This window comes from Eschrichtius robustus, chromosome 5 (assembly GCF_028021215.1).
Source record: "Eschrichtius robustus isolate mEscRob2 chromosome 5, mEscRob2.pri, whole genome shotgun sequence".
Lineage (NCBI taxonomy): Eukaryota > Metazoa > Chordata > Mammalia > Artiodactyla > Eschrichtiidae > Eschrichtius > Eschrichtius robustus.
In genome coordinates, this window is record NC_090828.1 from 141,406,309 (window position 1) to 141,476,460 (window position 70,152).

Consider the following 70,152-nt stretch of genomic DNA (forward strand, 5'->3'; position numbering starts at 1 on the left):
GCTAATGCTAGCGGTCACCTTGCGATTTCCCAGAACAAACGTGGGCCATAGATTGGCTCCCCTCTGAAAGCGCAAGCACTCTTTTGGTCTGGGGAACCTACTGGTTTCCTCCTGAGGTGCGCCTGCAGTGAGTAGAAGCTGGGCATATTTAGGGATTCAGAAACAGCTCCGAGGCCACAAGTATCCAGATTTCCAAAGGGGGAAACGCTGGTTTTCTAAGCAGGACCACCTAACCTAGTTAACACCCAACATAAGTACTTGCAGAATTGGAACTGCAAAGGGAGACCATCGCGACACACTGGGCCCTTGGCTAAACAAATTTTATTGCACAGGCTTCTACGTGTGGCCAGATCCTTAACCGAGTGAAGGCCTGAGGAAAACCGAGTTGGCACTGCATATTCCAAGGACCTGCCAGTGTAAAGAGAGGAATTGTGCTCTTTGCTCAGGTTGGATCTCACCTCGACTTCCTGCTTGAGGTAAAGGGCGGGGAGGTATGAGTTCCCAGAAGGAAGGCAGAGGAGAAGGTTTCTCTCGGTGTAAGTCACTTTTCCGCACTGAGTCCAAGTGGCCCAGCACATGAGACCATGTAGGACTGTGTTCCAGGGCTCTTTGCAAGCTATGTAAACCCCGGTTTGGAAGGAAGAAAACAGTGTGTCGCGTTGGACTCTGCATGCCAAGAAGTGTTCCGAAGGGCCTACATGGCTGTCTGTTGCTCAGCAGGCAGAGAGGAGACTTGGCGTACTCAGTGTAGTTGCACGGGACACAGTGCGGACGCGAGAGCCCATTGCGTCCTGAAAGGCACCCTCGAGTTCCATGTATGCAGCACAACGACGAACACTTCATGGAAACTGCTGTATGCCCAACATGCCCGTTGGCAAAAGTGGAACTTACGGGAACCTAGTGGTCACCTTGCTGTTTCCCCGAAAGAAGGAGGGCTGCGGGATTACCTCCCCCCAAGGATTGCAAGCACGCAGTTCCTCTGTGGAAATTAGTGTTTTCCTCCCAAGGCGTTGCTGCACTGAATAGACGCTGGGCCTTTTCAGGGTTTTGAACACAGCTCTGTTGCCGCAAAGATGCCGCTTTCCAAACGGGAAGAGACTGCTTTTCCAAGAAGGGCCTCCTATGCTAGCTAAAGGCAACATAAGTACCTGCAGTCTTTGAGGTGCGAAGGCAGACACACGCGACACACTGGGCCCTTCGCTGAATCAATTTTAATGAGCAGGTGTCTAAGTGTTGCAATTTCCCTAACCGATAGAAGGCCTGACGAAGGCATTTTAGGCACTGCCTCTTCCAGAGGCCTACCACTGTAAAGTGGTGAATTGTGTTCTTTGACCAGGTTGGATGTCACATCCACTTCCTGCATGATGTAGAGGGCCGGCAGGTATGAGTTCCCAGAAGGAATGCTTGCAGAGGGTGTCTCTCATGGCACGTCACTCTTCTGCACTGAGTCAAAGTTGCCCAGCCCATTGGACCGGATGGGAATATATTCCCGAGGAGTTTGTAAGCTGTGTCAACCTGGTTCTCCGAGGAAGGGAGCAGTGTGTCGCCCTGGATTCTGCATGCCAAGAAGTGTTCCAAGGGGCCTACACGGCTGTCTGTTGATCAGCATGCAGAGAGGACACTTGGGGTACTCAGTGTATTTGCACGGGAAACGGTGCGGATGCCAGAGCCCTAGGAGACCTGAAACGTCTACTCGTGTTCCATTTAAGCTGAACCACGACAAAGACCTCATGGAAACTGCTGCACGCAGAGCTTGCCAGGGGGAAAAATTGGTCCTTACGATGAGACTAGTGGTCGTCTTCTGCTTTCCCAGAACGAACGAGGGCTGTGGGATTAGCTCCCCCTAAGAATTGAAAGCACCTGAGTTCTCTGGGCCAAATACTCGTTTCCCTCGCAAGCGTGCCTGCAGTGGATAGGAGATGGGCAATTCCACACTTTTGCACACAGGTTCTAGGCCGCAAGAATCCAGCTTTCGAAAGGGGATAACTCTGCTTTTGTTCGCTGATGCTAGCGGTCACCTTGCGATTTCCCAGAACGAACGAGGGCCACATATTAGCTTCCCTCTGAAAGCGCAAGCACCCTTTTTGTCTGGGGAACCTACTGGTTTCCTCCCGAGGTGTGCCTGCAGTGAGTAGAAGCTGGGCATATTTAGGGATTCAGAAACAGCTCCGAGGCCACAAGTATCCAGATTTCCAAAGGGGGAAACGCTGGTTTTCTAAGCAGGGCCACCAAACCTAGTTAACACCCAACATAAGTACTTGCAGAATTGGAACTGCAAAGGGAGACCATCGCGACACACTGGGCCCTTGGCTAAACAAGTTTTATTGCACAGGCTTCTACGTGTGGCCAGATCCTTAACCGAGTGAAGGCCTGAGGAAAACCGAGGTGGCACTGCATATTCCAAGGATCTGCCAGTGTAAACAGAGGAATTGTGCTCTTTGCTCAGGTTGGATCTCACCTCGACTTCCTGCTTGAGGTAGAGGGCGGGGAGGTATGAGTTCCCAGAAGGAAGGCAGAGGAGAAGGTTTCTCTCGGTGTAAGTCACTTTTCCGCACTGAGTCCAAGTGGCCCAGCACATGAGACCATGTAGGACTGTGTTCCAGGGCTCTTTGCAAGCTATGTCAACCTAGGTTTGGAAGGAAGAGAACAGTGTGTCGCGTTGGACTCTGCATGCCAAGAAGTGTTCCGAAGGGCCTACACGGCTGTCTGTTGCTCAGCAGGCAGAGAGGAGACTTGGCGTACTCAGTGTAGTTGCACGGGACACAGTGCGGACGCGAGAGCCCATTGCGTCCTGAAAGGCACCCTCGAGTTCCATGTATGTAGCACAACGACGAACACTTCATGGAAACTGCTGTATGCCCAACATGCCCGTTGGCAAAAGTGGAACTTACGGGGAGCCTAGTGGTCACCTTGCTGTTTCCCCGAAAGAAGGAGGGCTGCAGGATTAGTTCCCCCCAAGGATTGCAAGCACGCAGTTCCTCTGTGGAAATTAGTGTTTTCCTCACAAGGCGTTGCTGCACTGAATAGACGCTGGGCCTTTTCAGGGTTTTGAACAGAGCTCTGTTGCCGCAAGGATGCAGCTTTCCAAACGGGAAGAGACTGCTTTCCTAACAAGGGCCTCCTATGCTAGTTAACATGCAACATAAGTACCTTCAGTCTTTTAGGTGCGAAGGCAGACACACGCGACACACTGGGCCCTTCGCTGAATCAATTTTAATGAGCAGGTGTCTAAGTGTCGAGAGTTCCCTAAATGATAGAAGGCCTGAGGAAGGCATTTTAGGCACTGCCTCTTCCAGAGGCCTACCAGTGTAAAGAGGTGAATTGTGTTCTTTGACCAGGTTGTATGTCACATCCACTTCCTGCATGGTGTAGAGGGCCGGCAGGTATGAGTTCCCAGAAGGAACGCTTGCAGAGGGTGTCTCTCATGGCACGTCACTCTTCTGCACTGAGTCAAAGTGCCCAGACCATTAGACCGGCTGGGAATATATTCCCGAGGTGTTTGTAAGCTGTGTCAACCTGGTTCTCCAAGGAAGGGAGCAGTGTGTCGCCCTGGATTCTGCATGCCAAGAAGTGTTCCGAGGGGCCTACACGGCTGTCTGTTGATCAGCATGCAGAGAGGACACTTGGGGTACTCAGTGTATTTGCACGGGAAACGGTGCGGATGCCAGAGCCCTAGGAGACCTGAAACGTCTACTCGTGTTCCATTTAAGCTGAACCACGACAAAGACCTCATGGAAACTGCTGCACGCAGAGCTTGCCAGCGGGAAAAATTGGTCCTTACGATGAGACTAGTGGTCGTCTTGTGGTTTCCCAGAACGAACGAGGGCTGTGGGATTAGCTCCCCCTAAGAATTGAAAGCACCTGATTTCTCTGGGCCAAATACTCGTTTCCCTCGCAAGCGTGCCTGCAGTGAATAGGAGCTGGGCAATTCCACACTTTTGCACACAGGTTCTAGGCCGCAAGAATCCAGCTTTCGAAAGGGGATAAGTTTGCTTTTGTTCGCTAATGCTAGCGGTCACCTTGCGATTTCCCAGAACAAACGTGGGCCATAGATTGGCTCCCCTCTGAAAGCGCAAGCACTCTTTTGGTCTGGGGAACCTACTGGTTTCCTCCTGAGGTGCGCCTGCAGTGAGTAGAAGCTGGGCATATTTAGGGATTCAGAAACAGCTCCGAGGCCACAAGTATCCAGATTTCCAAAGGGGGAAACGCTGGTTTTCTAAGCAGGACCACCTAACCTAGTTAACACCCAACATAAGTACTTGCAGAATTGGAACTGCAAAGGGAGACCATCGCGACACACTGGGCCCTTGGCTAAACAAATTTTATTGCACAGGCTTCTACGTGTGGCCAGATCCTTAACCGAGTGAAGGCCTGAGGAAAACCGAGTTGGCACTGCATATTCCAAGGACCTGCCAGTGTAAAGAGAGGAATTGTGCTCTTTGCTCAGGTTGGATCTCACCTCGACTTCCTGCTTGAGGTAGAGGGCGGGGAGGTATGAGTTCCCAGAAGGAAGGCAGAGGAGAAGGTTTCTCTCGGTGTAAATCACTTTTCCGCACTGAGTCCAAGTGGCCCAGCACATGAGACCATGTAGGACTGTGTTCCAGGGCTCTTTGCAAGCTATGTAAACCCCGGTTTGGAAGGAAGAAAACAGTGTGTCGCGTTGGACTCTGCATGCCAAGAAGTGTTCCGAAGGGCCTACATGGCTGTCTGTTGCTCAGCAGGCAGAGAGGAGACTTGGCGTACTCAGTGTAGTTGCACGGGACACAGTGCGGACGCGAGAGCCCATTGCGTCCTGAAAGGCACCCTCGAGTTCCATGTATGCAGCACAACGACGAACACTTCATGGAAACTGCTGTATGCCCAACATGCCCGTTGGCAAAAGTGGAACTTACGGGAACCTAGTGGTCACCTTGCTGTTTCCCCGAAAGAAGGAGGGCTGCGGGATTACCTCCCCCCAAGGATTGCAAGCACGCAGTTCCTCTGTGGAAATTAGTGTTTTCCTCCCAAGGCGTTGCTGCACTGAATAGACGCTGGGCCTTTTCAGGGTTTTGAACACAGCTCTGTTGCCGCAAAGATGCCGCTTTCCAAACGGGAAGAGACTGCTTTTCCAAGAAGGGCCTCCTATGCTAGCTAAAGGCAACATAAGTACCTGCAGTCTTTGAGGTGCGAAGGCAGACACACGCGACACACTGGGCCCTTCGCTGAATCAATTTTAATGAGCAGGTGTCTAAGTGTTGCAATTTCCCTAACCGATAGAAGGCCTGACGAAGGCATTTTAGGCACTGCCTCTTCCAGAGGCCTACCACTGTAAAGTGGTGAATTGTGTTCTTTGACCAGGTTGGATGTCACATCCACTTCCTGCATGATGTAGAGGGCCGGCAGGTATGAGTTCCCAGAAGGAATGCTTGCAGAGGGTGTCTCTCATGGCACGTCACTCTTCTGCACTGAGTCAAAGTTGCCCAGCCCATTGGACCGGATGGGAATATATTCCCGAGGAGTTTGTAAGCTGTGTCAACCTGGTTCTCCGAGGAAGGGAGCAGTGTGTCGCCCTGGATTCTGCATGCCAAGAAGTGTTCCAAGGGGCCTACACGGCTGTCTGTTGATCAGCATGCAGAGAGGACACTTGGGGTACTCAGTGTATTTGCACGGGAAACGGTGCGGATGCCAGAGCCCTAGGAGACCTGAAACGTCTACTCGTGTTCCATTTAAGCTGAACCACGACAAAGACCTCATGGAAACTGCTGCACGCAGAGCTTGCCAGGGGGAAAAATTGGTCCTTACGATGAGACTAGTGGTCGTCTTCTGCTTTCCCAGAACGAACGAGGGCTGTGGGATTAGCTCCCCCTAAGAATTGAAAGCACCTGAGTTCTCTGGGCCAAATACTCGTTTCCCTCGCAAGCGTGCCTGCAGTGGATAGGAGATGGGCAATTCCACACTTTTGCACACAGGTTCTAGGCTGCAAGAATCCAGCTTTCGAAAGGGGATAACTCTGCTTTTGTTCGCTGATGCTAGCGGTCACCTTGCGATTTCCCAGAACGAACGAGGGCCACATATTAGCTTCCCTCTGAAAGCGCAAGCACCCTTTTTGTCTGGGGAACCTACTGGTTTCCTCCCGAGGTGTGCCTGCAGTGAGTAGAAGCTGGGCATATTTAGGGATTCAGAAACAGCTCCGAGGCCACAAGTATCCAGATTTCCAAAGGGGAAAACGCTGGTTTTCTAAGCAGGGCCACCAAACCTAGTTAACACCCAACATAAGTACTTGCAGAATTGGAACTGCAAAGGGAGACCATCGCGACACACTGGGCCCTTGGCTAAACAAGTTTTATTGCACAGGCTTCTACGTGTGGCCAGATCCTTAACCGAGTGAAGGCCTGAGGAAAACCGAGGTGGCACTGCATATTCCAAGGATCTGCCAGTGTAAACAGAGGAATTGTGCTCTTTGCTCAGGTTGGATCTCACCTCGACTTCCTGCTTGAGGTAGAGGGCGGGGAGGTATGAGTTCCCAGAAGGAAGGCAGAGGAGAAGGTTTCTCTCGGTGTAAGTCACTTTTCCGCACTGAGTCCAAGTGGCCCAGCACATGAGACCATGTAGGACTGTGTTCCAGGGCTCTTTGCAAGCTATGTCAACCTAGGTTTGGAAGGAAGAGAACAGTGTGTCGCGTTGGACTCTGCATGCCAAGAAGTGTTCCGAAGGGCCTACACGGCTGTCTGTTGCTCAGCAGGCAGAGAGGAGACTTGGCGTACTCAGTGTAGTTGCACGGGACACAGTGCGGACGCGAGAGCCCATTGCGTCCTGAAAGGCACCCTCGAGTTCCATGTATGTAGCACAACGACGAACACTTCATGGAAACTGCTGTATGCCCAACATGCCCGTTGGCAAAAGTGGAACTTACGGGGAGCCTAGTGGTCACCTTGCTGTTTCCCCGAAAGAAGGAGGGCTGCAGGATTAGTTCCCCCCAAGGATTGCAAGCACGCAGTTCCTCTGTGGAAATTAGTGTTTTCCTCACAAGGCGTTGCTGCACTGAATAGACGCTGGGCCTTTTCAGGGTTTTGAACACAGCTCTGTTGCCGCAAGGATGCAGCTTTCCAAACGGGAAGAGACTGCTTTCCTAACAAGGGCCTCCTATGCTAGTTAACAGGCAACATAAGTACCTTCAGTCTTTTAGGTGCGAAGGCAGACACACGCGACACACTGGGCCCTTCGCTGAATCAATTTTAATGAGCAGGTGTCTAAGTGTCGAGAGTTCCCTAAATGATAGAAGGCCTGAGGAAGGCATTTTAGGCACTGCCTCTTCCAGAGGCCTACCAGTGTAAAGAGGTGAATTGTGTTCTTTGACCAGGTTGTATGTCACATCCACTTCCTGCATGGTGTAGAGGGCCGGCAGGTATGAGTTCCCAGAAGGAACGCTTGCAGAGGGTGTCTCTCATGGCACGTCACTCTTCTGCACTGAGTCAAAGTGCCCAGACCATTAGACCGGCTGGGAATATATTCCCGAGGTGTTTGTAAGCTGTGTCAACCTGGTTCTCCAAGGAAGGGAGCAGTGTGTCGCCCTGGATTCTGCATGCCAAGAAGTGTTCCGAGGGGCCTACACGGCTGTCTGTTGATCAGCATGCAGAGAGGACACTTGGGATACTCAGTGTATTTGCACGGGAAACGGTGCGGATGCCAGAGCCCTAGGAGACCTGAAACGTCTACTCTTGTTCCATTTAAGCTGAACCACGACAAAGACCTCATGGAAACTGCTGCACGCAGAGCTTGCCAGCGGGAAAAATTGGTCCTTACGATGAGACTAGTGGTCGTCTTGTGGTTTCCCAGAACGAACGAGGGCTGTGGGATTAGCTCCCCCTAAGAATTGAAAGCACCTGATTTCTCTGGGCCAAATACTCGTTTCCCTCGCAAGCGTGCCTGCAGTGAATAGGAGCTGGGCAATTCCACACTTTTGCACACAGGTTCTAGGCCACAAGAATCCAGCTTTCGAAAGGGGATAAGTCTGCTTTTGTTCGCTGATGCTAGCGGTCACCTTGCGATTTCCCAGAACGAACGTGGGCCACAGATTAGCTTCCCTCTGAAAGCGCAAGCACCCTTTTTGTCTGGGGAACCTACTGGTTTCCTCCCGAGGTGTGCCTGCAGTGAGTAGAAGCTGGGCATATTTAGGGATTCAGAAACAGCTCCGAGGCCACAAGTATCCAGATTTCCAAAGGGGGAAACGCTGGTTTTCTAAGCAGGACCACCTAACCTAGTTAACACCCAACATAAGTACTTGCAGAATTGGAACTGCAAAGGGAGACCATCGCGACACACTGGGCCCTTGGCTAAACAAATTTTATTGCACAGGCTTCTACGTGTGGCCAGATCCTTAACCGAGTGAAGGCCTGAGGAAAACCGAGTTGGCACTGCATATTCCAAGGACCTGCCAGTGTAAAGAGAGGAATTGTGCTCTTTGCTCAGGTTGGATCTCACCTCGACTTCCTGCTTGAGGTAAAGGGCGGGGAGGTATGAGTTCCCAGAAGGAAGGCAGAGGAGAAGGTTTCTCTCGGTGTAAGTCACTTTTCCGCACTGAGTCCAAGTGGCCCAGCACATGAGACCATGTAGGACTGTGTTCCAGGGCTCTTTGCAAGCTATGTAAACCCCGGTTTGGAAGGAAGAAAACAGTGTGTCGCGTTGGACTCTGCATGCCAAGAAGTGTTCCGAAGGGCCTACATGGCTGTCTGTTGCTCAGCAGGCAGAGAGGAGACTTGGCGTACTCAGTGTAGTTGCACGGGACACAGTGCGGACGCGAGAGCCCATTGCGTCCTGAAAGGCACCCTCGAGTTCCATGTATGCAGCACAACGACGAACACTTCATGGAAACTGCTGTATGCCCAACATGCCCGTTGGCAAAAGTGGAACTTACGGGAACCTAGTGGTCACCTTGCTGTTTCCCCGAAAGAAGGAGGGCTGCGGGATTACCTCCCCCCAAGGATTGCAAGCACGCAGTTCCTCTGTGGAAATTAGTGTTTTCCTCCCAAGGCGTTGCTGCACTGAATAGACGCTGGGCCTTTTCAGGGTTTTGAACACAGCTCTGTTGCCGCAAAGATGCCGCTTTCCAAACGGGAAGAGACTGCTTTTCCAAGAAGGGCCTCCTATGCTAGCTAAAGGCAACATAAGTACCTGCAGTCTTTGAGGTGCGAAGGCAGACACACGCGACACACTGGGCCCTTCGCTGAATCAATTTTAATGAGCAGGTGTCTAAGTGTTGCAATTTCCCTAACCGATAGAAGGCCTGACGAAGGCATTTTAGGCACTGCCTCTTCCAGAGGCCTACCACTGTAAAGTGGTGAATTGTGTTCTTTGACCAGGTTGGATGTCACATCCACTTCCTGCATGATGTAGAGGGCCGGCAGGTATGAGTTCCCAGAAGGAATGCTTGCAGAGGGTGTCTCTCATGGCACGTCACTCTTCTGCACTGAGTCAAAGTTGCCCAGCCCATTGGACCGGATGGGAATATATTCCCGAGGAGTTTGTAAGCTGTGTCAACCTGGTTCTCCGAGGAAGGGAGCAGTGTGTCGCCCTGGATTCTGCATGCCAAGAAGTGTTCCAAGGGGCCTACACGGCTGTCTGTTGATCAGCATGCAGAGAGGACACTTGGGGTACTCAGTGTATTTGCACGGGAAACGGTGCGGATGCCAGAGCCCTAGGAGACCTGAAACGTCTACTCGTGTTCCATTTAAGCTGAACCACGACAAAGACCTCATGGAAACTGCTGCACGCAGAGCTTGCCAGGGGGAAAAATTGGTCCTTACGATGAGACTAGTGGTCGTCTTCTGCTTTCCCAGAACGAACGAGGGCTGTGGGATTAGCTCCCCCTAAGAATTGAAAGCACCTGAGTTCTCTGGGCCAAATACTCGTTTCCCTCGCAAGCGTGCCTGCAGTGGATAGGAGATGGGCAATTCCACACTTTTGCACACAGGTTCTAGGCCGCAAGAATCCAGCTTTCGAAAGGGGATAACTCTGCTTTTGTTCGCTGATGCTAGCGGTCACCTTGCGATTTCCCAGAACGAACGAGGGCCACATATTAGCTTCCCTCTGAAAGCGCAAGCACCCTTTTTGTCTGGGGAACCTACTGGTTTCCTCCCGAGGTGTGCCTGCAGTGAGTAGAAGCTGGGCATATTTAGGGATTCAGAAACAGCTCCGAGGCCACAAGTATCCAGATTTCCAAAGGGGGAAACGCTGGTTTTCTAAGCAGGGCCACCAAACCTAGTTAACACCCAACATAAGTACTTGCAGAATTGGAACTGCAAAGGGAGACCATCGCGACACACTGGGCCCTTGGCTAAACAAGTTTTATTGCACAGGCTTCTACGTGTGGCCAGATCCTTAACCGAGTGAAGGCCTGAGGAAAACCGAGGTGGCACTGCATATTCCAAGGATCTGCCAGTGTAAACAGAGGAATTGTGCTCTTTGCTCAGGTTGGATCTCACCTCGACTTCCTGCTTGAGGTAGAGGGCGGGGAGGTATGAGTTCCCAGAAGGAAGGCAGAGGAGAAGGTTTCTCTCGGTGTAAGTCACTTTTCCGCACTGAGTCCAAGTGGCCCAGCACATGAGACCATGTAGGACTGTGTTCCAGGGCTCTTTGCAAGCTATGTCAACCTAGGTTTGGAAGGAAGAGAACAGTGTGTCGCGTTGGACTCTGCATGCCAAGAAGTGTTCCGAAGGGCCTACACGGCTGTCTGTTGCTCAGCAGGCAGAGAGGAGACTTGGCGTACTCAGTGTAGTTGCACGGGACACAGTGCGGACGCGAGAGCCCATTGCGTCCTGAAAGGCACCCTCGAGTTCCATGTATGTAGCACAACGACGAACACTTCATGGAAACTGCTGTATGCCCAACATGCCCGTTGGCAAAAGTGGAACTTACGGGGAGCCTAGTGGTCACCTTGCTGTTTCCCCGAAAGAAGGAGGGCTGCAGGATTAGTTCCCCCCAAGGATTGCAAGCACGCAGTTCCTCTGTGGAAATTAGTGTTTTCCTCACAAGGCGTTGCTGCACTGAATAGACGCTGGGCCTTTTCAGGGTTTTGAACAGAGCTCTGTTGCCGCAAGGATGCAGCTTTCCAAACGGGAAGAGACTGCTTTCCTAACAAGGGCCTCCTATGCTAGTTAACATGCAACATAAGTACCTTCAGTCTTTTAGGTGCGAAGGCAGACACACGCGACACACTGGGCCCTTCGCTGAATCAATTTTAATGAGCAGGTGTCTAAGTGTCGAGAGTTCCCTAAATGATAGAAGGCCTGAGGAAGGCATTTTAGGCACTGCCTCTTCCAGAGGCCTACCAGTGTAAAGAGGTGAATTGTGTTCTTTGACCAGGTTGTATGTCACATCCACTTCCTGCATGGTGTAGAGGGCCGGCAGGTATGAGTTCCCAGAAGGAACGCTTGCAGAGGGTGTCTCTCATGGCACGTCACTCTTCTGCACTGAGTCAAAGTGCCCAGACCATTAGACCGGCTGGGAATATATTCCCGAGGTGTTTGTAAGCTGTGTCAACCTGGTTCTCCAAGGAAGGGAGCAGTGTGTCGCCCTGGATTCTGCATGCCAAGAAGTGTTCCGAGGGGCCTACACGGCTGTCTGTTGATCAGCATGCAGAGAGGACACTTGGGGTACTCAGTGTATTTGCACGGGAAACGGTGCGGATGCCAGAGCCCTAGGAGACCTGAAACGTCTACTCGTGTTCCATTTAAGCTGAACCACGACAAAGACCTCATGGAAACTGCTGCACGCAGAGCTTGCCAGCGGGAAAAATTGGTCCTTACGATGAGACTAGTGGTCGTCTTGTGGTTTCCCAGAACGAACGAGGGCTGTGGGATTAGCTCCCCCTAAGAATTGAAAGCACCTGATTTCTCTGGGCCAAATACTCGTTTCCCTCGCAAGCGTGCCTGCAGTGAATAGGAGCTGGGCAATTCCACACTTTTGCACACAGGTTCTAGGCCGCAAGAATCCAGCTTTCGAAAGGGGATAAGTTTGCTTTTGTTCGCTAATGCTAGCGGTCACCTTGCGATTTCCCAGAACAAACGTGGGCCATAGATTGGCTCCCCTCTGAAAGCGCAAGCACTCTTTTGGTCTGGGGAACCTACTGGTTTCCTCCTGAGGTGCGCCTGCAGTGAGTAGAAGCTGGGCATATTTAGGGATTCAGAAACAGCTCCGAGGCCACAAGTATCCAGATTTCCAAAGGGGGAAACGCTGGTTTTCTAAGCAGGACCACCTAACCTAGTTAACACCCAACATAAGTACTTGCAGAATTGGAACTGCAAAGGGAGACCATCGCGACACACTGGGCCCTTGGCTAAACAAATTTTATTGCACAGGCTTCTACGTGTGGCCAGATCCTTAACCGAGTGAAGGCCTGAGGAAAACCGAGTTGGCACTGCATATTCCAAGGACCTGCCAGTGTAAAGAGAGGAATTGTGCTCTTTGCTCAGGTTGGATCTCACCTCGACTTCCTGCTTGAGGTAGAGGGCGGGGAGGTATGAGTTCCCAGAAGGAAGGCAGAGGAGAAGGTTTCTCTCGGTGTAAGTCACTTTTCCGCACTGAGTCCAAGTGGCCCAGCACATGAGACCATGTAGGACTGTGTTCCAGGGCTCTTTGCAAGCTATGTAAACCCCGGTTTGGAAGGAAGAAAACAGTGTGTCGCGTTGGACTCTGCATGCCAAGAAGTGTTCCGAAGGGCCTACATGGCTGTCTGTTGCTCAGCAGGCAGAGAGGAGACTTGGCGTACTCAGTGTAGTTGCACGGGACACAGTGCGGACGCGAGAGCCCATTGCGTCCTGAAAGGCACCCTCGAGTTCCATGTATGCAGCACAACGACGAACACTTCATGGAAACTGCTGTATGCCCAACATGCCCGTTGGCAAAAGTGGAACTTACGGGAACCTAGTGGTCACCTTGCTGTTTCCCCGAAAGAAGGAGGGCTGCGGGATTACCTCCCCCCAAGGATTGCAAGCACGCAGTTCCTCTGTGGAAATTAGTGTTTTCCTCCCAAGGCGTTGCTGCACTGAATAGACGCTGGGCCTTTTCAGGGTTTTGAACACAGCTCTGTTGCCGCAAAGATGCCGCTTTCCAAACGGGAAGAGACTGCTTTTCCAAGAAGGGCCTCCTATGCTAGCTAAAGGCAACATAAGTACCTGCAGTCTTTGAGGTGCGAAGGCAGACACACGCGACACACTGGGCCCTTCGCTGAATCAATTTTAATGAGCAGGTGTCTAAGTGTTGCAATTTCCCTAACCGATAGAAGGCCTGACGAAGGCATTTTAGGCACTGCCTCTTCCAGAGGCCTACCACTGTAAAGTGGTGAATTGTGTTCTTTGACCAGGTTGGATGTCACATCCACTTCCTGCATGATGTAGAGGGCCGGCAGGTATGAGTTCCCAGAAGGAATGCTTGCAGAGGGTGTCTCTCATGGCACGTCACTCTTCTGCACTGAGTCAAAGTTGCCCAGCCCATTGGACCGGATGGGAATATATTCCCGAGGAGTTTGTAAGCTGTGTCAACCTGGTTCTCCGAGGAAGGGAGCAGTGTGTCGCCCTGGATTCTGCATGCCAAGAAGTGTTCCAAGGGGCCTACACGGCTGTCTGTTGATCAGCATGCAGAGAGGACACTTGGGGTACTCAGTGTATTTGCACGGGAAACGGTGCGGATGCCAGAGCCCTAGGAGACCTGAAACGTCTACTCGTGTTCCATTTAAGCTGAACCACGACAAAGACCTCATGGAAACTGCTGCACGCAGAGCTTGCCAGGGGGAAAAATTGGTCCTTACGATGAGACTAGTGGTCGTCTTCTGCTTTCCCAGAACGAACGAGGGCTGTGGGATTAGCTCCCCCTAAGAATTGAAAGCACCTGAGTTCTCTGGGCCAAATACTCGTTTCCCTCGCAAGCGTGCCTGCAGTGGATAGGAGATGGGCAATTCCACACTTTTGCACACAGGTTCTAGGCTGCAAGAATCCAGCTTTCGAAAGGGGATAACTCTGCTTTTGTTCGCTGATGCTAGCGGTCACCTTGCGATTTCCCAGAACGAACGAGGGCCACATATTAGCTTCCCTCTGAAAGCGCAAGCACCCTTTTTGTCTGGGGAACCTACTGGTTTCCTCCCGAGGTGTGCCTGCAGTGAGTAGAAGCTGGGCATATTTAGGGATTCAGAAACAGCTCCGAGGCCACAAGTATCCAGATTTCCAAAGGGGAAAACGCTGGTTTTCTAAGCAGGGCCACCAAACCTAGTTAACACCCAACATAAGTACTTGCAGAATTGGAACTGCAAAGGGAGACCATCGCGACACACTGGGCCCTTGGCTAAACAAGTTTTATTGCACAGGCTTCTACGTGTGGCCAGATCCTTAACCGAGTGAAGGCCTGAGGAAAACCGAGGTGGCACTGCATATTCCAAGGATCTGCCAGTGTAAACAGAGGAATTGTGCTCTTTGCTCAGGTTGGATCTCACCTCGACTTCCTGCTTGAGGTAGAGGGCGGGGAGGTATGAGTTCCCAGAAGGAAGGCAGAGGAGAAGGTTTCTCTCGGTGTAAGTCACTTTTCCGCACTGAGTCCAAGTGGCCCAGCACATGAGACCATGTAGGACTGTGTTCCAGGGCTCTTTGCAAGCTATGTCAACCTAGGTTTGGAAGGAAGAGAACAGTGTGTCGCGTTGGACTCTGCATGCCAAGAAGTGTTCCGAAGGGCCTACACGGCTGTCTGTTGCTCAGCAGGCAGAGAGGAGACTTGGCGTACTCAGTGTAGTTGCACGGGACACAGTGCGGACGCGAGAGCCCATTGCGTCCTGAAAGGCACCCTCGAGTTCCATGTATGTAGCACAACGACGAACACTTCATGGAAACTGCTGTATGCCCAACATGCCCGTTGGCAAAAGTGGAACTTACGGGGAGCCTAGTGGTCACCTTGCTGTTTCCCCGAAAGAAGGAGGGCTGCAGGATTAGTTCCCCCCAAGGATTGCAAGCACGCAGTTCCTCTGTGGAAATTAGTGTTTTCCTCACAAGGCGTTGCTGCACTGAATAGACGCTGGGCCTTTTCAGGGTTTTGAACACAGCTCTGTTGCCGCAAGGATGCAGCTTTCCAAACGGGAAGAGACTGCTTTCCTAACAAGGGCCTCCTATGCTAGTTAACAGGCAACATAAGTACCTTCAGTCTTTTAGGTGCGAAGGCAGACACACGCGACACACTGGGCCCTTCGCTGAATCAATTTTAATGAGCAGGTGTCTAAGTGTCGAGAGTTCCCTAAATGATAGAAGGCCTGAGGAAGGCATTTTAGGCACTGCCTCTTCCAGAGGCCTACCAGTGTAAAGAGGTGAATTGTGTTCTTTGACCAGGTTGTATGTCACATCCACTTCCTGCATGGTGTAGAGGGCCGGCAGGTATGAGTTCCCAGAAGGAACGCTTGCAGAGGGTGTCTCTCATGGCACGTCACTCTTCTGCACTGAGTCAAAGTGCCCAGACCATTAGACCGGCTGGGAATATATTCCCGAGGTGTTTGTAAGCTGTGTCAACCTGGTTCTCCAAGGAAGGGAGCAGTGTGTCGCCCTGGATTCTGCATGCCAAGAAGTGTTCCGAGGGGCCTACACGGCTGTCTGTTGATCAGCATGCAGAGAGGACACTTGGGATACTCAGTGTATTTGCACGGGAAACGGTGCGGATGCCAGAGCCCTAGGAGACCTGAAACGTCTACTCTTGTTCCATTTAAGCTGAACCACGACAAAGACCTCATGGAAACTGCTGCACGCAGAGCTTGCCAGCGGGAAAAATTGGTCCTTACGATGAGACTAGTGGTCGTCTTGTGGTTTCCCAGAACGAACGAGGGCTGTGGGATTAGCTCCCCCTAAGAATTGAAAGCACCTGATTTCTCTGGGCCAAATACTCGTTTCCCTCGCAAGCGTGCCTGCAGTGAATAGGAGCTGGGCAATTCCACACTTTTGCACACAGGTTCTAGGCCACAAGAATCCAGCTTTCGAAAGGGGATAAGTCTGCTTTTGTTCGCTGATGCTAGCGGTCACCTTGCGATTTCCCAGAACGAACGTGGGCCACAGATTAGCTTCCCTCTGAAAGCGCAAGCACCCTTTTTGTCTGGGGAACCTACTGGTTTCCTCCCGAGGTGTGCCTGCAGTGAGTAGAAGCTGGGCATATTTAGGGATTCAGAAAGAGCTCCGAGGCCACAAGTATCCAGATTTCCAAAGGGGGAAACGCTGGTTTTCTAAGCAGGGCCACCTAACCTAGTTAACACCCAACATAAGTACCTGCCGATTTGGAACTGCAAAGGGAGACCATCGCGACACACTGGGCCCTTGGCTAAACAAGTTTTATTGCACAGGCTTCTACGTGTGGCCAGATCCTTAACCGAGTGAAGGCCTGAGGAAAACAGAGTTGGCACTGCATATTCCAAGGACCTTACAGTGTAAATTGAGGAATTGTGCTCTTTTCTTCAGGTTGGATCTCACCTCGACTTCCTGCTTGAGGTAGAGGGCGGGGAGGTATGAGTTCCCAGAAGGAAGGCAGAGGAGAAGGTTTCTCTCTGTTAAGTCACTTTTCCGCACTGAGTCCAATTGGCCCAGCACATGAGACCATGTAGGGCTGTGTTCCAGGGCTCTTTGCAAGCTATGTCAACCTCGGTTTGGAAGGAAGAGAACAGTGTGTCGCGTTGGACTCTGCATGCCAAGAAGTGTTCCGAAGGGCCTACACGGCTGTCTGTTGCTAGGCAGGCAGAGAGGAGACTTGACGTACTCAGTGTAGTTGTGCGGGACACAGTGCTGACGCGAGAGACCATTGCGTCCTGAAAGGCATCCTCGAGTTCCATGTATGCAGCACAACGACGAACACTTCATGGAAACTGCTGTATGCCCAACATGCCCGTTGGCAAAAGTGGAACTTACGGGAACCTAGTGGTCACCTTGCTGTTTCCCCGAAAGAAGGAGGGCTGCGGGATTAGCTCCCCCCAAGGATTGCAAGCACGCAGTTCCTCGGTGGAAATTAGTGTTTTCCTCCCAAGGCGTTGCTGCACTGAATAGACGCTGGGCCTTTTCAGGGTTTTGAACACAGCTCTGTTGCCGCAAGGATGCAGCTTTCCAAACGGGAAGAGACTGCTTTCCTAACAAGGGCCTCCTATGCTAGTTAACAGGCAACATAAGTACCTGCAGTCTTTGAGCTGCAAAGGCAGACACACGCGACACACTGGGCCCTTCGCTGAATCAATTTTAATGAGCAGGTGTCTAAGTGTCGCAAGTTCCCTAACCGATAGAAGGCCTGACGAAGGCATTTTTGGCACTGCCTCTTCCAGAGGCCTACCAGTGTAAAGTGGTGAATTGTGTTCTTTGACCAGGTTGTATGTCACATCCACTTCCTGCATTATGTAGAGGGCCGGTAGGTATGAGTTCTCAGAAGGAATGTTGGGCAGAGGGTGTCTCTCATGGCACGTCACTGTTCTGCACTGAGTCAAAGTTGCCCAGCCCATTAGAGCGGCTGGGAAAATATTTCCGAGGTGTTTATAATCTGTCTCAACCTGGTTCTCCGAGGAAGGGAGCAGTGTGTCGCCCTGGATTCTGCATGCCAAGAAGTGTTCCGAGGGGCCTACACGGCTGTCTGTTGAACAACATGCAGAGAGGACACTTGGGGTACTCAGTGTATTTGCACCGGAAACGGTGTGGATGCCAGAGCTCTAGGAGCCCTGAGACTGCTGTATGCCCAACATGCCGGTTGGCAAAAGTGGAAATTACTGGGAGCTCCTGGATGGAAAGCTGAGCAGAGTGTTTTTCTGAGTGCAGGTAAGGCTTTTGTCCTCACTGGGTCCACGTTCCCCAGCACATGAGACCGGCTCAGACTGTCTTCGTGACCTGGGGCAAGCTGCGTCAACTTAGGTTTCCAAAGGAAGAGAGAGAGCAGTGTGCCGCCTAGGGCTCTGCATGCAAGAAGTGCTCCAAAGGCCCACAAGGCTGCTTGTTGCTCAGCAGGCAGAGAGGAGATGTGGGGGGGATCCTTGTGGTTGCATGGGAAACGGTGCGGAGGCCAGAGTGCTTGGAGTCCTGAAAGCTATCCTCGCGTTCCATTGAAGCACAACAACGGTGGAGACCTCATGGAAACCGAGGAACGCAGAGTTTGCCCGGTGGAAACTTGGTCACTACCCTGAGGCTCAGGGTGGCCTTGTTCTCTCCCAGGAGGAACGAGGTCTGCGGGATTAACTCTCCTCCAGCGTGGCAGGAACCCGGTTTCTCGGGGAAAAGTGCTCGTTTGCTACGCAAGCGTACCTGCGGAGGCTAGAACCTGGGCCACTTCAAGGTTTGGCAAGCAGCCCCTGAGACACTAGAATCCAAGCTTCCAAAGGGAAAAGGCTGCTTTTGTCGGCAGAGCCACCTACACTTGTTAGCACCCAGCATAAGTACCTACAGAATGGGAGCTGCGAAGGGAAACAAACGGGACACACTGGGCACCTGTGAAGCTCCCCTCGACACTTGCAAGCATCCTGTTTATCTGGGGGACCATACTCGTTTCCTCACCGTGGGTGCCTGCAGTAAGAAGAAGCTTGGCCTTCCTAGGGTTTCGCCAAAAGCTCTGAGGCTACAAGAATCCAGATTTCTAAAGGGGAAAAGACTGCTTTTGGAAGCAGGGCCATCTATCCTAGTTCACAGCAAACATGAGTCCCTGCAGTAGTGGAGCTGCCGACGGAGAGCATGGCGAAACCCTGGGAACTTCGCTAGGTACATTTTACACTGCAGGCTTCGAAGTGTGGCAAGATCCCTGAAGGAGGGCTGGCCTGAGCGAGGCCTAGTTGGCTCTACTTCTTCCAGGGGACTAGCAGGGTAAAGGATTAATTGGGCTCTTTGCTTACCTTAGACCTCACATCGACGTCCTGCTAAACCAACGAGCCAGTAGGTGTGAGCTCCTGGATGGACGGCTGAGCAGAGTGTTTTTCTGATGCAGGTAAGGCCCTTGTTCTCACTGGGTCCACGTTCCCCAGCACATGAGAATTGCTAGGAGTGTCTTCGTGAGCTTGTACAAGCTGCAGCAACCTAGGTTTCCAAAGGAAGAGAGACAGCAGTGTGCCGCCTTGGGCTCTGCATGCAAGAAGTGTTCCGAAGGGCCTACACGGCTGCTTGTTGCTCAGCAGGCAGAGAGGAGACGTGGGGGGGATCCGTGTGGTAGCATGGGAAACGGTGCGGAGGCCAGAGTGCTTGGAGTCCTGAAAGCTATCCTCGCGTTCCATTGAAGCAAAACAACGGTGGAGACCTCATGGAAACCGAGGCACGCAGAACTTGCCCGGTGGAAACTTAGGCCTACCCTGAGGCTCAGGGTGGCCTTGCGCTTTCCATGGAAGAAAGAGGTCTGCGGGATTAACTCTCCTCCAGCGTGGCAGGAACCCGTTTTCTCGGGGGAAACTGCTCGTTTCCTACGCAAGCGTACCTGCGGAGGCTAGAATCTGGGCCACTTCAAGGTTTGGCAAGCAGGCCCTGAGACACTAGAATCCAAGCTTCCAAAGGGAAAAGGCTGCTTTTGTCGGCAGAGCCACCTACCCTTGTTAGCACCCAGCATAAGTACCTGCAGGATGGGAGCTGCGAAGGGAAATAAACGGGACACACTGGGCACCTGAGAAGCGCCCCTCGACACTTGCAAGCAGCCTATTTCTCTGGGGGCACATACTCGTTTCCTCCCCGGGAGTGCCGGCTGTGATTAGAAGCTGGGCCTTCCTAGGCTTTCGCAAACAGCTCCTAGGCTACAAGAATCCACATTTCCAAAGGGGAAAAGACTGCTCTTGGAAGCAGGGCCACCTATCCTAGTTCACAGCAAACATGAGTCCCTGCAGTAGTGGAGCTGCCAAGGGAGAGCATGGTGAAACCCTGGCAACTTCGTGAAGTATCTTTTACTGTGCAGGCTTCGAAGTGTGGCAAGATCCTTGAAGGAGGCCTGGCCTGAGCGAGCCTAGTTGGCTCTACCTCTTCCGGGGGCCTAGCAGTGTAAAGGAGGAATTGTGCTCTTTGCTCAGCTTGGACCTCACATCGACGTCCTGCTAAACCAACGAGCCAGTCGGTGTGAGCTCCTGGATGGAAGGCTGAGCAGAGTGTTTTTCTGAGTGCATGTAAAGCCCTTGTCCTCACTGAATCCACGTTCCCCAGCACATGAGACCGGCTCGGACTGTCGTCGTGAGCTGGGGCATGCTGCGGCAACCTAGGTTTCCAAAGGAAGAGAGAGAGCAGTGTGCCGCCTTGGGCTCTGCATGCAAGAAGTGCTCCAAAGGCCCAGAAGGCTGCTTGTTGCTCAGCAGGCAGAGAGGAGATGTGGGGGGGATCCGTGTGGTAGCATGGGAAACGGTGCGGAGGCCAGAGTGCTTGGAGTCCTGAAAGCTATCCTCGCGTTCCATTGAAGCACAGCAACGTTGGAGACCTCATGGAAACCGAGGCACGCATAGCTTGCCCGGTGGAAACTTAGGCACTACCATGAGGCTCAGGGTGGCCTTGCTCTTTCCCAAGAGGAACGAGTTCTGCGGGATTAACTCTCCTCCAGCGTGGCAGGAACCCGGTTTCTCGGGGGAAACTGCTCGTTTCCTACGCAAGCGTACCTGCGGAGGCTAGAACCTGGGCCACTTCAAGGTTTGGCAAGCAGGCCCTGAGACACTAGAAGCCAAGCTTCCAAAGGGAAAAGGCTGCTTTTGTCGGCAGAGCCACCTACCCTTGTTAGCACCCAGCATAAGTACCTGCAGGATGGGAGCTGCGAAGGGAAATAAACGGGACACACTGGGCACCTGAGAAGCGCCCCTCGACACTTGCAAGCAGCCTATTTCTCTGGGGGCACATACTCGTTTCCTCCCCGGGGGTGCCTGCAGTGATTAGAAGCTGGGCCTTCCTAGGCTTTCGCAAACAGCTCCTAGGCTACAAGAATCCACATTTCCAAAGGGGAAAAAATGCTTTTCGAAGCAGGGCCACGTATCCTAGTTCACAGCAAACATGAGTCCCTGCAGTAGTGGAGGTGCCGAGGAAGAGCATGGAGAAACCCTGGCAACTTCGCTAAGTATCTTTTACTGTGCAGGCGTCGAAGTGTGGCAAGATCACTGACGGAGGGCTGGCCTGAGTAAGGCCTATTTGGCAAAACCTCTTTCCGAGGCCTAGCAGTGTAAAGGAGGAATTGTGCTCTTTGCTCAGCTTGGACCTCACATCGACGTCCTGCTAAACCAACGAGCCAGTCGGTGTGAGCTCCTGGATGGACGGCTGAGCACACTGTTTTTCTGAGTGCAGGTCGTGCCCTTCTCCTCACTCTGTCCACGATACCCAGCACATGAAACCGGCTCAGACTAGAGTCTTCGTGAGCTTGGGCAAGCTGCGGCAACCTAGGTTTCCAAAGGAAGAGAGAGAGCAGTGTGCCGCCTTGGGCTCTGCATGCAAGAAGTGCTCCAAAGGGCCTACAAGGCTGCCTGTTGCTCAGCAGGCAGAGAGGAGATGTGGGGGGGGGGGCATCCGTGTGGTAGCATGGGAAACGGTGTGGAGGCCAGAGTGCTTGGAGTCCTGAAAGCTATCCTCGCGTTCCATTGAAGCACAACAATGGTGGAGACCTCATGGAAACCGAGGCACGCAGATCTTGCCCGGTGGAAACTTAGGCACTAGCCTGAGGCTCAGGGTGGCCTTGTGCTTTCCATGGAAGAAAGAGGTCTGCGGGATTAACTCTGCTCCAGCGTGGCAGGAACCCGCTTTCTCGGGGGAAAGTGCTCGTTTGCTACGCAAGCGTACCTGCGGAGGCTAGAACCTGGGCCACTTCAAGGTTTGGCAAGCAGCCCCTGAGATACTAGAATCCAAGCTTCCAAAGGGAAAAGGCTGCTTTTGTCGGCAGAGCCACCTACCCTTGTTAGCACCCAGCATAAGTACCTGCAGGATGGGAGCTGCGAAGGGAAATAAACGGAACACACTGGGCACCTGAGAAGCGCCCCTCGACACTTGCAAGCAGCCTGTTTCTCTGGGGGAACATACTCATTTCCTCCCCGGGCGTGCCTGCAGTGAGTAGAAGCTGGGCCTTGCTAGGCTTTCGCAAACAGCTCCGAGGCTACAAGAATCTACATTTCCAAAGGGGAAAAGACTGCTTTTGGAAGCAGGGCCACCTATCCTAGTTCACAGCAAACATGAGTCCCTGCAGTAGTGGAGCTGCCAAGGGAGAGCATCGCGAAACCCTGGCAACTTCGTGAAGTATCTTTTACTGTGCAGGCTTCGCAGTGTGGCAAGATCCTTGAAGGAGGCCTGGCCTGAGCGAGCCTAGTTGGCTCTTCCTTTTCCGGAGACCTAGCAGGGTAAAGGAGGAATTGTGCTCTTTGCTCAGCTTGGACCTCACATCGACGTCCTGCTAACCCAACGAGCCAGTCGGTGTGAGCTCCTGGATGGAATGCTGAGCAGAGTGTGTTTCTGAGTGCATGTAAACCCCTTGTCCTCATTGAATCCACGTTCCCCAGCACATGAGACCGGCTCAGACTGTCGTCGTGAGCTGGGGCAAGCTGCGGCAACCTAGGTTTCCAAAGGAAGTGAGAGCAGTGTGCCGCCTTGAGCTCTGCATGCAAGTAGTGTTCCGAAGGACCTACACGGCTGCTTGTTGTTCAGCAGGCAGAGAGGAGATGTGGGGGAGATCCGTGTGGTAGCATGGGAAACGGTGCGGAGGCCAGAGTGCTTGGAGTCCTGAAAACTATCCTCGCGTTCCATTGAAGCACAACAACGGTGGAGACCTCATGGAAACCGAGGCAAACAGATCTTGCCCGGTGGAAACTTAGGCACTACCCTGTAGCTCAGGGTGGCCTTGCACATCCCCAGGAAGAACGAGGTCTTCGGGATTAACTCTCCTCCAGCGTGACAGGAACCCTGTTCCTCGGGTGAAAGTGCTCGTTTTCTATGCAACGTACCTGCGGAGGCTATAACCTGGGCCACTTCAAGGTTTGGCAAGCAGTCCCTGAGACACTAGAATCCAAGCTTCCAAAGGGAAAAGGCTGCTTTTGTCGGCAGAGCCACCTATCTTTCTTAGCACCCAGCATAAGTACCTGCAGGTTGGGAGGTGCGAAGGGAAACAAACGGGACACACTGGGCACCTGAGAAGCTCCCTTCGACACTTGCAAGCAGCCTGTTTCTCTGGGGGAACATACTCGTTTCCTCCCCGGGGGTGCCTGCAGTGAGTAGAAGCTGGGCCTTCCTAGGCTTTCGCAAACAGCTCCTAGGCTACAAGAATCCACATTTCCAAAGGGGAAAAGAAAGCTTTTCGAAGCAGGGCCACCTATCCTAGTTCACAGCAAACATGAGTCCCTGCAGTAGTGGAGGTGCCGAGGAAGAGCATGGAGAAACCCTGGCAACTTCGCTAAGTATCTTTTACTATGCAGGCGTCGAAGTGTGGCAAGATCACTGACGGAGGGCTGGCCTGAGTAAGGCCTATTTGGCAAAACCTCTTTCCGAGGCCTAGCAGGGTAAAGGAGGAATTGTGCTCTTTGCTCAGCTTGGACCTCACATCGACGTCCTGCTAAACCAACGAGCCAGTCGGTGTGAGCTCCGGGATGGAAGGCTGAGCACAATGTTTTTCTGAGTGCAGGTAGTGCCCTTCTCCTCACTCTGTCCACGATACCCAGCACATGAAACCGGCTCAGACGAGAGTCTTCGTGAGCTTGGGCAAGCTGCGGCAACCTAGGTTTCCAAAGGAAGAGAGAGAGCAGTGTGCCGCCTTGGGCTCTGCATGCAAGAAGTGCTCCAAAGGGCCTACAAGGCTGCTTGTTGCTCAGCAGGCAGAGAGGAGATGTGGGGGGGGGGGGCATCCGTGTGGTAGCATGGGAAACGGTGCGGAGGCCAGAGTGCTTGGAGTCCTGAAAGCTATCCTCTCGTTCCATTGAAGCACAACAACGGTGGAGACCTCATGGAAACCGAGGCACTCAGAGCTTTCCCGGTGGAAACTTAGGCACTACCCTGAGGCTCAGGGTGGCCTTGCGCTTTCCATGGAAGAAAGAGGTCTGCGGGATTAACTCTGCTCCAGCGTGGCAGGAACCCGCTTTCTCGGGGGAAAGTGCTCGTTTGCTACGCAAGCGTACCTGCGGAGGCTAGAACTTGGGCAACTTCAAGGTTTGGCAAGCAGCCCCTGAGATACTAGAATCCAAGCTTCCAAAGAGAAAAGGCTGCTTTTGTCGACAGAGCCACCTACCCTTGTTAGCACCCAGCATAAGTACCTGCAGGATGGGAGCTGCGAAGGGAAATAAACGGAACACACTGGGCACCTGAGAAGCGCCCCTCGACACTTGCAAGCAGCCTGTTTCTCTGGGGGAACATACTCATTTCCTCCCCGGGCGTGCCTGCAGTGAGTAGAAGCTGGGCCTTGCTAGGCTTTCGCAAACAGCTCCGAGGCTACAAGAATCCACATTTCCAAAGGGGAAAAGACTGCTTTTGGAAGCAGGGCCACCTATCCTAATTCACAGCAAACATGAGTCCCTGCAGTAGTGGAGCTGCCAAGGGAGAGCATGGCGAAACCCTGGCAACTTCTCGAAGTATCTTTTACTGTGCAGGCTTCGAAGTGTGGCAAGATCCTTGAAGGAGGCCTGGCCTGAGCGAGCCTAGTTGGCTCTACCTCTTCCGGGGGCCTAGCAGTGTAAAGGAGGAATTGTGCTCTTTGCTCAGCTTGGACCTCACATCGACGTCCTGCTAAACCAACGAGCCAGTCGGTGTGAGCTCCTGGATGGAAGGCTGAGCAGAGTGTTTTTCTGAGTGCATGTAAAGCCCTTGTCCTCACTGAATCCACGTTCCCCAGCACATTAGACCGGCTCGGACTGTCGTCGTGAGCTGGGGCATGCTGCGGCAACCTAGGTTTCCAAAGGAAGAGAGAGAGCAGTGTGCCGCCTTGGGCTCTGCATGCAAGAAGTGCTCCAAAGGCCCAGAAGGCTGCTTGTTGCTCAGCAGGCAGAGAGGAGATGTGGGGGGGATCCGTGTGGTAGCATGGGAAACGGTGCGGAGGCCAGAGTGCTTGGAGTCCTGAAAGCTATCCTCGCGTTCCATTGAAGCACAACAACGGTGGAGACCTCATGGAAACGGAGGCACGCAGAGCTTGCCCGGTGGAAACTTAGGCACTACCATGAGGCTCAGGGTGGCCTTGCTCTTTCCCAAGAGGAACGAGTTCTGCGGGATTAACTCTCCTCCAGCGTGGCAGGAACCCGGTTTCTCGGGGGAAACTGCTCGTTTCCTACGCAAGCGTACCTGCGGAGGCTAGAACCTGGGCCACTTCAAGGTTTGGCAAGCAGGCCCTGAGACACTAGAATCCAAGCTTCCAAAGGGAAAAGGCTGCTTTTGTCGGCCGAGCCACCTACCCTTGTTAGCACCCAGCATAAGTACCTGCAGGATGGGAGCTGCGAAGGGAAATAAACGGGACACACTGGGCACCTGAGAAGCGCCCCTCGACACTTGCAAGCAGCCTATTTCTCTGGGGGCACATACTCGTTTCCTCCCCGGGGGTGCCTGCAGTGATTAGAAGCTGGGCCTTCCTAGGCTTTCGCAAACAGCTCCTAGGCTACAAGAATCCACATTTCCAAAGGGGAAAAAATGCTTTTCGAAGCAGGGCCACCTATCCTAGTTCACAGCAAACATGAGTCCCTGCAGTAGTGGAGGTGCCGAGGAAGAGCATGGAGAAACCCTGGCAACTTCGCTAAGTATCTTTTACCGTGCAGGCGTCGAAGTGTGGCAAGATCACTGACGGAGGGCTGGCCTGAGTAAGGCCTATTTGGCAAAACCTCTTTCCGAGGCCTAGCAGTGTAAAGGAGGAATTGTGCTCTTTGCTCAGCTTGGACCTCACATCGACGTCCTGCTAAACCAACGAGCCAGTCGGTGTGAGCTCCTGGATGGAAGGCTGAGCACACTGTTTTTCTGAGTGCAGGTCGTGCCCTTCTCCTCACTCTGTCCACGATACCCAGCACATGAAACCGGCTCAGACTAGAGTCTTCGTCAGCTTGGGCAAGCTGCGGCAAACTAGGTTTCCAAAGGAAGAGAGAGAGCAGTGTGCCGCCTTGAGCTCTGCATGCAAGAAGTGTTCCGAAGGACCTACACGGCTGCTTGTTGCTCAGCAGACAGAGAGGAGATGTGGGGGGGATCCGTGTGGTAGCATGGGAAACGGTGCGGAGGCCAGAGTGCTTGGAGTCCTGAAAGCTATCCTCGCGTTCCATTGAAGCACAACAACGGTGGAGACCTCATGGAAACCGAGGCACGCAGAGCTTGCCCGGTGGAAACTTAGGCACTACCCTGAGGCTCAGGGTGGCCTTGCGCTTTCCATGGAAGAAAGAGGTTTGCGGGATTAACTCTGCTCCAGCGTGGCAGGAACCCGCTTTCTCGGGGGAAAGTGCTCGTTTGCTACGCAAGCGTACCTGCGGAGGCTAGAACCTGGGCCACTTCAAGGTTTGGCAAGCAGCCCCTGAGACACTAGAATCCAAGCTTCCAAAGGGAAAAGGCTGCTTTTGTCGGCAGAGCCACCTACCCTTGTTAGCACCCAGCATAAGTACCTGCAGGATGGGAGCTGCGAAGGGAAACAATCGGGACACACTGGGCACCTGAGAAGAGCCCCTCGACACTTGCAAGCAGCTTGTTTCTCTGGGGGAACATTCTCGTTTCCTCCCCGGGCATGCCTGCAGTGAGTAGAAGCTGGGCCTTGCTAGGCTTTCGCAAACAGCTCCGAGGCTACAAGAATCCAGATTTCCAAAGGGGAAAAGACTGCTTTTGGAAGCAGGGCCACCTATCCTAGTTCACAGCAAACATGAGTCCCTGCAGTAGTGGAGCTGCCAAGGGAGAGCATGGCGAAACCCTGGCAACGTCGCTAAGTATCTTTTACTGTGCAGGCTTCGAACCGTGGCAAGATCCTTGAAGGAGGCCTGGCCTGAGCGAGCCTAGTTGGCTCTACCTCTTCCGGGGGCCTAGCAGTGTAAAGGAGGAATTGTGCTCTTTGCTCAGCTTGGACCTCACATCGACGTCCTGCTAAACCAACGAAGCAGTCGGTGTGAACTCCTGGATGGAAGGCTGAGCAGAGTGTTTTTCTGAGTGCATGTAAAGCCGTTCTCTTCACTGAATCGACGTAACCCAGCACATGAGACCGGCTCAGACTGTCGTCGTGAGCTGGGGCAAGCTGCGGCAACCTAGGTTTCCAAAGGAAGAGAGAGAGCAGTGTGCCGCCTTGGGCTCTGCTTGCAAGAAGTGCTCCAAAGGGCCTACAAGGCTGCTTGTTGCTCAGCAGGCAGAGAGGAGATGTGGGGGGGGGGGGGGCATCTGTGTGGTAGCATGGGAAACAGTGCGGAGGCCAGAGTGCTTGGAGTCCTGAAAGCTATCCTCGCGTTCCATTGAAGCACAACCACGGTGGAGACCTCATGGAAACCGAGGCACGCAGAGCTTGCCCGGTGGAAACTTAGGTACTACCATGAGGCTCAGGGTGGCCTTGCGCTTTCCATGGAAGAAAGAGGTCTGCGGGATTAACTCTGCTCCAGCGTGGCAGGTACCCGCTTTCTCGGGGGAAAGTGCTCGTTTGCTAGGCAAGCGTACCTGCGGAGGCTAGAACCTAGGCCACTTCAAGGTTTGGCAAGCAGCCCCTGAGACACTAGAATCCAAGCTTCCAAAGGGAAAAGGCTGCTTTTGTCGGCAGAGCCACCTACCCTTGTTAGCACCCAGCATAAGTACCTGCAGGATGGGAGCTGCGAAGGGAAATAAACGGAACACACTGGGCACCTGAGAAGCGCCCCTCGACACTTGCAAGCAGCCTGTTTCTCTGGGGGAACATACTCATTTCCTCCCCGGGCGTGCCTGCAGTGAGTAGAAGCTGGGCCTTGCTAGGCTTTCGCAAACAGCTCCGAGGCTACAAGAATCCACATTTCCAAAGGGGAAAAGACTGCTTTTGGAAGCAGGGCCACCTATCCTAGTTCACAGCAAACATGAGTCCCTGCATTAGTGGAGCTGCCAAGGGAGAGCATGGCGAAACCCTGGCAAATTCGCGAAGTATCTTTTAATGTGCAGGCTTCGAAGTGTGGCAAGATCCTTGAAGGAGGCCTGTCCTGAGCGAGCCTAGTTGGCTCTACCCCTTCCGGGGGCCTAGCAGTGTAAAGGAGGAATTGTGCTCTTTGCTCAGCTTGGACCTCACATCGACGTCCTGCTAAACCAACGAGCCAGTCGGTGTGAGCTCCTGGATGGAAGGCTGAGCAGAGTGTTTTTCTGAGTGCATGTAAACCCCTTGTCCTCACTGAATCCACGTTCCCCAGCACATGAGACCGGCTCAGACTGTCGTCGTGAGCTGGGGCAAGCTGCGGCAACCTAGGTTTCCAAAGGAAGTGAGAGCAGTGTGCCGCCTTGAGCTCTGCATGCATGAAGTGTTCCGAAGGACCTACACGGCTGCTTGTTGTTCAGCAGGCAGAGAGGAGATGTGGGGGGGATCCGTGTGGTAGCATGGGAAACGGTGCGGAGGCCAGAGTGCTTGGAGTCCTGAAAACTATCCTCGCGTTCCATTGAAGCACAACAACGGTGGAGACCTCATGGAAACCGAGGCAAACAGATCTTGCCCGGTGGAAACTTAGGCACTACCCTGTAGCTCAGGGTGGCCTTGCACATCCCCAGGAAGAACGAGGTCTTCAGGATTAACTCTCCTCCAGCGTGACAGGAAACCTGTTCCTCGGGTGAAAGTGCTCGTTTTCTACGCAACGTACCTGCGGAGGCTATAACCTGGGCCACTTCAAGGTTTGGCAAGCAGCCCCTGAGACACTAGAATCCAAGCTTCCAAAGCGAAAAGGCTGCTTTTGTCGGCAGAGCCACCTACCCTTGTTAGCACCCAGCATAAGTACCTGCAGGATGGGAGCTGCGAAGGGAAATAAACGGAACACACTGGGCACCTGAGAAGCGCCCCTCGACACTTGCAAGCAGCCTGTTTCTCTGGGGGAACATACTCATTTCCTCCCCAGGCGTGCCTGCAGTGAGTAGAAGCTGGGCCTTGCTAGGCTTTCGCAAACAGCTCCGAGGCTACAAGAATCCACATTTCCAAAGGGGAAAAGACTGCTTTTGGAAGCAGGGCCACCTATCCTAATTCACAGCAAACATGAGTCCCTGCAGTAGTGGAGCTGCCAAGGGAGAGCATGGCGAAACCCTGGCAACTTCGCGAAGTATCTTTTACTGTGCAGGCTTCGAAGTGTGGCAAGATCCTTGAAGGAGGCCTGGCCTGAGCGAGCCTAGTTGGCTCTACCTCTTCCGGGGGCCTAGCAGTGTAAAGGAGGAATTGTGCTCTTTGCTCAGCTTGGACCTCACATCGACGTCCTGCTAAACCAACGAGCCAGTCGGTGTGAGCTCCTGGATGGAAGGCTGAGCAGAGTGTTTTTCTGAGTGCATGTAAAGCCCTTGTCCTCACTGAATCCACGTTCCCCAGCACATGAGACCGGCTCGGACTGTCGTCGTGAGCTGGGGCATGCTGCGGCAACCTAGGTTTCCAAAGGAAGAGAGAGAGCAGTGTGCCGCCTTGGGCTCTGCATGCAAGAAGTGCTCCAAAGGCCCAGAAGGCTGCTTGTTGCTCAGCAGGCAGAGAGGAGATGTGGGGGGGATCCGTGTGGTAGCATGGGAAACGGTGCGGAGGCCAGAGTGCTTGGAGTCCTGAAAGCTATCCTCGCGTTCCATTGAAGCACAACAACGTTGGAGACCTCATGGAAACCGAGGCACGCATAGCTTGCCCGGTGGAAACTTAGGCACTACCATGAGGCTCAGGGTGGCCTTGCTCTTTCCCAAGAGGAACGAGTTCTGCGGGATTAACTCTCCTCCAGCGTGGCAGGAACCCGGTTTCTCGGGGGAAACTGCTCGTTTCCTACGCAAGCGTACCTGCGGAGGCTAGAACCTGGGCCACTTCAAGGTTTGGCAAGCAGGCCCTGAGACACTAGAATCCAAGCTTCCAAAGGGAAAAGGCTGCTTTTGTCGGCAGAGCCACCTACCCTTGTTAGCACCCAGCATAAGTACCTGCAGGATGGGAGCTGCGAAGGGAAATAAACGGGACACACTGGGCACCTGAGAAGCGCCCCTCGACACTTGCAAGCAGCCTATTTCTCTGGGGGCACATACTCGTTTCCTCCCCGGGGGTGCCTGCAGTGATTAGAAGCTGGGCCTTCCTAGGCTTTCGAAAACAGCTCCTAGGCTACAAGAATCCACATTTCCAAAGGGGAAAAGAATGCTTTTCGAAGCAGGGCCACCTATCCTAGTTCACAGCAAACATGAGTCCCTGCAGTAGTGGAGGTGACGAGGAAGAGCATGGAGAAACCCTGGCAACTTCGCTAAGTATCTTTTACTGTGCAGGCGTCGAAGTGTGGCAAGATCACTGACGGAGGGCTGGCCTGAGTAAGGCCTATTTGGCAAAACCTCTTTCCGAGGCCTAGCAGTGTAAAGGAGGAATTGTGCTCTTTGCTCAGCTTGGACCTCACATCGACGTCCTGCTAAACCAACGAGCCAGTCGGTGTGAGCTCCTGGATGGAAGGCTGAGCACACTGTTTTTCTGAGTGCAGGTCGTGCCCTTCTCCTCACTCTGTCCACGATACCCAGCACATGAAACCGGCTCAGACTAGAGTCTTCGTCAGCTTGGGCAAGCTGCGGCAAACTAGGTTTCCAAAGGAAGAGAGAGAGCAGTGTGCCGCCTTGAGCTCTGCATGCAAGAAGTGTTCCGAAGGACCTACACGGCTGCTTGTTGTTCAGCAGGCAGAGAGGAGATGTGGGGGGGATCCGTGTGGTAGCATGGGAAACGGTGCGGAGGCCAGAGTGCTTGGAGTCCTGAAAGCTATCCTCGCGTTCCATTGAAGCACAACAACGGTGGAGACCTCATGGAAACCGAGGCACGCAGAGCTTGCCCGGTGGAAACTTAGGCACTACCCTGAGGCTCAGGGTGGCCTTGCGCTTTCCATGGAAGAAAGAGGTCTGCGGGATTAACTCTGCTCCAGCGTGGCAGGAACCCGCTTTCTCGGGGGAAAGTGCTCGTTTGCTACGCAAGCGTACCTGCGGAGGCTAGAACTTGGGCAACTTCAAGGTTTGGCAAGCAGCCCCTTAGATACTAAAATCCAAGCTTCCAAAGGGAAAAGGCTGCTTTTGTCGACAGAGCCACCTACCCTTGTTAGCACCCAGCATAAGTACCTGCAGGATGGGAGCTGCGAAGGGAAATAAACGGAACACACTGGGCACCTGAGAAGCGCCCCTCGACACTTGCAAGCAGCCTGTTTCTCTGGGGGAACATACTCATTTCCTCCCCGGGCGTGCCTGCAGTGAGTAGAAGCTTGGCCTTGCTAGGCTTTCGCAAACAGCTCCGAGGCTAAAAGAATCCACATTTCCAAAGGGGAAAAGACTGCTTTTGGAAGCAGGGCCACCTATCCTAATTCACAGCAAACATGAGTCCCTGCAGTAGTGGAGCTGCCAAGGGAGAGCATGGCGAAACCCTGGAAACTTCGCGAAGTATCTTTTACTGTGCAGGCTTCGAAGTGTGGCAAGATCCTTGAAGGAGGCCTGGCCTGAGCGAGCCTAGTTGGCTCTACCTCTTCCGGGGGCCTAGCAGTGTAAAGGAGGAATTGTGCTCTTTGCTCAGTTTGGACCTCACATCGACGTCCTGCTAAACCAACGAGCCAGTCGGTGTGAGCTCCTGGATGGAAGGCTGAGCAGAGTGTTTTTCTGAGTGCATGTAAAGCCCTTGTCCTCACTGAATCCACGTTCCCCAGCACATGAGACCGGCTCGGACTGTCGTCGTGAGCTGGGGCATGCTGCGGCAACCTAGGTTTCCAAAGGAAGAGAGAGAGCAGTGTGCCGCCTTGGGCTCTGCATGCAAGAAGTGCTCCAAAGGCCCAGAAGGCTGCTTGTTGCTCAGCAGGCAGAGAGGAGATGTGGGGGGGATCCGTGTGGTAGCATGGGAAACGGTGCGGAGGCCAGAGTGCTTGGAGTCCTGAAAGCTATCCTCGCGTTCCATTGAAGCACAACAACGGTGGAGACCTCATGGAAACGGAGGCACGCAGAGCTTGCCCGGTGGAAACTTAGGCACTACCATGAGGCTCAGGGTGGCCTTGCTCTTTCCCAAGAGGAACGAGTTCTGCGGGATTAACTCTCCTCCAGCGTGGCAGGAACCCGGTTTCTCGGGGGAAACTGCTCGTTTCCTACGCAAGCGTACCTGCGGAGGCTAGAACCTGGGCCACTTCAAGGTTTGGCAAGCAGGCCCTGAGACACTAGAATCCAAGCTTCCAAAGGGAAAAGGCTGCTTTTGTCGGCCGAGCCACCTACCCTTGTTAGCACCCAGCATAAGTACCTGCAGGATGGGAGCTGCGAAGGGAAATAAACGGGACACACTGGGCACCTGAGAAGCGCCCCTCGACACTTGCAAGCAGCCTATTTCTCTGGGGGCACATACTCGTTTCCTCCCCGGGGGTGCCTGCAGTGATTAGAAGCTGGGCCTTCCTAGGCTTTCGCAAACAGCTCCTAGGCTACAAGAATCCACATTTCCAAAGGGGAAAAGAATGCTTTTCGAAGCAGGGCCACCTATCCTAGTTCACAGCAAACATGAGTCCCTGCAGTAGTGGAGGTGCCGAGGAAGAGCATGGAGAAACCCTGGCAACTTCGCTAAGTATCTTTTACTGTGCAGGCGTCGAAGTGTGGCAAGATCACTGACGGAGGGCTGGCCTGAGTAAGGCCTATTTGGCAAAACCTCTTTCCGAGGCCTAGCAGTGTAAAGGAGGAATTGTGCTCTTTGCTCAGCTTGGACCTCACATCGACGTCCTGCTAAACCAACGAGCCAGTCGGTGTGAGCTCCTGGATGGAAGGCTGAGCACACTGTTTTTCTGAGTGCAGGTCCTGCCCTTCTCCTCACTCTGTCCACGATACCCAGCACATGAAACCGGCTCAGACTAGAGTCTTCGTCAGCTTGGGCAAGCTGCGGCAAACTAGGTTTCCAAAGGAAGAGAGAGAGCAGTGTGCCGCCTTGAGCTCTGCATGCAAGAAGTGTTCCGAAGGACCTACACGGCTGCTTGTTGCTCAGCAGGCAGAGAGGAGATGTGGGGGGGATCCGTGTGGTAGCATGGGAAACGGTGCGGAGGCCAGAGTGCTTGGAGTCCTGAAAGCTATCCTCGCGTTCCATTGAAGCACAACAACGGTGGAGACCTCATGGAAACCGAGGCACGCAGAGCTTGCCCGGTGGAAACTTAGGCACTACCCTGAGGCTCAGGGTGGCCTTGCGCTTTCCATGGAAGAAAGAGGTTTGCGGGATTAACTCTGCTCCAGCGTGGCAGGAACCCGCTTTCTCGGGGGAAAGTGCTCGTTTGCTACGCAAGCGTACCTGCGGAGGCTAGAACCTGGGCCACTTCAAGGTTTGGCAAGCAGCCCCTGAGACACTAGAATCCAAGCTTCCAAAGGGAAAAGGCTGCTTTTGTCGGCAGAGCCACCTACCCTTGTTAGCACCCAGCATAAGTACCTGCAGGATGGGAGCTGCGAAGGGAAACAATCGGGACACACTGGGCACCTGAGAAGAGCCCCTCGACACTTGCAAGCAGCTTGTTTCTCTGGGGGCACATTCTCGTTTCCTCCCCGGGCATGCCTGCAGTGAGTAGAAGCTGGGCCTTGCTAGGCTTTCGCAAACAGCTCCGAGGCTACAAGAATCCAGATTTCCAAAGGGGAAAAGACTGCTTTTGGAAGCAGGGCACCCTATCCTAGTTCACAGCAAACATGAGTCCCTGCAGTAGTGGAGCTGCCAAGGGAGAGCATGGCGAAACCCTGGCAACGTCGCTAAGTATCTTTTACTGTGCAGGCTTCGAACCGTGGCAAGATCCTTGAAGGAGGCCTGGCCTGAGCGAGCCTAGTTGGCTCTACCTCTTCCGGGGGCCTAGCAGTGTAAAGGAGGAATTGTGCTCTTTGCTCAGCTTGGACCTCACATCGACGTCCTGCTAAACCAACGAAGCAGTCGGTGTGAACTCCTGGATGGAAGGCTGAGCAGAGTGTTTTTCTGAGTGCATGTAAAGCCCTTCTCTTCACTGAATCGACGTAACCCAGCACATGAGACCGGCTCAGACTGTCGTCGTGAGCTGGGGCAAGCTGCGGCAACCTAGGTTTCCAAAGGAAGAGAGAGAGCAGTGTGCCGCCTTGGGCTCTGCTTGCAAGAAGTGCTCCAAAGGGCCTACAAGGCTGCTTGTTGCTCAGCAGGCAGAGAGGAGATGTGGGGGGGATCCGTGTGGTAGCATGGGAAACGGTGCGGAGGCCAGAGTGCTTGGAGTCCTGAAAGCTATCCTCGCGTTCCATTGAAGCACAACAACGGTGGAGACCTCATGGAAACGGAGGCACGCAGAGCTTGCCCGGTGGAAACTTAGGCACTACCATGAGGCTCAGGGTGGCCTTGCTCTTTCCCAAGAGGAACGAGTTCTGCGGGATTAACTCTCCTCCAGCGTGGCAGGAACCCGGTTTCTCGGGGGAAACTGCTCGTTTCCTACGCAAGCGTACCTGCGGAGGCTAGAACCTGGGCCACTTCAAGGTTTGGCAAGCAGGCCCTGAGACACTAGAATCCAAGCTTCCAAAGGGAAAAGGCTGCTTTTGTCGGCAGAGCCACCTACCCTTGTTAGCACCCAGCATAAGTACCTGCAGGATGGGAGCTGCGAAGGGAAATAAACGGGACACACTGGGCACCTGAGAAGCGCCCCTCGACACTTGCAAGCAGCCTATTTCTCTGGGGGCACATACTCGTTTCCTCCCCGGGGGTGCCTGCAGTGATTAGAAGCTGGGCCTTCCTAGGCTTTCGCAAACAGCTCCTAGGCTACAAGAATCCACATTTCCAAAGGGGAAAAAATGATTTTCGAAGCAGGGCCACCTATCCTAGTTCACAGCAAACATGAGTCCCTGCAGTAGTGGAGGTGCCGAGGAAGAGCATGGAGAAACCCTGGCAACTTCGCTAAGTATCTTTTACTGTGCAGGCGTCGAAGTGTGGCAAGATCACTGACGGAGGGCTGGCCTGAGTAAGGCCTATTTGGCAAAACCTCTTTCCGAGGCCTAGCAGTGTAAAGGAGGAATCGTGCTCTTTGCTCAGCTTGGACCTCACATCGACGTCCTGCTAAACCAACGAGCCAGTCGGTGTGAGCTCCTGGATGGAAGGCTGAGCACACTGTTTTTCTGAGTGCAGGTCGTGCCCTTCTCCTCACTCTGTCCACGATACCCAGCACATGAAACCGGCTCAGACTAGAGTCTTCGTCAGCTTGGGCAAGCTGCGGCAAACTAGGTTTCCAAAGGAGAGAGAGAGCAGTGTGCCGCCTTGAGCTCTGCATGCAAGAAGTGTTCCGAAGGACCTACACGGCTGCTTGTTGCTCAGCAGGCAGAGAGGAGATGTGGGGGGGATCCGTGTGGTAGCATGGGAAACGGTGCGGAGGCCAGAGTGCTTGGAGTCCTGAAAGCTATCCTCGCGTTCCATTGAAGCACAACAACGGTGGAGACCTCATGGAAACCGAGGCACGCAGAGCTTGCCCGGTGGAAACTTAGGCACTACCCTGAGGCTCAGGGTGGCCTTGCGCTTTCCATGGAAGAAAGAGGTTTGCGGGATTAACTCTGCTCCAGCGTGGCAGGAACCCGCTTTCTCGGGGGAAAGTGCTCGTTTGCTACGCAAGCGTACCTGCGGAGGCTAGAACCTGGGCCACTTCAAGGTATGGCAAGCAGCCCCTGAGACACTAGAATCCAAGCTTCCAAAGGGAAAAGGCTGCTTTTGTCGGCAGAGCCACCTACCCTTGTTAGCACCCAGCATAAGTACCTGCAGGATGGGAGCTGCGAAGGGAAACAATCGGGACACACTGGGCACCTGAGAAGAGCCCCTCGACACTTGCAAGCAGCTTGTTTCTCTGGGGGAACATTCTCGTTTCCTCCCCGGGCATGCCTGCAGTGAGTAGAAGCTGGGCCTTGCTAGGCTTTCGCAAACAGCTCCGAGGCTACAAGAATCCAGATTTCCAAAGGGGAAAAGACTGCTTTTGGAAGCAGGGCCACCTATCCTAGTTCACAGCAAACATGAGTCCCTGCAGTAGTGGAGCTTCCAAGGGAGAGCATGGCGAAACCCTGGCAACGTCGCTAAGTATCTTTTACTGTGCAGGCTTCGAACCGTGGCAAGATCCTTGAAGGAGGCCTGGCCTGAGCGAGCCTAGTTGGCTCTACCTCTTCCGGGGGCCTAGCAGTGTAAAGGAGGAATTGTGCTCTTTGCTCAGCTTGGACCTCACATCGACGTCCTGCTAAACCAACGAAGCAGTCGGTGTGAACTCCTGGATGGAAGGCTGAGCAGAGTGTTTTTCTGAGTGCATGTAAAGCCCTTCTCTTCACTGAATCGACGTAACCCAGCACATGAGACCGGCTCAGACTGTCGTCGTGAGCTGGGGCAAGCTGCGGAAACCTAGGTTTCCAAAGGAAGAGAGAGAGCAGTGTGCCGCCTTGGGCTCTGCTTGCAAGAAGTGCTCCAAAGGGCCTACAAGGCTGCTTGTTGCTCAGCAGGCAGAGAGGAGATGTGGGGGGGGGGCATCTGTGTGGTAGCATGGGAAACAGTGCGGAGGCCAGAGTGCTTGGAGTCCTGAAAGCTATCCTCGCGTTCCATTGAAGCACAACAACGGTGGAGACCTCATGGAAACCGAGGCACGCAGAGCTTGCCCGGTGGAAACTTAGGTACTACCATGAGGCTCAGGGTGGCCTTGCGCTTTCCATGGAAGAAAGAGGTCTGCGGGATTAACTCTGCTCCAGCGTGGCAGGTACCCGCTTTCTCGGGGGAAAGTGCTCGTTTGCTAGGCAAGCGTACCTGCGGATGCTAGAACCTAGGCCACTTCAAGGTTTGGCAAGCAGCCCCTGAGACACTAGAATCCAAGCTTCCAAAGGGAAAAGGCTGCTTTTGTCGACAGAGCCACCTACCCTTGTTAGCACCCAGCATAAGTACCTGCAGGATGGCAGCTGCGAAGGGAAATAAACGGGACACACTGGGCACCTGAGAAGCGCCCCTCGACACTTGCAAGCAGCCTGTTTCTCTGGGGGCACATACTCGTTTCCTCCCCGGGGGTGCCTGCAGTGATTAGAAGCTGGGCCTTCCTAGGCTTTCGCAAACAGCTCCTAGGCTACAAGAATCCACATTTGCAAAGGGGAAAAAATGCTTTTCGAAGCAGGGCCACCTATCCTAGTTCACAGCAAACATGAGTCCCTGCAGTAGTGGAGGTGCCGAGGAAGAGCATGGAGAAACCCTGGCAACTTCGCGAAGTATCTTTTACTGTGCAGGCTTCGAAGTGTGGCAAGATCCTTGAAGGAGGCCTGGCCTGAGCGAGCCTAGTTGGCTCTACCCCTTCCGGGGGCCTAGCAGGGTAAAGGAGGAATTGTGCTCTTTGCTCAGCTTGGACCTCACATCGACGTCCTGCTAAATCAACGAGCCAGTCGGTGTGAGCTCCTTGATGGAAGGCTGAGCAGAGTGTTTTTCTGAGTGCATGTAAAGCCCTTGTCCTCACTGAATCCACGTTCCCCAGCACATGAGACCGACTCATACTGTCGTCGTGAGCTGGGGCAAGCTGCGGCAACCTAGGTTTCCAAAGGAAGTGAGAGCAGTGTGCCACCTTGAGCTCTGCATGCAAGAAGTGTTCCGAAGGACCTACACGGCTGCTTGTTGTTCAGCAGGCAGAGAGGAGATGTGGGGGGGATCCGTGTGGTAGCATGGGAAACGGTGCGGAGGCCAGAGTGCTTGGAGTCCTGAAAACTATCCTCGCGTTCCATTGAAGCACAACAACGGTGGAGACCTCATGGAAACCGAGGCACGCAGAGCTTGCCCGGTGGAAACTTAGGCACTACCATGAGGCTCAGGGTGGCCTTGCGCTTTCCCAGGAGGAACGAGGTTTGCGGGATTAACTCTCCTCCAGCGTGGCAGGAACCCGGTTTCTCGGGGGAAACTGCTCGTTTCCTACGCAAGCGTACCTGCGGAGGCTAGAACCTGGGCCACTTCAAGGTTTGGCAAGCAGGCCCTGAGACACTAGAATCCAAGCTTCCAAAGGGAAAAGGCTGCTTTTGTCGGCCGAGCCACCTACCCTTGTTAGCACCCAGCATAAGTACCTGCAGGATGGGAGCTGCGAAGGGAAATAAACGGGACACACTGGGCACCTGAGAAGCGCCCCTCGACACTTGCAAGCAGCCTATTTCTCTGGGGGCACATACTCGTTTCCTCCCCGGGGGTGCCTGCAGTGATTAGAAGCTGGGCCTTCCTAGGCTTTCGCAAACAGCTCCTAGGCTACAAGAATCCACATTTACAAAGGGGAAAAAATGCTTTTCGAAGCAGGGCCACCTATCCTAGTTCACAGCAAACATGAGTCCCTGCAGTAGTGGAGGTGCCGAGGAAGAGCATGGAGAAACCCTGGCAACTTCGCTAAGTATCTTTTACTGTGCAGGCGTCGAAGTGTGGCAAGATCACTGACGGAGGGCTGGCCTGAGTAAGGCCTATTTGGCAAAACCTCTTTCCGAGGCCTAGCAGTGTAAAGGAGGAATTGTGCTCTTTGCTCAGCTTGGACCTCACATCGACGTCCTGCTAAACCAACGAGCCAGTCGGTGTGAGCTCCTGGATGGAAGGCTGAGCACACTGTTTTTCTGAGTGCAGGTCGTGCCCTTCTCCTCACTCTGTCCACGATACCCAGCACATGAAACCGGCTCAGACTAGAGTCTTCGTCAGCTTGGGCAAGCTGCGGCAAACTAGGTTTCCAAAGGAAGAGAGAGAGCAGTGTGCCGCCTTGAGCTCTGCATGCAAGAAGTGTTCCGAAGGACCTACACGGCTGCTTGTTGCTCAGCAGGCAGAGAGGAGATGTGGGGGGGATCCGTGTGGTAGCATGGGAAACGGTGCGGAGGCCAGAGTGCTTGGAGTCCTGAAAGCTATCCTCGCGCTCCATTGAAGCACAACAACGGTGGAGACCTCATGGAAACCGAGGCACGCAGAGCTTGCCCGGTGGAAACTTAGGCACTACCCTGAGGCTCAGGGTGGCCTTGCGCTTTCCATGGAAGAAAGAGGTTTGCGGGATTAACTCTGCTCCAGCGTGGCAGGAACCCGCTTTCTCGGGGGAAAGTGCTCGTTTGCTACGCAAGCGTACCTGCGGAGGCTAGAACCTGGGCCACTTCAAGGTTTGGCAAGCAGCCCCTGAGACACTAGAATCCAAGCTTCCAAAGGGAAAAGGCTGCTTTTGTCGGCAGAGCCACCTACCCTTGTTAGCACCCAGCATAAGTACCTGCAGGATGGGAGCTGCGAAGGGAAACAATCGGGACACACTGGGCACCTGAGAAGAGCCCCTCGACACTTGCAAGCAGCTTGTTTCTCTGGGGGAACATTCTCGTTTCCTCCCCGGGCATGCCTGCAGTGAGTAGAAGCTGGGCCTTGCTAGGCTTTCGCAAACAGCTCCGAGGCTACAAGAATCCAGATTTCCAAAGGGGAAAAGACTGCTTTTGGAAGCAGGGCCACCTATCCTAGTTCACAGCAAACATGAGTCCCTGCAGTAGTGGAGCTGCCAAGGGAGAGCATGGCGAAACCCTGGCAACGTCGCTAAGTATCTTTTACTGTGCAGGCTTCGAACCGTGGCAAGATCCTTGAAGGAGGCCTGGCCTGAGCGAGCCTAGTTGGCTCTACCTCTTCCGGGGGCCTAGCAGTGTAAAGGAGGAATTGTGCTCTTTGCTCAGCTTGGACCTCACATCGACGTCCTGCTAAACCAACGAAGCAGTCGGTGTGAACTCCTGGATGGAAGGCTGAGCAGAGTGTTTTTCTGAGTGCATGTAAAGCCCTTCTCTTCACTGAATCGACGTAACCCAGCACATGAGACCGGCTCGGACTGTCGTCGTGAGCTGGGGCATGCTGCGGCAACCTAGGTTTCCAAAGGAAGAGAGAGAGCAGTGTGCCGCCTTGGGCTCTGCATGCAAGAAGTGCTCCAAAGGCCCAGAAGGCTGCTTGTTGCTCAGCAGGCAGAGAGGAGATGTGGGGGGGATCCGTGTGGTAGCATGGGAAACGGTGCGGAGGCCAGAGTGCTTGGAGTCCTGAAAGCTATCCTCGCGTTCCATTGAAGCACAACAACGGTGGAGACCTCATGGAAACGGAGGCACGCAGAGCTTGCCCGGTGGAAACTTAGGCACTACCATGAGGCTCAGGGTGGCCTTGCTCTTTCCCAAGAGGAACGAGTTCTGCGGGATTAACTCTCCTCCAGCGTGGCAGGAACCCGGTTTCTCGGGGGAAACTGCTCGTTTCCTACGCAAGCGTACCTGCGGAGGCTAGAACCTGGGCCACTTCAAGGTTTGGCAAGCAGGCCCTGAGACACTAGAATCCAAGCTTCCAAAGGGAAAAGGCTGCTTTTGTCGGCCGAGCCACCTACCCTTGTTAGCACCCAGCAAAAGTACCTGCAGGATGGGAGCTGCGAAGGGAAATAAACGGGACACACTGGGCACCTGAGAAGCGCCCCTCGACACTTGCAAGCAGCCTATTTCTCTGGGGGCACATACTCGTTTCCTCCCCGGGGGTGCCTGCAGTGATTAGAAGCTGGGCCTTCCTAGGCTTTCGCAAACAGCTCCTAGGCTACAAGAATCCACATTTCCAAAGGGGAAAAAATGCTTTTCGAAGCAGGGCCACCTATCCTAGTTCACAGCAAACATGAGACCCTGCAGTAGTGGAGGTGCCGAGGAAGAGCATGGAGAAACCCTGGCAACTTCGCTAAGTATCTTTTACTGTGCAGGCGTCGAAGTGTGGCAAGATCACTGACGGAGGGCTGGCCTGAGTAAGGCCTATTTGGCAAAACCTCTTTCCGAGGCCTAGCAGTGTAAAGGAGGAATTGTGCTCTTTGCTCAGCTTGGACCTCACATCGACGTCCTGCTAAACCAACGAGCCAGTCGGTGTGAGCTCCTGGATGGAAGGCTGAGCACACTGTTTTTCTGAGTGCAGGTCGTGCCCTTCTCCTCACTCTGTCCACGATACCCAGCACATGAAACCGGCTCAGACTAGAGTCTTCGTCAGCTTGGGCAAGCTGCGGCAAACTAGGTTTCCAAAGGAAGAGAGAGAGCAGTGTGCCGCCTTGAGCTCTGCATGCAAGAAGTGTTCCGAAGGACCTACACGGCTGCTTGTTGCTCAGCAGGCAGAGAGGAGATGTGGGGGGGATCCGTGTGGTAGCATGGGAAACGGTGCGGAGGCCAGAGTGCTTGGAGTCCTGAAAGCTATCCTCGCGTTCCATTGAAGCACAACAACGGTGGAGACCTCATGGAAACCGAGGCACGCAGAGCTTGCCCGGTGGAAACTTAGGCACTACCCTGAGGCTCAGGGTGGCCTTGCGCTTTCCATGGAAGAAAGAGGTTTGCGGGATTAACTCTGCTCCAGCGTGGCAGGAACCCGCTTTCTCGGGGGAAAGTGCTCGTTTCCTACGCAAGCGTACCTGCGGAGGCTAGAACCTGGGCCACTTCAAGGTTTGGCAAGCAGCCCCTGAGACACTAGAATCCAAGCTTCCAAAGGGAAAAGGCTGCTTTTGTCGGCAGAGCCACCTACCCTTGTTAGCACCCAGCATAAGTACCTGCAGGATGGGAGCTGCGAAGGGAAACAATCGGGACACACTGGGCACCTGAGAAGAGCCCCTCGACACTTGCAAGCAGCTTGTTTCTCTGGGGGAACATTCTCGTTTCCTCCACGGGCATGCCTGCAGTGAGTAGAAGCTGGGCCTTGCTAGGCTTTCGCAAACAGCTCCGAGGCTACAAGAATCCACATTTCCAAAGGGGAAAAGACTGCTTTTGGAAGCAGGGCCACCTATCCTAGTTCACAGCAAACATGAGTCCCTGCAGTAGTGGAGCTGCCAAGGGAGAGCATGGCGAAACCCTGGCAACGTCGCTAAGTATCTTTTACTGTGCAGGCTTCGAACCGTGGCAAGATCCTTGAAGGAGGCCTGGCCTGAGCGAGCCTAGTTGGCTCTACCTCTTCCGGGGGCCTAGCAGTGTAAAGGAGGAATTGTGCTCTTTGCTCAGCTTGGACCTCACATCGACGTCCTGCTAAACCAACGAAGCAGTCGGTGTGAACTCCTGGATGGAAGGCTGAGCAGAGTGTTTTTCTGAGTGCATGTAAAGCCGTTCTCTTCACTGAATCGACGTAACCCAGCACATGAGACCGGCTCAGACTGTCGTCGTGAGCTGGGGCAAGCTGCGGCAACCTAGGTTTCCAAAGGAAAAGAGAGAGCAGTGTGCCGCCTTGGGCTCTGCTTGCAAGAAGTGCTCCAAAGGGCCTACAAGGCTGCTTGTTGCTCAGCAGGCAGAGAGGAGATGTGGGGGGGGGGCATCTGTGTGGTAGCATGGGAAACAGTGCGGAGGCCAGAGTGCTTGGAGTCCTGAAAGCTATCCTCGCGTTCCATTGAAGCACAACAACGGTGGAGACCTCATGGAAACCGAGGCACGCAGAGCTTGCCCGGTGGAAACTTAGGTACTACCATGAGGCTCAGGGTGGCCTTGCGCTTTCCATGGAAGAAAGAGGTCTGCGGGATTAACTCTGCTCCAGCGTGGCAGGTACCCGCTTTCTCGGGGGAAAGTGCTCGTTTGCTAGGCAAGCGTACCTGCGGAGGCTAGAACCTAGGCCACTTCAAGGTTTGGCAAGCAGCCCCTGAGACACTAGAATCCAAGCTTCCAAAGGGAAAAGGCTGCTTTTGTCGGCAGAGCCACCTACCCTTGTTAGCACCCAGCATAAGTACCTGCAGGATGGGAGCTGCGAAGGGAAATAAACGGAACACACTGGGCACCTGAGAAGCGCCCCTCGACACTTGCAAGCAGCCTGTTTCTCTGGGGGAACATACTCATTTCCTCCCCGGGCGTGCCTGCAGTGAGTAGAAGCTGGGCCTTGCTAGGCTTTCGCAAACAGCTCCGAGGCTACAAGAATCCACATTTCCAAAGGGGAAAAGACTGCTTTTGGAAGCAGGGCCACCTATCCTAGTTCACAGCAAACATGAGTCCCTGCATTAGTGGAGCTGCCAAGGGAGAGCATGGCGAAACCCTGGCAAATTCGCGAAGTATCTTTTAATGTGCAGGCTTCGAAGTGTGGCAAGATCCTTGAAGGAGGCCTGTCCTGAGCGAGCCTAGTTGGCTCTACCCCTTCCGGGGGCCTAGCAGTGTAAAGGAGGAATTGTGCTCTTTGCTCAGCTTGGACCTCACATCGACGTCCTGCTAAACCAACGAGCCAGTCGGTGTGAGCTCCTGGATGGAAGGCTGAGCAGAGTGTTTTTCTGAGTGCATGTAAACCCCTTGTCCTCACTGAATCCACGTTCCCCAGCACATGAGACCGGCTCAGACTGTCGTCGTGAGCTGGGGCAAGCTGCGGCAACCTAGGTTTCCAAAGGAAGTGAGAGCAGTGTGCCGCCTTGAGCTCTGCATGCATGAAGTGTTCCGAAGGACCTACACGGCTGCTTGTTGTTCAGCAGGCAGAGAGGAGATGTGGGGGGGATCCGTGTGGTAGCATGGGAAACGGTGCGGAGGCCAGAGTGCTTGGAGTCCTGAAAACTATCCTCGCGTTCCATTGAAGCACAACAACGGTGGAGACCTCATGGAAACCGAGGCAAACAGATCTTGCCCGGTGGAAACTTAGGCACTACCCTGTAGCTCAGGGTGGCCTTGCACATCCCCAGGAAGAACGAGGTCTTCAGGATTAACTCTCCTCCAGCGTGACAGGAAACCTGTTCCTCGGGTGAAAGTGCTCGTTTTCTACGCAACGTACCTGCGGAGGCTATAACCTGGGCCACTTCAAGGTTTGGCAAGCAGCCCCTGAGACACTAGAATCCAAGCTTCCAAAGCGAAAAGGCTGCTTTTGTCGGCAGAGCCACCTACCCTTGTTAGCACCCAGCATAAGTACCTGCAGGATGGGAGCTGCGAAGGGAAATAAACGGAACACACTGGGCACCTGAGAAGCGCCCCTCGACACTTGCAAGCAGCCTGTTTGTCTGGGGGAACATACTCATTTCCTCCCCAGGCGTGCCTGCAGTGAGTAGAAGCTGGGCCTTGCTAGGCTTTCGCAAACAGCTCCGAGGCTACAAGAATCCACATTTCCAAAGGGGAAAAGACTGCTTTTGGAAGCAGGGCCACCTATCCTAATTCACAGCAAACATGAGTCCCTGCAGTAGTGGAGCTGCCAAGGGAGAGCATGGCGAAACCCTGGCAACTTCGCGAAGTATCTTTTACTGTGCAGGCTTCGAAGTGTGGCAAGATCCTTGAAGGAGGCCTGGCCTGAGCGAGCCTAGTTGGCTCTACCTCTTCCGGGGGCCTAGCAGTGTAAAGGAGGAATTGTGCTCTTTGCTCAGCTTGGACCTCACATCGACGTCCTGCTAAACCAACGAGCCAGTCGGTGTGAGCTCCTGGATGGAAGGCTGAGCAGAGTGTTTTTCTGAGTGCATGTAAAGCCCTTGTCCTCACTGAATCCACGTTCCCCAGCACATGAGACCGGCTCGGACTGTCGTCGTGAGCTGGGGCATGCTGCGGCAACCTAGGTTTCCAAAGGAAGAGAGAGAGCAGTGTGCCGCCTTGGGCTCTGCATGCAAGAAGTGCTCCAAAGGCCCAGAAGGCTGCTTGTTGCTCAGCAGGCAGAGAGGAGATGTGGGGGGGATCCGTGTGGTAGCATGGGAAACGGTGCGGAGGCCAGAGTGCTTGGAGTCCTGAAAGCTATCCTCGCGTTCCATTGAAGCACAACAACGTTGGAGACCTCATGGAAACCGAGGCACGCATAGCTTGCCCGGTGGAAACTTAGGCACTACCATGAGGCTCAGGGTGGCCTTGCTCTTTCCCAAGAGGAACGAGTTCTGCGGGATTAACTCTCCTCCAGCGTGGCAGGAACCCGGTTTCTCGGGGGAAACTGCTCGTTTCCTACGCAAGCGTACCTGCGGAGGCTAGAACCTGGGCCACTTCAAGGTTTGGCAAGCAGGCCCTGAGACACTAGAATCCAAGCTTCCAAAGGGAAAAGGCTGCTTTTGTCGGCAGAGCCACCTACCCTTGTTAGCACCCAGCATAAGTACCTGCAGGATGGGAGCTGCGAAGGGAAATAAACGGGACACACTGGGCACCTGAGAAGCGCCCCTCGACACTTGCAAGCAGCCTATTTCTCTGGGGGCACATACTCGTTTCCTCCCCGGGGGTGCCTGCAGTGATTAGAAGCTGGGCCTTCCTAGGCTTTCGCAAACAGCTCCTAGGCTACAAGAATCCACATTTCCAAAGGGGAAAAGAATGCTTTTCGAAGCAGGGCCACCTATCCTAGTTCACAGCAAACATGAGTCCCTGCAGTAGTGGAGGTGCCGAGGAAGAGCATGGAGAAACCCTGGCAACTTCGCTAAGTATCTTTTACTGTGCAGGCGTCGAAGTGTGGCAAGATCACTGACGGAGGGCTGGCCTGAGTAAGGCCTATTTGGCAAAACCTCTTTCCGAGGCCTAGCAGTGTAAAGGAGGAATTGTGCTCTTTGCTCAGCTTGGACCTCACATCGACGTCCTGCTAAACAAACGAGCCAGTCGGTGTGAGCTCCTGGATGGAAGGCTGAGCACACTGTTTTTCTGAGTGCAGGTCGTGCCCTTCTACTCACTCTGTCCACGATACCCAGCACATGAAAGCGGCTCAGACTAGAATCTTCGTCAGCTTGGGCAAGCTGCGGCAAACTAGGTTTCCAAAGGAAGAGAGAGAGCAGTGTGCCGCCTTGAGCTCTGCATGCAAGAAGTGTTCCGAAGGACCTACACGGCTGCTTGTTGTTCAGCAGGCAGAGAGGAGATGTGGGGGGGATCCGTGTGGTAGCATGGGAAACGGTGCGGAGGCCAGAGTGCTTGGAGTCCTGAAAGCTATCCTCGCGTTCCATTGAAGCACAACAACGGTGGAGACCTCATGGAAACCGAGGCACGCAGAGCTTGCCCGGTGGAAACTTAGGCACTACCCTGAGGCTCAGGGTGGCCTTGCGCTTTCCATGGAAGAAAGAGGTCTGCGGGATTAACTCTGCTCCAGCGTGGCAGGAACCCGCTTTCTCGGGGGAAAGTGCTCGTTTGCTACGCAAGCGTACCTGCGGAGGCTAGAACTTGGGCAACTTCAAGGTTTGGCAAGCAGCCCCTTAGATACTAGAATCCAAGCTTCCAAAGGGAAAAGGCTGCTTTTGTCGACAGAGCCACCTACCCTTGTTAGCACCCAGCATAAGTACCTGCAGGATGGGAGCTGCGAAGGGAAATAAACGGAACACACTGGGCACCTGAGAAGCGCCCCTCGACACTTGCAAGCAGCCTGTTTCTCTGGGGGAACATACTCATTTCCTCCCCGGGCGTGCCTGCAGTGAGTAGAAGCTTGGCCTTGCTAGGCTTTCGCAAACAGCTCCGAGGCTAAAAGAATCCACATTTCCAAAGGGGAAAAGACTGCTTTTGGAAGCAGGGCCACCTATCCTAATTCACAGCAAACATGAGTCCCTGCAGTAGTGGAGCTGCCAAGGGAGAGCATGGCGAAACCCTGGAAACTTCGCGAAGTATCTTTTACTGTGCAGGCTTCGAAGTGTGGCAAGATCCTTGAAGGAGGCCTGGCCTGAGCGAGCCTAGTTGGCTCTACCTCTTCCGGGGGCCTAGCAGTGTAAAGGAGGAATTGTGCTCTTTGCTCAGTTTGGACCTCACATCGACGTCCTGCTAAACCAACGAGCCAGTCGGTGTGAGCTCCTGGATGGAAGGCTGAGCAGAGTGTTTTTCTGAGTGCATGTAAAGCCCTTGTCCTCACTGAATCCACGTTCCCCAGCACATGAGACCGGCTCGGACTGTCGTCGTGAGCTGGGGCATGCTGCGGCAACCTAGGTTTCCAAAGGAAGAGAGAGAGCAGTGTGCCGCCTTGGGCTCTGCATGCAAGAAGTGCTCCAAAGGCCCAGAAGGCTGCTTGTTGCTCAGCAGGCAGAGAGGAGATGTGGGGGGGATCCGTGTGGTAGCATGGGAAACGGTGCGGAGGCCAGAGTGCTTGGAGTCCTGAAAGCTATCCTCGCGTTCCATTGAAGCACAACAACGGTGGAGACCTCATGGAAACGGAGGCACGCAGAGCTTGCCCGGTGGAAACTTAGGCACTACCCTGAGGCTCAGGGTGGCCTTGCGCTTTCCATGGAAGAAAGAGGTTTGCGGGATTAACTCTGCTCCAGCGTGGCAGGAACCCGCTTTCTCGGGGGAAAGTGCTCGTTTGCTACGCAAGCGTACCTGCGGAGGCTAGAACCTGGGCCACTTCAAGGTTTGGCAAGCAGCCCCTGAGACACTAGAATCCAAGCTTCCAAAGGGAAAAGGCTGCTTTTGTCGGCAGAGCAACCTACCCTTGTTAGCACCCAGCATAAGTACCTGCAGGATGGGAGCTGCTAAGGGAAACAATCGGGACACACTGGGCACCTGAGAAGAGCCCCTCGACACTTGCAAGCAGCTTGTTTCTCTGGGGGAACATTCTCGTTTCCTCCCCGGGCATGCCTGCAGTGAGTAGAAGCTGGGCCTTGCTAGGCTTTCGCAAACAGCTCCGAGGCTACAAGAATCCAGATTTCCAAAGGGGAAAAGACTGCTTTTGGAAGCAGGGCCACCTATCCTAGTTCACAGCAAACATGAGTCCCTGCAGTAGTGGAGCTGCCAAGGGAGAGCATGGCGAAACCCTGGCAACGTCGCTAAGTAGCTTTTACTGTGCAGGCTTCGAACCGTGGCAAGATCCTTGAAGGAGGCCTGGCCTGAGCGAGCCTAGTTGGCTCTACCTCTTCCGGGGGCCTAGCAGTGTAAAGGAGGAATTGTGCTCTTTGCTCAGCTTGGACCTCACATCGACGTCCTGCTAAACCAACGAAGCAGTCGGTGTGAACTCCTGGATGGAAGGCTGAGCAGAGTGTTTTTCTGAGTGCATGTAAAGCCCTTCTCTTCACTGAATCGACGTAACCCAGCAAATGAGACCGGCTCAGACTGTCGTCGTGAGCTGGGGCAAGCTGCGGAAACCTAGGTTTCCAAAGGAAGAGAGAGAGCAGTGTGCCGCCTTGGGCTCTGCTTGCAAGAAGTGCTCCAAAGGGCCTACAAGGCTGCTTGTTGCTCAGCAGGCAGAGAGGAGATGTGGGGGGGATCCGTGTGGTAGCATGGGAAACGGTGCGGAGGCCAGAGTGCTTGGAGTCCTGAAAGCTATCCTCGCGTTCCATTGAAGCACAACAACGGTGGAGACCTCATGGAAACCGAGGCACGCAGAGCTTGCCCGGTGGAAACTTAGGCACTACCATGAGGCTCAGGGTGGCCTTGCTCTTTCCCAAGAGGAACGAGTTCTGCGGGATTAACTCTCCTCCAGCGTGGCAGGAACCCGGTTTCTCGGGGGAAACTGCTCGTTTCCTACGCAAGCGTACCTGCGGAGGCTAGAACCTGGGCCACTTCAAGGTTTGGCAAGCAGGCCCTGAGACACTAGAATCCAAGCTTCCAAAGGGAAAAGGCTGCTTTTGTCGGCCGAGCCACCTACCCTTGTTAGCACCCAGCATAAGTACCTGCAGGATGGGAGCTGCGAAGGGAAATAAACGGGACACACTGGGCACCTGAGAAGCGCCCCTCGACACTTGCAAGCAGCCTATTTCTCTGGGGGCACATACTCGTTTCCTCCCCGGGGGTGCCTGCAGTGATTAGAAGCTGGGCCTTCCTAGGCTTTCGCAAACAGCTCCTAGGCTACAAGAATCCACATTTCCAAAGGGGAAAAAATGCTTTTCGAAGCAGGGCCACCTATCCTAGTTCACAGCAAACATGAGTCCCTGCAGTAGTGGAGGTGCCGAGGAAGAGCATGGAGAAACCCTGGCAACTTCGCTAAGTATCTTTTACTGTGCAGGCGTCGAAGTGTGGCAAGATCACTGACGGAGGGCTGGCCTGAGTAAGGCCTATTTGGCAAAACCTCTTTCCGAGGCCTAGCAGTGTAAAGGAGGAATTGTGCTCTTTGCTCAGCTTGGACCTCACATCGACGTCCTGCTAAACCAACGAGCCAGTCGGTGTGAGCTCCTGGATGGAAGGCTGAGCACACTGTTTTTCTGAGTGCAGGTCGTGCCCTTCTCCTCACTCTGTCCACGATACCCAGCACATGAAACCGGCTCAGACTAGAGTCTTCGTCAGCTTGGGCAAGCTGCGGCAAACTAGGTTTCCAAAGGAAGAGAGAGAGCAGTGTGCCGCCTTGAGCTCTGCATGCAAGAAGTGTTCCGAAGGACCTACACGGCTGCTTGTTGCTCAGCAGGCAGAGAGGAGATGTGGGGGGGATCCGTGTGGTAGCATGGGAAACGGTGCGGAGGCCAGAGTGCTTGGAGTCCTGAAAGCTATCCTCGCGTTCCATTGAAGCACAACAACGGTGGAGACCTCATGGAAACCGAGGCACGCAGAGCTTGCCCGGTGGAAACTTAGGCACTACCCTGAGGCTCAGGGTGGCCTTGCGCTTTCCATGGAAGAAAGAGGTTTGCGGGATTAACTCTGCTCCAGCGTGGCAGGAGCCCGCTTTCTCGGGGGAAAGTGCTCGTTTCCTACGCAAGCGTACCTGCGGAGGCTAGAACCTGGGCCACTTCAAGGTATGGCAAGCAGCCCCTGAGACACTAGAATCCAAGCTTCCAAAGGGAAAAGGCTGCTTTTGTCGGCAGAGCCACCTACCCTTGTTAGCACCCAGCATAAGTACCTGCAGGATGGGAGCTGCGAAGGGAAACAATCGGGACACACTGGGCACCTGAGAAGAGCCCCTCGACACTTGCAAGCAGCTTGTTTCTCTGGGGGAACATTCTCGTTTCCTCCCCGGGCATGCCTGCAGTGAGTAGAAGCTGGGCCTTGCTAGGCTTTCGCAAACAGCTCCGAGGCTACAAGAATCCAGATTTCCAAAGGGGAAAAGACTGCTTTTGGAAGCAGGGCCACCTATCCTAGTTCACAGCAAACATGAGTCCCTGCAGTAGTGGAGCTGCCAAGGGAGAGCATGGCGAAACCCTGGCAACGTCGCTAAGTATCTTTTACTGTGCAGGCTTCGAACCGTGGCAAGATCCTTGAAGGAGGCCTGGCCTGAGCGAGCCTAGTTGGCTCTACCTCTTCCGGGGGCCTAGCAGTGTAAAGGAGGAATTGTGCTCTTTGCTCAGCTTGGACCTCACATCGACGTCCTGCTAAACCAACGAAGCAGTCGGTGTGAACTCCTGGATGGAAGGCTGAGCAGAGTGTTTTTCTGAGTGCATGTAAAGCCCTTCTCTTCACTGAATCGACGTAACCCAGCACATGAGACCGGCTCAGACTGTCGTCGTGAGCTGGGGCAAGTTGCGGAAACCTAGGTTTCCAAAGGAAGAGAGAGAGCAGTGTGCCGCCTTGGGCTCTGCTTGCAAGAAGTGCTCCAAAGGGCCTACAAGGCTGCTTGTTGCTCAGCAGGCAGAGAGGAGATGTGGGGGGGGGGGCATCTGTGTGGTAGCATGGGAAACAGTGCGGAGGCCAGAGTGCTTGGAGTCCTGAAAGCTATCCTCGCGTTCCATTGAAGCACAACAACGGTGGAGACCTCATGGAAACCGAGGCACGCAGAGCTTGCCCGGTGGAAACTTAGGTACTACCATGAGGCTCAGGGTGGCCTTGCGCTTTCCATGGAAGAAAGAGGTCTGCGGGATTAACTCTGCTCCAGCGTGGCAGGTACCCGCTTTCTCGGGGGAAAGTGCTCGTTTGCTAGGCAAGCGTACCTGCGGAGGCTAGAACCTAGGCCACTTCAAGGTTTGGCAAGCAGCCCCTGAGACACTAGAATCCAAGCTTCCAAAGGGAAAAGGCTGCTTTTGTCGGCAGAGCCACCTACCCTTGTTAGCACCCAGCATAAGTACCTGCAGGATGGGAGCTGCGAAGGGAAATAAACGGGACACACTGGGCACCTGAGAAGCGCCCCTCGACACTTGCAAGCAGCCTGTTTCTCTGGGGGCACATACTCGTTTCCTCCCCGGGGGTGCCTGCAGTGATTAGAAGCTGGGCCTTCCTAGGCTTTCGCAAACAGCTCCTAGGCTACAAGAATCCACATTTGCAAAGGGGAAAAAATGCTTTTCGAAGCAGGGCCACCTATCCTAGTTCACAGCAAACATGAGTCCCTGCAGTAGTGGAGGTGCCGAGGAAGAGCATGGAGAAACCCTGGCAACTTCGCGAAGTATCTTTTACTGTGCAGGCTTCGAAGTGTGGCAAGATCCTTGAAGGAGGCCTGGCCTGAGCGAGCCTAGTTGGCTCTACCCCTTCCGGGGGCCTAGCAGGGTAAAGGAGGAATTGTGCTCTTTGCTCAGCTTGGACCTCACATCGACGTCCTGCTAAACCAACGAGCCAGTCGGTGTGAGCTCCTTGATGGAAGGCTGAGCAGAGTGTTTTTCTGAGTGCATGTAAAGCTCTTGTCCTCACTGAATCCACGTTCCCCAGCACATGAGACCGACTCATACTGTCGTCGTGAGCTGGGGCAAGCTGCGGCAACCTAGGTTTCCAAAGGAAGTGAGAGCAGTGTGCCACCTTGAGCTCTGCATGCAAGAAGTGTTCCGAAGGACCTACACGGCTGCTTGTTGTTCAGCAGGCAGAGAGGAGATGTGGGGGGGATCCGTGTGGTAGCATGGGAAACGGTGCGGAGGCCAGAGTGCTTGGAGTCCTGAAAACTATCCTCGCGTTCCATTGAAGCACAACAACGGTGGAGACCTCATGGAAACCGAGGCACGCAGAGCTTGCCCGGTGGAAACTTAGGCACTACCATGAGGCTCAGGGTGGCCTTGCGCTTTCCCAGGAGGAACGAGGTCTGCGGGATTAACTCTCCTCCAGCGTGGCAGGAACCCGCTTTCTCGGGGGAAAGTGCTCGTTTCCTACGCAAGCGTACCTGCGGAGGCTAGAACCTGGGCCACTTCAAGGTTTGGCAAGCAGGCCCTGAGACACTAGAATCCAAGCTTCCAAAGGGAAAAGGCTGCTTTTGTCGGCAGAGCCACCTACCCTTGTTAGCACCCAGCATAAGTACCTGCAGGATGGGAGCTGCCAAGGGAAATAAACGGGACACACTGGGCACCTGAGAAGCGCCCCTCGACACTTGCAAGCAGCCTATTTCTCTGGGGGCACATACTCGTTTCCTCCCCGGGAGTGCCTGCAGTGATTAGAAGCTGGGCCTTCCTAGGCTTTCGCAAACAGCTCCTAGGCTACAAGAATCCACATTTCCAAAGGGGAAAAAATGCTTTTCGAAGCAGGGCCACCTATCCTAGTTCACAGCAAACATGAGTCCCTGCAGTAGTGGAGGTGCCGAGGAAGAGCATGGAGAAACCCTGGCAACTTCGCTAAGTATCTTTTACTGTGCAGGCGTCGAAGTGTGGCAAGAAAACTGACGGAGGGCTGGCCTGAGTAAGGCCTATTTGGCAAAACCTCTTTCCGAGGCCTAGCAGGGTAAAGGAGGAATTGTGCTCTTTGCTCAGCTTGGACCTCACATCGACGTCCTGCTAAACCAACGAGCCAGTCGGTGTGAGCTCCTGGATGGAAGGCTGAGCACACTGTTTTTCTGAGTGCAGGTAGTGCCCTTCTCCTCACTCTGTTCACGATACCCAGCACATGAAACCGGCTCAGACTAGAGTCTTCGTCAGCTTGGGCAAGCTGCGGCAAACTAGGTTTGCAAAGGAAGTGAGAGCAGTGTGCCGCCTTGAGCTCTGCATGCAAGAAGTGTTCCGAAGGACCTACACGGCTGCTTGTTGTTCAGCAGGCAGAGAGGAGATGTGGGGGGGATCCGTGTGGTAGCATGGGAAACGGTGCGGAGGCCAGAGTGCTTGGAGTCCTGAAAGCTATCCTCGCGTTCCATTGAAGCACAACAACGGTGGAGACCTCATGGAAACCGAGGCACGCAGAGCTTGCCCGGTGGAACCTTAGGCACTACCCTGAGGCTCAGGGTGGCCTTGCGCTTTCCATGGAAGAAAGAGGTCTGCGGGATTAACTCTGCTCCAGCGTGGCAGGAACCCGCTTTCTCGCGGGAAAGTGCTCGTTTGCTAGGCAAGCGTACCTGCGGAGGCTAGAACCTGGGCCACTTCAAGGTTTGGCAAGCAGCCCCTGAGACACTAGAATCCAAGCTTCCAAAGGGAAAAGTCTGCTTTTGTCGGCAGAGCCACCTACGCTTGTTAGCAGCCAGCATAAGTACCTGCAGGATGGGAGCTGCGAAGGGAAATAAACGGAACACACTGGGCACCTGAGAAGCGCCCCTCGACACTTGCAAGCAGCCTGTTTCTCTGGGGGAACATACTCATTTCCTCCCCGGGCGTGCCTGCAGTGAGGAGAAGCTGGGCCTTGCTAGGCTTTCGCAAACAGCTCCGAGGCTACAAGAATCCACATTTCCAAAGGGGAAAAGACTGCTTTTGGAAGCAGGGCCACCTATCCTAGTTCACAGCAAACATGAGTCCCTGCAGTAGTGGAGCTGCCAAGGGAGAGCATGGCGAAACCCTGGCAACTTCGCGAAGTATCTTTTACTGTGCAGGCTTCGAAGTGTGGCAAGATCCTTGAAGGAGGCCTGGCCTGAGCGAGCCTAGTTGGCTCTACCTCTTCCGGGGGCCTAGCAGTGTAAAGGAGGAATTGTGCTCTTTGCTCAGCTTGGACCTCACATCGACGTCCTGCTAAACCAACGAGCCAGTCGGTGTGAGCTCCTTGATGGAAGGCTGAGCAGAGTGTTTTTCTGAGTGCATGTAAAGCCCTTGTCCTCACTGAATCCACGTTCCCCAGCACATGAGACCGACTCATACTGTCGTCGTGAGCTGGGGCAAGCTGCGGCAACCTAGGTTTCCAAAGGAAGTGAGAGCAGTGTGCCACCTTGAGCTCTGCATGCAAGAAGTGTTCCGAAGGACCTACACGGCTGCTTGTTGTTCAGCAGGCAGAGAGGAGATGTGGGGGGGATCCGTGTGGTAGCATGGGAAACGGTGCGGAGGCCAGAGTGCTTGGAGTCCTGAAAACTATCCTCGCGTTCCATTGAAGCACAACAACGGTGGAGACCTCATGGAAACCGAGGCACGCAGAGCTTGCCCGGTGGAAACTTAGGCACTACCATGAGGCTCAGGGTGGCCTTGCGCTTTCCCAGGAGGAACGAGGTCTGCGGGATTAACTCTCCTCCAGCGTGGCAGGAACCCGCTTTCTCGGGGGAAAGTGCTCGTTTCCTACGCAAGCGTACCTGCGGAGGCTAGAACCTGGGCCACTTCAAGGTTTGGCAAGCAGGCCCTGAGACACTAGAATCCAAGCTTCCAAAGGGAAAAGGCTGCTTTTGTCGGCAGAGCCACCTACCCTTGTTAGCACCCAGCATAAGTACCTGCAGGATGGGAGCTGCGAAGGGAAATAAACGGGACACACTGGGCACCTGAGAAGCGCCCCTCGACACTTGCAAGCAGCCTATTTCTCTGGGGGCACATACTCGTTTCCTCCCCGGGGGTGCCTGCAGTGATTAGAAGCTGGGCCTTCCTAGGCTTTCGCAAACAGCTCCTAGGCTACAAGAATCCACATTTCCAAAGGGGAAAAAATGCTTTTCGAAGCAGGGCCACCTATCCTAGTTCACAGCAAACATGAGTCCCTGCAGTAGTGGAGGTGCCGAGGAAGAGCATGGAGAAACCCTGGCAACTTCGCTAAGTATCTTTTACTGTGCAGGCGTCGAAGTGTGGCAAGAAAACTGACGGAGGGCTGGCCTGAGTAAGGCCTATTTGGCAAAACCTCTTTCCGAGGCCTAGCAGGGTAAAGGAGGAATTGTGCTCTTTGCTCAGCTTGGACCTCACATCGACGTCCTGCTAAACCAACGAGCCAGTCGGTGTGAGCTGCTGGATGGAAGGCTGAGCAAACTGTTTTTCTGAGTGCAGGTAGTGCCCTTCTCCTCACTCTGTCCACGATACCCAGCACATGAAACCGGCTCAGACTAGAGTCTTCGTCAGCTTGGGCAAGCTGCGGCAAACTAGGTTTGCAAAGGAAGTGAGAGCAGTGTGCCGCCTTGAGCTCTGCATGCAAGAAGTGTTCCGAAGGACCTACACGGCTGCTTGTTGTTCAGCAGGCAGAGAGGAGATGTGGGGGGGATCCGTGTGGTAGCATGGGAAACGGTGCGGAGGCCAGAGTGCTTGGAGTCCTGAAAGCTATCCTCGCGTTCCATTGAAGCACAACAACGGTGGAGACCTCATGGAAACCGAGGCACGCAGAGCTTGCCCGGTGGAAACTTAGGCACTAGCCTGAGGCTCAGGGTGGCCTTGCGCTTTCCATGGAAGAAAGAGGTCTGCGGGATTAACTCTGCTCCAGCGTGGCAGGAACCCGCTGTCTCGGGGGAAAGTGCTCGTTTGCTAGGCAAGCGTACCTGCGGAGGCTAGAACCTGGGCCACTTCAAGGTTTGGCAAGCAGCCCCTGAGATACTAGAATCCAAGCTTCCAAAGGGAAAAGGCTGCTTTTGTCGGCAGAGCCACCTACCCTTGTTAGCACCCAGCATAAGTACCTGCAGGATGGGAGCTGCGAAGGGAAATAAACGGAACACACTGGGCACCTGAGAAGCGCCCCTCGACACTTGCAAGCAGCCTGTTTCACTGGGGGAACATACTCATTTCCTCCCCAGGCGTGCCTGCAGTGAGTAGAAGCTGGGCCTTGCTAGGATTTCGCAAACAGCTCCGAGGCTACAAGAATCCACATTTCCAAAGGGGAAAAGACTGCTTTTGGAAGCAGGGCCACCTATCCTAGTTCACAGCAAACATGAGTCCCTGCAGTAGTGGAGCTGCCAAGGGAGAGCATGGCGAAACCCTGGCAACTTCGCGAAGTATCTTTTACTGTGCAGGCTTCGAAGTGTGGCAAGATCCTTGAAGGAGGCCTGGCCTGAGCGAGCCTAGTTGGCTCTACCTCTTCCGGGGGCCTAGCAGTGTAAAGGAGGAATTGTGCTCTTTGCTCAGCTTGGACCTCACATCGACGTCCTGCTAAACCAACGAGCCAGTCGGTGTGAGCTCCTGGATGGAAGGCTGAGCAGAGTGTTTTTCTGAGTGCATGTAAAGCCCTTGTCCTCACTGAATCCACGTTCCCCAGCACATGAGACCGGCTCGGACTGTCGTCGTGAGCTGCGGCAAGCTGTGGCAACCTAGGTTTCCAAAGGAAGAGAGAGAGCAGTGTGCCGCCTTGGGCTCTGCATGCAAGAAGTGCTCCAAAGGCCCAGAAGGCTACTTGTTGCTCAGCAGGCAGAGAGGAGATGTGGGGGGGATCCGTGTGGTAGCATGGGAAACGGTGCGGAGGCCAGAGTGCTTGGAGTCCTGAAAGCTATCCTCGCGTTCCATTGAAGCACAACAACGGTGGAGACCTCATGGAAACCGAGGCACGCAGAGCTTGCCCGGTGGAAACTTAGGCACTACCATGAGGCTCAGGGTGGCCTTGCGCTTTCCCAGGAGGAACGAGGTCTGCGGGATTAACTCTCCTCCAGCGTGGCAGGAACCCGCTTTCTCGGGGGAAAGTGCTCGTTTCCTACGCAAGCGTACCTGCGGAGGCTAGAACCTGGGCCACTTCAAGGTTTGGCAAGTAGGCCCTGAGACACTAGAATCCAAGCTTCCAAAGGGAAAAGGCTGCTTTTGTCGGCAGAGCCACCTACCCTTGTTAGCACCCAGCATAAGTACCTGCAGGATGGGAGCTGCGAAGGGAAATAAACGGGACACACTGGGCACCTGAGAAGCGCCCCTAGACACTTGCAAGCAGCCTATTTCTCTGGGGGCACATACTCGTTTCCTCCCCGGGGGTGCCTGCAGTGATTAGAAGCTGGGCCTTCCTAGGCTTTCGCAAACAGCTCCTAGGCTACAAGAATCCACATTTGCAAAGGGGAAAAAATGCTTTTCGAAGCAGGGCCACCTATCCTAGTTCACAGCAAACATGAGTCCCTGCAGTAGTGGAGGTGCCGAGGAAGAGCATGGAGAAACCCTGGCAACTTCGCTAAGTATCTTTTACTGTGCAGGCATCGAAGTGTGGCAAGAAAACTGACGGAGGGCTGGCCTGAGTAAGGCCTATTTGGCAAAACCTCTTTCCGAGGCCTAGCAGGGTAAAGGAGGAATTGTGCTCTTTGCTCAGCTTGGACCTCACATCGACGTCCTGCTAAACCAACGAGCCAGTCGGTGTGAGCTGCTGGATGGAAGGCTGAGCAAACTGTTTTTCTGAGTGCAGGTAGTGCCCTTCTCCTCACTCTGTCCACGATACCCAGCACATGAAACCGGCTCAGACTAGAGTCTTCGTCAGCTTGGGCAAGCTGCGGCAAACTAGGTTTGCAAAGGAAGTGAGAGCAGTGTGCCGCCTTGAGCTCTGCATGCAAGAAGTGTTCCGAAGGACCTACACGGCTGCTTGTTGTTCAGCAGGCAGAGAGGTGATGTGGGGGGGATCCGTGTGGTAGCATGGGAAACGGTGCGGAGGCCAGAGTGCTTGGAGTCCTGAAAGCTATCCTCGCGTTCCATTGAAGCACAACAACGGTGGAGACCTCATGGAAACCGAGGCACGCAGAGCTTGCCCGGTGGAAACTTAGGCACTACCCTGAGGCTCAGGGTGGCCTTGCGCTTTCCATGGAAGAAAGAGGTCTGCGGGATTAACTCTGCTCCAGCGTGGCAGGAACCCGCTTTCTCGGGGGAAAGTGCTCGTTTGCTAGGCAAGCGTACCTGCGGAGGCTAGAACCTGGGCCACTTCAAGGTTTGGCAAGCAGCCCCTGAGACACTAGAATCCAAGCTTCCAAAGGGAAAAGGCTGCTTTTGTCGGCAGAGCCACCTACGCTTGTTAGCACCCAGCATAAGTACCTGCAGGATGGGAGCTGCGAAGGGAAATAAACGGAACACACTGGGCACCTGAGAAGCGCCCCTCGACACTTGCAAGCAGCCTGTTTCTCTGGGGGAACATACTCATTTCCTCCCCGGGCGTGCCTGCAGTGAGTAGAAGCTGGGCCTTGCTAGGCTTTCGCAAACAGCTCCGAGGCTACAAGAATCCACATTTCCAAAGGGGAAAAGACTGCTTTTGGAAGCAGGGCCACCTATCCTAGTTCACAGCAAACATGAGTCCCTGCAGTAGTGGAGCTGCCAAGGGAGAGCATGGCGAAACCCTGGCAACTTCGCGAAGTATCTTTTACTGTGCAGGCTTCGAAGTGTGGCAAGATCCTTGAAGGAGGCCTGGCCTGAGCGAGCCTAGTTGGCTCTACCCCTTCCGGGGGCCTAGCAGTGTAAAGGAGGAATTGTGCTCTTTGCTCAGCTTGGACCTCACATCGACGTCCTGCTAAACCAACGAGCCAGTCGGTGTGAGCTCCTGGATGGAAGGCTGAGCAGAGTGTTTTTCTGAGTGCATGTAAAGCCCTTGTCCTCACTGAATCCACGTTCCCCAGCACATGAGACCGGCTCAGACTGTCGTCGTGAGCTGGGGCAAGCTGCGGCAACCTAGGTTTCCAAAGGAAGTGAGAGCAGTGTGCCACCTTGAGCTCTGCATGCAAGAAGTATTCCGAAGGACCTACACGGCTGCTTGTTGTTCAGCAGGCAGAGAGGAGATGTGGGGGGGATCCGTGTGGTAGCATGGGAAACGGTGCGGAGGCCAGAGTGCTTGGAGTCCTGAAAACTATCCTCGCGTTCCATTGAAGCACAACAACGGTGGAGACCTCATGGAAACCGAGGCACGCAGATCTTGCCCGGTGGAAACTTAGGCACTACCCTGTAGCTCAGGGTGGCCTTGCACATCCCCAGGAAGAACGAGGTCTTCGGGATTAACTCTCCTCCAGCGTGACAGGAAACCTGTGCCTCGGGTGAAAGTGCTCGTTTTCTACGCAACGTACCTGCGGAGGCTATAACCTGGGCCACTTCAAGGTTTGGCAAGCAGCCCCTGAGACACTAGAATCCAAGCTTCCAAAGGGAAAAGGCTGCTTTTGTCGGCAGAGCCACCTACCCTTGTTAGCACCCAGCATAAGTACCTGCAGGATGGGAGCTGCGAAGGGAAATAAACGGGACACACTGGGCACCTGAGAAGCGCCCCTCGACACTTGCAAGCAGCCTGTTTCTCTGGGGGCACATACTCGTTTCCTCCCCGTGGGTGCCTGCAGTGAGTAGAAGCTGGGCCTTCCTAGGCTTTCGCAAACAGCTCCTAGGCTACAAGAATCCACATTTCCAAAGGGGAAAAGAATGCTTTTCGACGCAGGGCCACCTATCCTAGTTCACAGCAAACATGAGTCCCTGCAGTAGTGGAGGTGCCGAGGAAGAGCATGGAGAAACCCTGGCAACTTCGCTAAGTATCTTTTACTGTGCAGGCGTCGAAGTGTGGCAAGATCACTGACGGAGGGCTGGCCTGAGTAAGGCCTATTTGTCAAAACCTCTTTCCGAGGTCTAGCAGGGTAAAGGAGGAATTGTGCTCTTTGCTCAGCTTGGACCTCACATCGACGTCCTGCTAAACCAACGAGCCAGTCGGTGTGAGCTCCTGGATGGAAGGCTGAGCACACTGTTTTTCTGAGTGCAGGTAGTGCCCTTCTCCTCACTCTGTCCACGATACCCAGCACATGAAACCGGCTCAGACTAGAGTCTTCGTGAGCTTGGGCAAGCCGGGGCAAACTAGGTTTACAAAGGAAGAGAGAGAGCAGTGTGCCGCCTTGGGCTCTGCATGCAAGAAGTTCTCCAAAGGGCCTACAAGGCTGCTTGTTGCTCAGCAGGCAGAGAGAAGATGTGGGGGGGGGGGCATCTGTGTGGTAGCATGGGAAACGGTGCGGTGGCCAGAGTGCTTGGAGTCCTGAAAGCTATCCTCGCGTTCCATTGAAGCACAACAACGGTGGAGACCTCATGGAAACCGAGGCACTCAGAGCTTGCCCGGTGGAAACTTAGGCACTACCCTGAGGCTCAGGGTGGCCTTGCGCTTTCCATGGAAGAAAGAGGTCTGCGGGATTAACTCTGCTCCAGCGTGGCAGGAACCCGCTTTCTCGGGGGAAAGTGCTCGTTTGCTAGGCAAGCGTACCTGCGGAGGCTAGAACCTGGGCCACTTCAAGGTTTGGCAAGCAGCCCCTGAGACACTAGAATCCAAGCTTCCAAAGGGAAAAGGCTGCTTTTGTCGGCAGAGCCACCTACCCTTGTTAGCACCCAGCATAAGTACCTGCAGGATGGGAGCTGCGAAGGGAAATAAACGGGACACACTGGGCACCTGAGAAGCGCCCCTCGACACTTGCAAGCAGCCTGTTTCTCTGGGGGCACATACTCGTTTCCTCCCCGGGGGTGCCTGCAGTGATTAGAAGCTGGGCCTTCCTAGGCTTTCGCAAACAGCTCCTAGGCTACAAGAATCCACATTTGCAAAGGGGAAAAAATGCTTTTCGAAGCAGGGCCACCTATCCTAGTTCACAGCAAACATGAGTCCCTGCAGTAGTGGAGGTGCCGAGGAAGAGCATGTAGAAACCCTGGCAACTTCGCTAAGTATCTTTTACTGTGCAGGCGTCGAAGTGTGGCAAGAAAACTGACGGAGGGCTGGCCTGAGTAAGGCCTATTTGGCAAAACCTCTTTCCGAGGCCTAGCAGGGTAAAGGAGGAATTGTGCTCTTTGCTCAGCTTGGACCTCACATCGACGTCCTGCTAAACCAACGAGCCAGTCGGTGTGAGCTCCTGGATGGAAGGCTGAGCAGAGTGTTTTTCTGAGTGCATGTAAAGCCCTTGTCCTCACTGAATCCTCGTTCCCCAGCACATGAGACCGGCTCGGACTGTCGTCGTGAGCTGCGGCAATCTGTGGCAACCTAGGTTTCCAAAGGGAGAGAGAGAGCAGTGTGCCGCCTTGGGCTCTGCATGCAAGAAGTGCTCCAAAGGCCCAGAAGGCTACTTGTTGCTCAGCAGGCAGAGAGGAGATGTGGGGGGGATCCGTGTGGTAGCATGGGAAACGGTGCGGAGGCCAGAGTGCTTGGAGTCCTGAAAGCTATCCTCGCGTTCCATTGAAGCACAACAACGGTGGAGACCTCATGGAAACCGAGGCACGCAGAGCTTGCCCGGTGGAAACTTAGGCACTACCATGAGGCTCAGGGTGGCCTTGCGCTTTCCCAGGAGGAACGAGGTCTGCGGGATTAACTCTCCTCCAGCGTGGCAGGAACCCGCTTTCTCGGGGGAAAGTGCTCGTTTCCTACGCAAGCGTACCTGCGGAGGCTAGAACCTGGGCCACTTCAAGGTTTGGCAAGCAGGCCCTGAGACACTAGAATCCAAGCTTCCAAAGGGAAAAGGCTGCTTTTGTCGGCAGAGCCACCTACCCTTGTTAACACCCAGCATAAGTACCTGCAGGATGGGAGCTGCGAAGGGAAATAAACGGGACACACTGGGCACCTGAAGAGCGCCCCTCGACACTTGCAAGCAGCCTATTTCTCTGGGGGCACATACTCGTTTCCTCCCCGGGGGTGCCTGCAGTGATTAGAAGCTGGGCCTTCCTAGGCTTTCGCAAACAGCTCCTAGGCTACAAGAATCCACATTTGCAAAGGGGAAAAAATGCTTTTCGAAGCAGGGCCACCTATCCTAGTTCCCAGCAAACATGAGTCCCTGCAGTAGTGGAGGTGCCGAGGAAGAGCATGGAGAAACCCTGGCAACTTCGCTAAGTATCTTTTACTGTGCAGGCATCGAAGTGTGGCAAGAAAACTGACGGAGGGCTGGCCTGAGTAAGGCCTATTTGGCAAAACCTCTTTCCGAGGCCTAGCAGGGTAAAGGAGGAATTGTGCTCTTTGCTCAGCTTGGACCTCACATCGACGTCCTGCTAAACCAACGAGCCAGTCGGTGTGAGCTCCTGGATGGAAGGCTGAGCACACTGTTTTTGTGAGTGCAGGTAGTGCCCTTCTCCTCACTCTGTCCACGATACCCAGCACATGAAACCGGCTCAGACTAGAGTCTTCGTCAGCTTGGGCAAGCTGCGGCAAACTAGGTTTGCAAAGGAAGTGAGAGCAGTGTGCCGCCTTGAGCTCTGCATGCAAGAAGTGTTCCGAAGGACCTACACGGCTGCTTGTTGTTCAGCAGGCAGAGAGGAGATGTGGGGGGGATCCGTGTGGTAGCATGGGAAACGGTGCGGAGGCCAGAGTGCTTGGAGTCCTGAAAGCTATCCTCGCGTTCCATTGAAGCACAACAACGGTGGAGACCTCATGGAAACCGAGGCACGCAGAGCTTGCCCGGTGGAAACTTAGGCACTACCCTGAGGCTCAGGGTGGCCTTGCGCTTTCCATGGAAGAAAGAGGTCTGCGGGATTAACTCTGCTCCAGCGTGGCAGGAACCCGCTTTCTCGGGGGAAAGTGCTCGTTTGCTAGGCAAGCGTACCTGCGGAGGCTAGAACCTGGGCCACTTCAAGGTTTGGCAAGCAGCCCCTGAGACACTAGAATCCAAGCTTCCAAAGGGAAAAGGCTGCTTTTGTCGGCAGAGCCACCTACGCTTGTTAGCACCCAGCATAAGTACCTGCAGGATGGGAGCTGCGAAGGGAAATAAACGGAACACACTGGGCACCTGAGAAGCGCCCCTCGACACTTGCAAGCAGCCTGTTTCTCTGGGGGAACATACTCATTTCCTCCCCGGGCGTGCCTGCAGTGAGTAGAAGCTGGGCCTTGCTAGGATTTCGCAAACAGCTCCGAGGCTACAAGAATCCACATTTCCAAAGGGGAAAAGACTGCTTTTGGAAGCAGGGCCACCTATCCTAGTTCACAGCAAACATGAGTCCCTGCAGTAGTGGAGCTGCCAAGGGAGAGCATGGAGAAACCCTGGCAACTTCGCGAAGTATCTTTTACTGTGCAGGCTTCGAAGTGTGGCAAGATCCTTGAAGGAGGCCTGGCCTGAGCGAGCCTAGTTGGCTCTACCCCTTCCGGGGGCCTAGCAGTGTAAAGGAGGAATTGTGCTCTTTGCTCAGCTTGGACCTCACATCGACGTCCTGCTAAACCAACGAGCCAGTCGGTGTGAGCTCCTGGATGGAAGGCTGAGCAGAGTGTTTTTCTGAGTGCATGTAAAGCCCTTGTCCTCACTGAATCCACGTTCCCCAGCACATGAGACCGGCTCGGACTGTCGTCGTGAGCTGGGGCAAGCTGCGGCAACCTAGGTTTCCAAAGGAAGTGAGAGCAGTGTGCCACCTTGAGCTCTGCATGCAAGAAGTATTCCGAAGGACCTACACGGCTGCTTGTTGTTCAGCAGGCAGAGAGGAGATGTGGGGGGGATCCGTGTGGTAGCATGGGAAACGGTGCGGAGGCCAGAGTGCTTGGAGTCCTGAAAGCTATCCTCGCGTTCCATTGAAGCACAACAACGGTGGAGACCTCATGGAAACCGAGGCACGCAGAGCTTGCCCGGTGGAAACTTAGGCACTACCATGAGGCTCAGGGTGGCCTTGCGCTTTCCCAGGAGGAACGAGGTCTGCGGGACTAACTCTCCTCCAGCGTGGCAGGAACCCGCTTTCTCGGGGGAAAGTGCTCGTTTCCTACGCAAGCGTACCTGCGGAGGCTAGAACCTGGGCCACTTCAAAGTTTGGCAAGCAGGCCCTGAGACACTAGAATCCAAGCTTCCAAAGGGAAAAGGCTGCTTTTGTCGGCAGAGCCACCTACCCTTGTTAGCACCCAGCATAAGTACCTGCAGGATGGGAGGTGCGAAGGGAAATAAACGGGACACACTGGGCACCTGAGAAGCGCCCCTCGACACTTGCAAGCAGCCTATTTCTCTGGGGGAACATACTCGTTTCCTCCCCGGGGGTGCCTGCAGTGATTAGAAGCTGGGCCTTCCTAGGCTTTCGCAAACAGCTCCTAGGCTACAAGAATCCACATTTACAAAGGGGAAAAAATGCTTTTCGAAGCAGGGCCACCTATCCTAGTTCACAGCACACATGAGTCCCTGCAGTAGTGGAGGTGCCGAGGAAGAGCATGGAGAAACCCTGGCAACTTCGCTAAGTATTTTTACTGTGCAGGCATCGAAGTGTGGCAAGAAAACTGACGGAGGGCTGGCCTGAGTAAGGCCTATTTGGCAAAACCTCTTTCCGAGGCCTAGCAGGGTAAAGGAGGAATTGTGCTCTTTGCTCAGCTTGGACCTCACATCGACGTCCTGCTAAACCAACGAGCCAGTCGGTGTGAGCTCCTGGATGGAAGGCTGAGCAGAGTGTTTTTCTGAGTGCATGTAAAGCCCTTGTCCTCACTGAATCCACGTTCCCCAGCACATGAGACCGGCTCAGACTGTCGTCGTGAGCTGGGGCAAGCTGCGGCAACCTAGGTTTCCAAAGTGAGAGCAGTGTGCCACCTCGAGCTCTGCATGCAAGAAGTGTCCCGAAGGACCTACACGGCTGCTTGTTGTTCAGCAGGCAGAGAGGAGATGTGGGGGGGATCCGTGTGGTAGCATGGGAAACGGTGCGGAGGCCAGAGTGCTTGGAGTCCTGAAAACTATCCTCGCGTTCCATTGAAGCACAACAACGGTGGAGACCTCATGGAAACCAAGGCACGCAGATCTTGCCCGGTGGAAACTTAGGCACTACCCTGTAGCTCAGGGTGGCCTTGCACATCCCCAGGAAGAACGAGGTCTTCGGGATTAACTCTCCTCCAGCGTGACAGGAAACCTGTTCCTCGGGTGAAAGTGCTCGTTTTCTACGCAACGTACCTGCGGAGGCTATAACCTGGGCCACTTCAAGGTTTGGCAAGCAGCCCCTGAGACACTAGAATTCAAGCTTCCAAAGGGAAAAGGCTGCTTTTGTCGGCACAGCCACCTACCCTTGTTAGCACCCAGCATAAGTACCTGCAGGATGGGAGCTGCGAAGGGAAATAAACGGAACACACTGGGCACCTGAGAAGCGCCCCTCGACACTTGCAAGCAGCCTGTTTCTCTGGGGGAACATACTCATTTCCTCCCCGGGCGTGCCTGCAGTGAGTAGAAGCTGGGCCTTGCTAGGCTTTCGCAAACAGCTCCGAGGCTACAAGAATCCACATTTCCAAAGGGGAAAAGACTGCTTTTGGAAGCAGGGCCACCTATCCTAGTTCACAGCAAACATGAGTCCCTGCAGTAGTGGAGCTGCCAAGGGAGAGCATGGCGAAACCCTGGCAACTTCGCGAAGTATCTTTTACTGTGCAGGCTTCGAAGTGTGGCAAGATCCTTGAAGGAGGCCTGGCCTGAGCGAGCCTAGTTGGCTCTACCTCTTCCGGGGGCCTAGCAGTGTAAAGGAGGAATTGTGCTCTTTGCTCAGCTTGGACCTCACATCGACGTCCTGCTAAACCAACGAGCCAGTCGGTGTGATCTCCTGGATGGAAGGCTGAGCAGAGTGTTTTTCTGAGTGCATGTAAAGCCCTTGTCCTCACAGAATCCACGTTCCCCGGCACATGAGACCGGCTCGGACTGTCGTCGTGAGCTGGGGCAAGCTGTGGCAACCTAGGTTTCCAAAGGAAGAGAGAGAGCAGTGTGCCGCCTTGGGCTCTGCATGCAAGAAGTGCTCCAAAGGCCCAGAAGGCTGCTTGTTGCTCAGCAGGCAGAGAGGAGATGTGGGGGGGATCCGTGTGGTAGCATGGGAAACGGTGCGGAGGCCAGAGTGCTTGGAGTCCTGAAAGCTATCCTCGCGTTCCATTGAAGCACAACAACGGTGGAGACCTCATGGAAACCGAGGCACGCAGATCTTGACCGGTGGAAACTTAGGCACTACCATGAGGCTCAGGGTGGACTTGCACTTTCCCAGGAGGAACGAGGTCTGCGGGATTAACTCTCCTCCAGCGTGGCAGGAACCCGGTTTCTCGGGGGAAACTGCTCGTTTGCTACGCAAGCGTACCTGCGGAGGCTAGAACCTGGGCCACTTCAAGGTTTGGCAAGCAGTCCCTGAGACACTAGAATCCAAGCTTCCAAAGGGAAAAGGCTGCTTTTGTCGGCAGAGCCACCTACCCTTGTTAGCACCCAGCATAAGTACCTACAGGATGGGAGCTGTGAAGGGAAATAAACGGGACACACTGGGCACCTGAGAAGCGCCCCTCGACACTTGCAAGCAGCCTATTTCTCTGGGGGCACATACTCGTTTCCTCCCCGGGGGTGCCTGCAGTGAGTAGAAGCTGGGCCTTCCTAGGCTTTCGCAAACAGCTCCTAGGCTACAAGAATCCACATTTCCAAAGGGGAAAAAATGCTTTTCGAAGCAGGGCCACCTATCCTAGTTCACAGCAAACATGAGTCCCTGCAGTAGTGGAGGTGCCGAGGAAGAGCATGGAGAAACCCTGGCAACTTCGCTAAGTATCTTTTACTGTGCAGGCATCGAAGTGTGGCAAGATCACTGACGGAGGGCTGGCCTGAGTAAGGCCTATTTGGCAAAAACTTTTTCCGAGGCCTAGCAGTGTAAAGGAGGAATTGTGCTCTTTGCTCAGCTTGGACCTCACATCGACGTCCTGCTAAACGAACGAGCCAGTCGGTGTGAGCTCCTGGATGGAAGGCTGAGCACACTGTTTTTCTGAGTGCAGGTAGTGCCCTTCTCCTCACTCTGTCCACGATACCCAGCACATGAAAGCGGCTCAGACTAGAGTCTTCGTCAGCTTGGGCAAGCTGCGGCAAACTAGGTTTCCAAAGGAAGAGAGAGAGCAGTGTGCCGCCTTGGGCTCTGCATGCAAGAAGTGCTCCAAAGGGCCTACAAGGCTGCTTGTTGCTCAGCAGGCAGAGAGGAGATGTGGGGGGGATCCGTGTGGTAGCATTGGAAACGGTGCGGAGGCCAGACTGCTTGGAGTCCTGAAAGCTATCCTCGCGTTCCATTGAAGCACAACAACGGTGGAGACCTCATGGAAATCGAGGCACTCAGAGCTTGCCCGGTGGAAACTTAGGCACTACCCTGAGGCTCAGGGTGGCTTTGCGCTTTCCATGGAAGAAAGAGGTCTGCGGGATTAACTCTCCTCCAGCGTGGCAGAAAGCCGGTTTCTCGGGGGAAAGTGCTCGTTTGCTACGCAAGCGTACCTGCGGAGGCTAGAACCTGGGCAACTTCAAGGTTTGGCAAGCGGCCCCTGAGACACTAGAATCCAAGCTTCCAAAGGGAAAAGGCTGCTTTTGTCGGCAGAGCCACCTACGCTTGTTAGCACCCAGCATAAGTACCTGCAGGATGGGAGCTGCGAAGGGAAATAAACGGAACACAATGGGCACCTGAGAAGCGCCCCTCGACACTTGCAAGCAGCCTGTTTCTCTGGGGGAACATACTCATTTCCTCCCCGGGCGTGCCTGCAGTGAGTAGAAGCTGGGCCTTGCTAGTATTTCGCAAACAGCTCCGAGGCTACAAGAATCCACATTTCCAAAGGGGAAAAGACTGCTTTTGGAAGCAGGGCCACCTATCCTAGTTCACAGCAAACATGAGTCCCTGCAGTAGTGGAGCTGCCAAGGGAGAGCATGGCGAAACCCTGGCAACTTCGCGAAGTATCTTTTACTGTGCAGGCTTCGAAGTGTGGCAAGATCCTTGAAGGAGGCCTGGCCTGAGCGAGCCTAGTTAGCTCTACCTCTTCCGGGGGCCTAGCAGTGTAAAGGAGGAATTGTGCTCTTTGCTCAGCTTGGACCTCACATCGACGTCCTGCTAAACCAACGAGCCAGTCGGTGTGAGCTCCTGGATGGAAGGCTGAGCAGAGTGTTTTTCTGAGTGCATGTAAAGCCCTTGTCCTCACTGAATCCACTTTCCCCAGCACATGAGACCGGCTCGGACTGTCGTCGTGAGCTGGGGCAAGCTGCGTCAACAAGGTTTCCAAAGGAAGAGAGAGAGCAGTGTGCCGCCTTGGGCTCTGCATGCAAGAAGTGCTCCAAAGGCCCACAAGGCTGCTTGTTGCTCAGCAGGCAGAGAGGAGATGTGGGGGGGATCCGTGTGGTAGCATGGGAAACGGTGCGGAGGCCAGAGTGCTTGGAGTCCTGAAAGCTATCCTCGCGTTCCATTGAAGCACAACAACGGTGGAGACCTCATGGAAACCGATACACGCAGAGCTTGCCCGGCGGAAACTTAGGCACTACCATGAGGCTCAGGGTGGCCTTGCGCTTTCCCAAGAGGAACGAGGTCTGCGGGATTAACTCTCCTCCAGCGTGGCAGGAACCCGGTTTCTCGGGGGAAACTGCTCGTTTCCTACGCAAGCGTACCTGCGGAGGCTAGAACCTGGGCCACTTCAAGGTTTGGCAAGCAGCCCCTGAGACACTAGAATCCAAGCTTCCAAAGGGAAAAGGCTGCTTTTGTCGTTAGAGCCACCTACCCTTGTTAGCACCCAGCATAAGTACCTGCAGGATGGGAGCTGCGAAGGGAAATAAACGGAACACACTGGGCACCTGAGAAGCGCCCCTCGACACTTGCAAGCAGCCTGTTTCTCTGGGGGAACATACTCATTTACTCAACGGGCGTGCCTGCAGTGAGTAGAAGCTGGGCCTTGCTAGGCTTTCGCAAACAGCTCCGAGGCTACAAGAATCCACATTTCCAAAGGGGAAAAGCCTGCTTTTGGAAGCAGGGCCACCTATCTTAGTTCACAGCAAACATGAGTCCCTGCAGTAGTGGAGCTGCCAAGGGAGAGCATGGCGAAACCCTGGCAACTTCGCGAAGTATCTTTTACTGTGCAGGCTTCGAAGTGTGGCAAGATCCTTGAAGGAGGCCTGGCCTGAGCGAGCCTAGTTGGCTCTACCTTTTCCGGAGTACTAGCAGTGTAAAGGAGGAATTGTGCTCTTAGCTAAGCTTGGACCTCACATCGACGACCTGCTAAACCATCGAGCCAGTCGGTGTGAGCTCCTGGATGGAAGGCTGAGCAGAGTGTTTTTCTGAGTGCATGTAAAGCCCTTGTCCTCACTGAATCCACGTTCCCCAGCACATGAGACCGGCTCAGACTGTCGTCGTGAGCTGGGGCAAGCTGCGGCAACCTAGGTTTCCAAAGGAAGTGAGAGCAGTGTGCCGCCTTGAGCTCTGCATGCAAGAAGTGTTCCGAAGGACCTACACGGCTGCTTGTTGTTCAGCAGGAACAGAGGAGATGTGGGGGGGATCCGTGTGGTAGCATGGGAAACGGTGCGGAGGCCAGAGTGCTTGGAGTCCTGAAAGCTATCCTCGCGTTCCATTGAAGCACAACAACGGTGGAGACCTCATGGAAACCGAGGCACGCAGATCTTGCCCGGTGGAAACTTAGGCACTACGCTGTAGCTCAGGGTGGCCTTGCACATCCCCAGGAAGAACTAGGTCTACGGGATTAACTCTCCTCCAGCGTGACAGGAACCCTGTTCCTCGGGTGAAAGTGCTCGTTTTCTACGCAACGTACCTGCGGAGGCTATAACCTGGGCCACTTCAAGGTTTGGCAAGCAGCCCCTGAGACACTAGAATCCAAGCTTCCAAAGGGAAAAGTCTGCTTTTGTCGGCAGAGCCACCTACCCTTGTTAGCACCCAGCATAAGTACCTGCAGGATGGGAGGTGCGAAGGGAAACAAACGGGACACACTGGGCACCTGAGAAGCTCCCTTCGACACTTGCAAGCAGCCTGTTTCTCTGGGGGAACATACTTGTTTCCTCCCCGGGGGTGCCTGCAGTGAGTAGAAGCTGGGCCTTCCTAGGCTTTCGAAAACAGCTCCTAGGCTACAAGAATCCACATTTCCAAAGGGGAAAAAATGCTTTTCGAAGCAGGGCCACCTATCCTAGTTCACAGCAAACATGAGTCCCTGCAGTAGTGGAGGTGCCGAGGAAGAGCATGGAGAAACCCTGGCAACTTTGCTAAGTATCTTTTACTGTGCAGGCGTCGAAGTGTGGCAAGATCACTGACGGAGGGCTGGCCTGAGTAAGGCCTATTTGGCAAAACCTCTTTCCGAGGCCTAGCAGGGTAAAGGAGGAATTGTGCTCTTTGCTCAGCTTGGACCTCACATCGACGTCCTGCTAAACCAACGAGCCAGTCGGTGTGAGCTCCTGGATGGAAGGCTGAGCACACTGTTTTTCTGAGTGCAGGTAGTGCCCTTCTCCTCACTCTGTCCACGATACCCAGCACATGAAACCGGCTCAGACTAGAGTCTTCGTGAGCTTGCAAAATGCGGCAAAGTAGGTTTCCAAAGGAAGAGAGAGAGCAGTGTGCCGCCTTGGGCTCTGCATGCAAGAAGTGCTCCAAAGGGCCAACAAGGCTGCTTGTTGCTCAGCAGGCAGAGAGGAGATGTGGGGGGGATCCGTGTGGAAGCATGGGAAACGGTGCGTAGGCCAGAGTGCTTGGAGTCCTGAAAGCTATCCTCGCGTTCCATTGAAGCACAATAACGGTGGAGACCTCATGGAAACCGAGGCACTCAGAGCTTGCCCGGTGGAAACTTAGGCACTACCCTGAGGCTCAGGGTGGCTTTGCGCTTTCCATGGAAGAAAGAGGTC